General features: G+C 44.5%; 1 pseudogene across 1 annotated transcript; it reads right to left on the bottom strand.

Annotated features, from left to right (window-relative positions):
• Nucleotides 1–3,194: 3,194 nt before the first annotated feature.
• Nucleotides 3,195–58,569, bottom strand: LOC147615459 (uncharacterized; annotated as a pseudogene). Its single transcript, XR_015262736.1, has 16 exons — nt 57,063–58,569; nt 56,814–56,923; nt 56,084–56,599; nt 52,956–55,120; nt 52,752–52,871; nt 52,443–52,625; nt 45,702–45,764; nt 43,367–43,547; nt 43,188–43,258; nt 38,278–38,349; nt 37,832–38,140; nt 37,618–37,737; nt 32,839–32,898; nt 32,664–32,704; nt 3,827–3,933; nt 3,195–3,692 (listed from the first exon to the last, which is right to left on the bottom strand). The product of XR_015262736.1 is annotated as an uncharacterized LOC147615459 (transcript).
• Between the last annotated feature and the right edge of the window lie 13,520 nt (nt 58,570–72,089).

Genomic DNA, 72,089 nt, shown 5'->3' on the forward strand with positions numbered 1-72,089 from the left:
GGACTGATTTCCCTTCTGATCTACATTCCTTTGTGGAGCATTGCCCTTAGAAGGAGCTTTTGAGGGACATTCTTTGATGACATGCCCTTTCATTCCACAATGGAAGCATGCATTCGTGAGATGCTTATAAAGAACTTTTTGCTCTATACTGAAATCTCCACAGTTGATAGAAATGGACTCCTTTAAGGGCTTGTCTAGGTCTATCTCAACCAGCACTTGAGGGTGCCAGGATGGGTTGATAAATGTCTTCGGTCTGTGACCAAGAACCCTTCCAAGGGAGCCTGCAATTTTGTCAGTCCATGGGTACATGTGGTAAGGCAGATCCGGGAGCTCAATCCAAACCGGGCAAGTGGAGAGCTTAGGCCCACTTGCTGAGAACTCTTTTGTCCACCTGAAAAAGCAAAAGGGTGCGTTCCTGAACATCCATTGGCCTGCTCCCAGAATTTTGAGAGCCATTGATCTATTTTTTAATAGGAAAAGGTAGTACCCTTTAGGTGGCAGGTTTAGGCCTTTTCTCCTCGCTAGCCTGCGTTATTCCTCCTGTGCAGGCGATGGGTTTTGCAGGCAGCGACTGCAGGTGTATACCCCACTATCTCTTGGTTCTTGCGGAGTCTTGCCCCTTCAAACGGACAGGGCCAGAAGAAAGGCGAAGCGGCCCTGATATGCAGAAGATGCAGTGCCAAAAACCAACTTGCTTGCTTTACTGTTCTAGTTTTAATATTTCACATAGCATTAAAGTCCTCATCGTCTTACTATTTAGTTTTCAATATTAAAGTTCAAACCCCAAGATGTCTTTGAAAATGGATGCAAAACCATCTTAAAACGAAAAAGACCCTTTCCAAGCACTTGTAACCGATGTCTGCAGTTGTCTGATAAATTGTCTAGATATTGTACAAAACATGTTTCAAACTAACAGTGAGTAAAATATTCCCTTTCGATGTACTAGACTTGTCATTGAAGGAAGCTTTGAATATGAATGAGAAAAGTTTGCCAAAATATTGCCTTTGACCACTAGGCCTTTAGTGAAGATGTCTTTGAAAATGGATGTAAAACCACCTTAAAAGGAAAGAGTCCTTTCCAAGTGCTCTTAACCAATATCTGCAGTTGTTTCATAAAATATCTAAATACTGTACACAACTTGTTTAAAATGATGCCAAAGACTTGCTTGAAGTGTGATTGAAACTAGCCCTGATTTTGCCTCCAAATCCTTCTTCAAGGTTTGACCAGAAATCGGTGAACAAGATTTCCAAAACGCAATCTATTTAATTCCTTCCATGGTCTTCAAAGTTTATCGAAATTGCTGAAACAAGATTGACTTACAAAAACTTCTTAATTCGAATGTGATATTTCAATGACCAGTTGATGATGAATGTAAGGCTTAAGCCATGGATAATAGCATGGAAAAATGGCATGCCAAGTCTAACAATATTGCAAAATGCTCATGATGCGGCCATATGCCTCATTCATAGCATTGTGGTTGAGCTTGATGACAAGGAAATCTCAACCTTAAAGGCAATGATAAAGCCAGTTGGCCATCATCGAGTCAGCCCAGTTGGCCCTACTTCACACCCAATCAGCCCTTGTTCGAGTCGGCCATGTTTGGGACAGGTTCAACCTATAAAGGCAACCATATGCTTGATTCTAAAGGACCAAAGTTGAGGCAGCTCCTTCCTCAGCCTCAGCATCCAGTAACCCCAGCCATAACCCCTTCAGCCCAAGTAGATCCAGCCCTCATCATTGAGGAACCAAAAGCTCAGACCAGAAGCTCACAATTACATTCAAAGGGATTTTGGAGATTGCCAAAACCAAAAGTAATAAAGACAGTAGTTACTCCTAGTCTTCCACCGTGTAATAATTACAAGTATGATGTGATTAATTTTACGCATGCCCACAAGCTCTCTCCCTCTCTCTTCAGATAGCATTCACACTTGAAGGTCTCGTCACTTGACTTTTCAAGTTTTAATATTTCAGATAGCATTAATTCATCGCTTTGCTGTTTAGTTTTCAACATCTTAGGAAAAAGTTCAAACAACCAAGCCCCCCCCCCCCCCCCCCCCCCCCCCCCCCCCCCCCCAACACCCCCTCAAGCAAGCATAGTGTCTCAGTGCTAGACCAAGTATTGCCAGGGCATCTTGTGAAAGAATTTATAATCTAATGCTTTTATCTTTAAATCATCTACCTCCACATATAACAGACTGATGGAAAGGGAAATTAGATACTGATTTCCAAAATCAAAATATCTATTGAACACCATCTTTATTTCATGAGGTTTCGGGGCTTCTGACTTCACCCAGTGAATTCTACACATATAGGTATAGCATCCTCATGCAAGCCATCCCATGCCAACATTTGCCCACTGTCTGCTCATGTTATGTTTTTGTCCTGAAAACAGCGTACCAGAAGGCAGTGAGAATTACTTTCCCACACCCAGGTTTTCTTATGAACTTCATACATTTTAACGCTCTTGATCCCTCTCATCCACACCAGGAGTGTGCTCGTCTTCCAAACATCTTGTATTCAACCAGCCTGGTTGTGGCAATCTTATCTCCTCCACTTCTTATCCCCGGTGTTGCCATTTGATCAGAGAAAAGATCCTGAAATGGTCCATGAATACGGAGGTCTGCATGTGGCACTATCTGCTGTCACCCGCAGGAGCTGACAGTGAGATGTAGGTGTTATGTTTGTGATTCAAATCCTGGACTGGTGGACAGAAAACCAGGCCATCAACAACCAATCCAAAGACCTCACCTAATGCCATATGAAATAAGACAGCACACAATCCAGATCACAACCTACCAAAAGAAAAGTGCATCTATATTCATCTTCTAGTTTACTGTGGCTCAGTCAAGTAAACCCCTCTGGCTGTTGTATATATAATGGTGAAACTATCCAATATTCATACTATTAGGTTACTTTGAGAAGTCTTGGTGCTTGCTCGGAAATGTTTTCAGCCCATCAACTTCACTGCCTCCCTCTCCTCAATAAAGGTGATATCATGCAGTTCTGATAGTAGCGATCAAGGACACAAATGAACATAATTCGAATGTACCTAATGCATCACAATGTCAGATTGCTTTGCAAAAGTCTCAGAGTGTTTTCATGGCATACTGTTTATTTCCATCAAATCCACTGCAGTCGCCTCAGTTCATCTTTCTCTCTCTCTCTGGGGAACCTTCTGCTCTCATGCATTCATTGAAAATGAAAAAATCAATTAAAAATAATGTTTGCAGAGCAGTGTACATCCTCACCTATGATGATGCAAGTCCCAACAGCGACATTTTCGTGCCAATAATTACAAATAATTCAGAATTGGATCTTTGTACAATCCCTCATGTCATCTAGAGTCTTGTTTGCACACAAAATTTTAACAAAAAATGATAGGGCGGAGTATTTGCAAAAGCTCTCATAAACAAAACAGGAACTACATCACTCAGCCCAAAAGTTCGTTCCTTTTGAAATGCCTAAATATCATTCAATACAGAACTTCTGGAAATGCTCAAAGATCATCACTTATGGGGCACAAGTCATACCTTCCACAAATAATCCATGCATCCCTCTGCATATGCATGGATTCCCACAATCCCTGAAATACTGCAGGTATCTTGTTGCATATAGAGCCCTGGTTCTGAAAGAAAAACCAGATTTGGAAAAATAGTTTGAGATTTATGAGAAGCGCAGGATCATCAGAGGTCCTGCAAGAGCACCCGATCTGGATGTTACTGTAACTTTGAAGAATACATTGTATGACATTACTTCTTGTAGGGGATACACAACATTTCAATGTTAGATGTAGATGCTAATAGTAACAAAAAAACCCAGGACTTACCTATTTTGCAGTTACAATCGAAATTGCACTGTACTGTGGACGAGTTGATACTGTGGCCCGCCTATCACCCAGCCAAAATACCGGAAACCTTATCATCCTCCTGCAGACTTGAAACAGGATTTACAATGTTCCATCAATGAGTAAAAACAGAGGAATGGGAAAGAACATCAGCTGCAATATAGAAATTATAGGCCGATCCTGCAAGTAGTCCCATTTATAAGGGGTGCACTACATGATGCACTTCATTCTATTTCTTTGACTCTAACAAATTCAAAGCTTCAGAGATTTGATTTCCTGAGCCACATAATGACATGCAGATATATACATAGGTAACAAATAGGCGGAGCAAGAACTTTTATTCAGTGCTATATAATGATTTTATAACACACAAATTCTAAAAGTTTCACTAAGACTTGCAATTCATGTCATAAGGGGGAATGACTATTTAAATTGACTAGGGTCAGTTTATGAGTTTAATTTACAAATTTCAATCACAATATATGGATAATTGCAACTTACAACTCATCCCAACACATTCTACGGTCCTTGAAGTTGCCTTTGACTCATGGATAGAATTCTCTAGCGTTCCCTAGATTACTCAAGGCATCTCAGATATATGAAAGAAAAGGCAAGATTGCAAGAGTAGAAGTAACATAGCCAAAGCATGCAGGTATCCTCCTATACAGATACTGATATGGCATCCTCTTCATTATGCCTGCATAGCATCTTCTTCGATAAGACCTTCACTGCATTATTGTCAACCTGTACCTCTATAGGGATCCTGTAGATCTGCTTGAAATATGCAAGCATAAGATTCACAAATAAAATAAAGGTCTCTCACCCTGTTGTGAATAGATACTTTCCATTAAATAAATGCGTAATGCCCTAGTATTTATCCCACCTATGCACTAGAGGTGCAGTCTTAGTAGTGGGTTCTGGAGTAAAAAAGTATTGTGTAGCTTTTGGCAAAAATATGCTCATGCAAATAGGCTGAATTCCTCGCATACAACTAGAGCAGCAAAGTTCACAAATGTCACAAGGATCCATATTTTGATGAAAAAGGCTTGGTAAGTATAAGAGCTCCATTTGTTGCAAAGTTCAAAGCCAATCATGACTCATGTCTATATCACTCCCAGACAAAGAACAGAGAATGTAAGCTATTACATGGGTAAAGATGCAGGTCGCGAGATTATATTGGGGTTGCCTACTGAGGTTTTTAATGTGCTGATGCCTCAAGCATAGTTCCAACCAAACGTTACAAACGTTTGAAGTATAAGACATTTATAGACCCCCTACTAGCCCTCTCTTGGAAGCATAACACACATAGAATGCCTTCAATAAGAATATTCATTGTAGATGGTATACCCCCCCCCGCACCCCAAAAACACACACACACACACACATCCCGCACCATATGAGTTTGATCCAAATGTTTGCAAACATTTGTCTCATGAAACATGCAAGTATGGTTGGAACTATGGCCCCAAGTACTACGAGATCCACGCTGATACCGCTACTTATTTGACCAAGAATTTCTAGATATGAATTAACTGTCAACACTTTGTTGCTCTCTTTGTATCTGAGATCACTTTTAGTTTCAAATTGTCCTAAACATTTGAGGGTGTGCTAAAAACTTTTAGTTCCCCTGTGAGGGGTGTTCTCTCATAATGTAACTCGAATTACATAGAGAGAGGCATTCAAAAGCAGATCCACTGGATACATCTATGTCCATAGTATCAGTTGAGCAGGACACATCTAAACCTACAAGGTTTACACCATGATCAGAATGGAGTGACACCGATGGAGCAGGTCGCGCACACAGTGGCGAGGTGGATTTGGTTGCAAGATCTCGTGCTATTTGGACTTAGGCATGTAGCCAAGCACATGCAAACACATAACCTCTTACGAGAACGGTCACTTCTCGAGCAACCTTGTAGTACAATGAGAAAGAGAAATAGAGAGTTTCTCGCACTCATTAGAGAAGAAAAGCACTATGGAGTGCGAAGTACAAAAGATTTCAAACAGATTAAAAAAATGTCATCTTTTGCAGTTTAAGTCACTCCACTTTGAGTGTGAAAGTTGTGATTTTTTATCCCCAAAAAAATTCATGAAAATTTTTAACAATTTTGCCTCAAATCTGCTTTTTGAAACAAACAAGTTCACGTTTGCAAGAAATTACAAAAATTCAGAGTTGTGCAGGTTCTTTTGCAAACATTTGGGGGCTTAAAGCTATTGTTGCAGCTTTTTGAGTCTAGTGTAGACTTAGGGCAATTTTTACATATATTTGCAATCGGTGTGAGTCAGATTTTTAGAGCAAGTTGCAAGCATTTTCTGGATTTTTGTTTGTGGAATAATGGGCCAGCAAGGAGGAGATGCCTTTGATGTATTGAATAGGAGGACATGTTGGATGGAACTAGACACTCCATATGGAACCTTATGGCAAAAATATGTTGGTTTGTCAGAAGTGGACAGCAAGCTGTTAGACAGCAAACTATAGGACCTTCGGCTCCCACAAAAGATTAGAGGTGGGATTCATGTGATGATCAGCCCTAGCAGTGATCTCTATGTCAATCAAGAGATCCATCATTCCTCACGTCCGTTCATGAAACACTTTGTAGCGTGCATGGAAGATTCTTGAGACCATGTTTCAGGCCAAGCATGAGGCAAAAGTTTCTTTTCTCAAAGATTCCTGAGACCATATATCAGGCCAAGCATGAGGCAAAAGTTGCTTTTCTCAAGAAGTTGCTTTTCTCAAGAAGGAGATTGAGAATTTGGAGATGCATGAAGGTGACAGCCTGGATGATCATCTTTCAAAGATCTAGGATCCTCTGGAGCAAATCCTAAATATTGATCAAGTCTTTCTTAACTGATTTCTAGGACTTTGTCATCGTTGCCAAAGACCTACTTGACTTTTTATCTTTGAGGGGTAATGCTTAGCCGCTTACCTTGAGGAGTTAGTGAGTTTATTGTTGCAGGAGAAACAAACGAGGAAAAATAAATATTCCTCAATGCATGGCAATGATCTGGCATTTGCAGCCCACAACAAGGGAAACGGCAAAAATTCAAGTGCTTTTCAGTTAAAGGCTGCTTCAGAACAGTAGTCAAATAAAGCAAAGGTTCACACAGGGCAGCCCAAGAAGAAAGGAAAATACCACTACTGTAAAAAACCAGGTCACTATACCACAAGAGATTGGCCAAAGAAAAGAAGAAAGAATCTGGTTTGGCTATTGATTCCTCTCCTCTACAGCAACTGAAGCTGATGACTCAGCACACTTTGTGCAACTTTTATCGTTTGCTATAGATCTAGATCCACAAACATTGAAAGACTTGTCACTTCATGATTCATCATTCGCCAAATACATCAATGATCAAGGATTGAAGAGCCATAAGGATTAAAACTAAAAGACAAACGCACAGGCAAGGTGGAAGAAAAGTGAAATCAAAATTGTCAAAAACGAGGGCATTCAACATAAATAACGCCCCCCCCCCCCCCCCCCCCCCCCCCCCCCCCGCCCTTCTCCCCCCTTCGCGGGTAACATTTGAAATGCCATTTTGTATGTATTTTTTCAGACGTTTGCAAACATTGGTTTTCCATACCATACGCGTACGGAAAAAACTATGTTGTTGATGATTTCTCCAAATTTGCTTCGGTTTACCCATTGAAAGCAAAGTCTTCTTAAGTACTTAAATGTTTTCAGCATTTCGTTGCAATGGCCGAAAATGAATCAATTTTCAAGGTGCAGACCCTCCGCACAAACAGAGGGGGGGGATATGTGACAAATGCATTAAAAGCATACTTCATAGAAAGGGGATAAAGCATTAGTGTACTATGCCATACACACCACCAATGAATGGTGATGCTAAAGGAAGAACATGAGCTTGATGGAGATGACAAGATGCATCGTAAGGGCCAAACATCTGCTTTATAAGCTTTGGCTTGAGGTGATCATGTGTGCAGCACACATTCTGAATAGGTTCCCTATGAAGGCTTTGAAGACCGCCACTCCAGTTGAAGACCGGTATGACACTCCAGTTGAAGACCGGTATGATAGGAAGCCTAAAGTTGGCCTAAGGTTGACTATCTCAGGACTTTTGGTAACCTTGCTTATGTTCATGTGCCTTCACAAAGGAGAGGCATATTAGATGACAAGGCTGTCAAATGCATATTTGTGGGTTACAACAGTGGCAATAGGGGATATTGTCTCTTCTATCCATGGAAGCTGAGAATATTTGATAGTAGCAATGTTTTTGTAGAGAAATTCACCTCTTCCATGTGCTGAATTCCATAGACAGATAGCGAGTAACTCACATGATATATTTGAAGGTTTATTTCCATTGGACACAGAGATCCATGAAGACCAGCAACTTGTAATGCCTAATGGACAGCATGTTCAGGTAGAAAATCAGCCCATAGCAAACTATTATGGGCAGAAGCAGGAGAGAGCAGCCATGGAACAAGCTTTCAATTTACAGCAGACATTTGAGATGTCAGATGTAGGTCCTTTTCCCCTGTTGCTTCAGTCCAAGTACACACACAAGCTCCTACGTAAGTTTGGTTTTCAGGATTGCAAGCCCATTTCTACTGCAATGGAAACCGGGCTAAAGATGAATGTTTATGATGCAAGAGAGGCCTATGATATGGATATGTATGGACAGTTGACCAATTGGCAGGGATCTCCCCCCTGTTTTGGCTCTCATACGGACTGTCCCATGTGTTCTCTAGTCTCTCCCACAGAGAAAATGCAGGTTATTTCTATTTGATATTATCATCTCATACGTCAGCCTTGGTGTGGATGCCCACTTTAGTGGCCCCAACTACTAGCTTTTTGTTCTTCAGTCTCATAGACTCTTTGGTCTTTTGAAGACGTTAATAATCTCTCTCTCTCTCTCATACAGTGCCCAGAGCCAGATTGATGAGGCGATTACAGGAGATATTGTAGCTTTGTGGACTTCCGCAAAGCATTTGATACAGTGCCCAGAGCCAGATTGATGAGGCGATTACAGGAGATGGGGGTACCCACAGAGCTCATATGGGGGATTATGGCTTTATATAGATCAGTTGTTGCAGGACAGGTACGCACCCCAGAGGGGGTCTCTACTTTGGTTCACTCCACTATAGGAGTGAAGCAAGGTTGCCCGTTATCTCCTTCATTGTTTGGTATGTATGTGGATGAGGCTTCTGACTACATTGAGAGATTGGGGGACAGAGAAGCCCAGCTAGCAGGTACATGGATCCCAGTATTGTTATATGCTGATGATATCGTGATCTCTGACTCCCCTGAGGGTATGCAGCGTCATCTGGATGCTTTACATGAGTTTGCACATGATAGTGGATTGTCTGTCAACCTTGGCAAAACCAAGGTTATGGTGTTTAACACAACGCCACAGTGGGTTAGGCGATCAGCTCCCACATTTACATATGGGCAGGAGATTGTGGAGTATACAGATGCATATACATATCTTGGGGTAGTATTCAGTGGGCCAGTGTTTTCGATGAGGAGAGCAGCAGAGACTAGATTGACAAGAGCACATGCAGCCTTGGGTGGTTTGGAGAGGATGTGTTCGCAGGTTCAGTTTCAGGAACCTCAAACGAAACTTTGGCTTTTTGACACTCTAGTGACATCAGCTATGCTTTATGGAGTGCAGATATGGGGACCTTCAGTGGGCCATCACAGCGCAGGCGGGTGGAGAGGTATGGAGAGGCCTTTGGTATCTATGATTGCTAGGATTATTAGAGCCAAGGCCGTGGTACCTCATGAGATTATTCGAGCAGAGCTGGCGGCTGTCCCTCTGGTGATTGAGGCTCTTACGAGATCAGTCTCCTACATACATGGCTTGTGGGATCTCCCCCAGATATGCACGCCTCGCCCTGGAGTAGCTTTACAGGGAGACATGGCTTGTTGGTATGGACAGATGACATCTTGGTTCCAGGCACATGGTTTTAGCATGGACAGATTGCCTCCCTTCCAGTATTCTCTGGAGGCACCCTCTCTCACTCTCACACGGACAGAGATTACCAGACTCATCCGTCAGGATTTAGTTCAGCTGGACATTAGGAGGACATGGATACAGCCGACTGAGGAGCTGGGCACGAAGATGGCTTTCTACAGAGAGCATTTTCTTCAGCTCACAGCAGATGGTTTTGTGATCAGACCCAGTTACATGGATGTACACTTGTCTCATGCAGTACGATGTGCTATTGGTCAGATTCGCACATCCTCACACAGCTTGAGATTGAGATTGGCCGATATAGAGGTATACCAGCTGAGGCCAAGATATGCCGAGTATGCCATGGGGAGCCAGAGACAGAGCTGCATTATATATGCCATTGTACTGCATACTATGAGATACGTGGTCGTTTCCACTGTTTATTCAGAGAGGGTTTTGGACCACTTTCCAGAGTCATGGGGTACCAGGACCAGAGGTGTTTGGGATTGTTCTTGCTTGAGCTGCGGAGACATAGAGATAGCCTGCTTAGGCGCACAGAGAGCCAAACTCAGAGGCACATTACAGACTTCTTTAGTCCAGCCATTACTGCACCAGATGGACCACAGCAGCAGCAGGACATGGATACCGCCCACACTAGCAGAGGTACACTGATTGATCGTGTGATTGAGCTTGGGTGGTCCAGACGCCCACGACTACGGAGGAGGGCATCCCAGCATAGACGGAGGTTGCAGCGGCGGATTCGGATTATTCTTGCGAGGCATGCGAGACACCCAATCAGGGTGCTGACCACAAAGGATATTGAGGAGATCCGCCAGTGTCCAATGCGGCACATATTATGAGATGGAGGCACCTCCATAGTGTACCCCTCCGTCCCACATGATATTGTATCCCCTCACTATATTCCACTCACCTCCATAGCATACCCCCCCCTCACTATATTCACACCCTAGAAGGGTTTCTATTTACCTTCCATTTCCAGTTTCATTTTCTAGGTGCTAGTAGTATCATCTTTATTTTTCATTTTCTGGGTTTTTTTATCTAGACATTGTATCAGATCCACCATGATGTAACTTTTGGTCTCATAGGTCATTATGGCCTTTTGAAGACGTTAATATAACATTTCATTTCATTTCATTTCTCTCTCTCTCTCTCTCTCTCTCTCTCTGCAACATCCCTAGCAACCCTGGTTCATCCAATACTGAGAGACTATTTTGGTTGTACTTTGTCTTATAGTCCTATGAGGCCTTCCAAGTCATTCAGGACCTATACGAGAGGGTTAGCACAGAAAAGAGCACTCAAAATTTCTCCATCAAGGCCATTGATGGAATCATGACATCTGAAGACACGGAGATGGGGCTGAAGAAACTAGCCAACGGGAAGAAACAGGACCCACACGGCTTAGTTGTACAGATGCTGACATGCCAAAAGGGACAAAACAAAAGAAGCACACACCAATCTAATAAACAAAGCATTGGAAGAGGGGTTCTTCAAAGGGGGGCAAGTGCAACCGGCCTTTCAACGACAAAGGGCAGTGTAACTGACACTATTATCTCACAAATCTGAAATACAGCCAACTTGAACCATTGCCATTGCCCACAAACAAAACTTAGGAGCATATAACTTCACAGCATAGCATCACTAAACCATTTAAGACAAGGGAGGCTAGAATGCCCCTACTCAAAAGCATGAAAAGTGACACCTGTTGGCCCCAACACTTGGCGCCCCTTGCGGTATTTATTGAATTACTGGTTAGCTCAAATACAAAGGACTCCCTTCAAGAGCTCACCCGCAGGTGCAACCCAGTACAATCCCAACCCGTGGCTGTGCCAGTGATCAACTCCCAGTGCTATTCTCTTGGTTCCCTTCAATAGCCATGCATAACACAAGTAGAACAAGTAGAACAAGTAGAACAAGTAGAACAACCCAACAGCATGCCAAACAACGCATTCACATAGATCAAAGCCATTACTGAGCCCAAGGCTTGCCACTGCACCCCCAGAAACAGGGTATCACACCAGTGCCCCAATCCTCTTCCGGGCCAACAGCAAAGCATCCAACCTTGCAGAATCTTAGCAAGAATGACAGTAGCATAGAGCAGAAGAAGAAGAAGAGAATCCAGCCAACAGAGAGCCTGTTTCAGCCCGGAACAGCCCCAGAAGTTGGTTGAACAGCAGACAGCAGACTCTGGTAGGAGGGAGCTGCCTATGACTGACTTCCAGCACCAGAAACGATCAAGAAAGAGAGGGTTCAGCAAGCTGAAACAGATCCGCCATGATTGCGTCCACCAGAATGGAGATTCCAGCCCACTAGCACCTCAATTCTCAATGCGTCTTGCACCAGACAGGAGCTAGAAGTGAGGCGTCCAAGAATATGGCCTCGGAAACAGGAAAGTAGACTTTTGTCGCGAAGAAAGTCGAGAAAACCTCCAAAAATGGCCCAGAATGGAGGCGTCCAGGTCCAGGAAGCATGCCAGCGGCAGAGAGCACCAAGGGGAGGAGAACTGTTGCGAAGAAAGCTCCAAAATCAACTTCAGCCAGCAAGAGGGAGGCTGCAGAAATCTGCCATCTTCAGAATGAGGGACTTCTGGTAGGGGTGAAGACTCAAAACAGCATGGAAAGGAAAGGAAGGGAAGGGCTCCAGGGCCTTCTAGGGGCTTCCAGAGGTGACACCCAGGTGCCACAAGGCAAGCAGAGAGGCCACACTAGCTCCACACACAGACACATGGCAAAATGAGGCGTGGGAATTTAATGCCCCTAGGGAGGGTCAATTGGCAAACCATGACCCTAATGCTTGGGAACCAATGACCCTAGTTTGTAGGATCTCTAGGGGGTTAATTTTTAAAGGATGACCCCACTGAACCAAACCAATGACCTTAGAAATTGAAACCACTCTAATAGCACTAGGAGTTGCACTTATTGCACATGAAATCATAGGTACCTTTTGGGCATTAACTAAGGCCCCTAGCCTGGCACCCTAGGCTAAATTCAGTGACAATTAGTTTGGACACTTCAACATCACCACCACGTCCCCGTGACATACCCCCCTCTTGAAACAGCAAACTATCTTGTTTGCTGTCCCAAAATTACAGCAAATAGAAAAGGGTGTTACAATAGGCATAAACAACCCATAATCCATAGTACAACATCACATGAAGTACCAAAAATACAATGTACATACAGTTTGACTGCAAATCCATCAGTATGGCAGTATATCAACCGACTGGAGTGTCATGATCACTCATCATAGAAGTCTCTCACGGCAGAAACACTGTCAGCATCAGTGCCTCGGGTGAAACCGCAGTGTCACCAAGCGACCTCTAGATATTCTGTGAGCCTGTCTGCACTGTGGGTGCGGAGGTGCTACCCCCCCATGAGTATCCGAGAATGCTCCAGACCTATGCTCTGCTGAACCAGAATGAGCCGCTATCGCAGTAGGCTCGAGACCAAATGCCTCAAGGTAGAGCTGTAAAACCTGTGGTGAATCTGCCAATTCACTCTCTTCCATCCAGATCGCATCGTTTGTAGGATAATTCTTGCGCTTCACTCGATAGCGTCTGGCAACTCTACCATTAACCTTCCGATCCTTATGTGCCACAATCTGCTCACAAATCAAGACCTCATCTTGCTCATCAACTTCAGGTTGCTCTTAAACTGGCATATCCTATGGCACTTCTCCATGAAAAGGCTTCAACAAGCTAACATGGAAAGCATTGTGGAGGGTCCACTGCTCAGGTAACTTCAGCCTGCAAGCTACCTCATTGATCTTCTCAAGAACTTGAAAGGGACCGTAGTACCTGATGTTCAGCTTGGTGTACAGCTTTACCTTCCCTTTCTTGCTCCTGAGGCGTGCCTTAAGAAAACGCAGCAACACCCAATCACCTTCTGTGAAGACCAGGTTCCTGCGATGCTTATCTACAGCTCTTTTCTGCTTGTCCAGACTACGTTGAAGGGCATACTTAACCTTTTCATACGCTGTCCACAAGTCTTCCACATACTCATCTGCCACAAATATCTTCTCTTTTGTATGCAAAATAGGAGGAACCTTTCTTGCTCCTTCCACTATTTCAAACGGTGCCTTACCTGTGGCAGAGTGCACTGTATTGTTGTATGCATACTCAATGAGCGGCAAATACTGTTCCCATTTTGCTTTGTGCTCAAACACATAACAACGGTAAACCGGGCTGTTTCTGCCTGCTGTCATACTTCACCTTTTGACAAATGATGCATGTCCATGAGCTGAAAGAAAAGCTATGCTCTGATCCTGTTATCGTTTTGTCAGACTTGCGAAAGCCTTTTGTTCTTCAATGCAATGCAAGCGGCAACAATGTTGGTGGAGTACTTATGCAGGAAGGCAGAGTGGTTGCATATGAGAGCAGGCTGCTCCGAGATGCTGAACACAACATGAATGTGTATGAGCAAGAATTGGTAGCTGTAATTCATGCTCTTACTGTGTGGAAGCACTATCTTTTAGGTGTTGATTTTTATGTGCAAACTGATCATCAATCGCTGCAATACTTTCTCACTCAGAGAAAGTTGTCAGAGAAGCACATGAGATGGGCAAAGTTCCTTTCCATTTTTCATTTTCAAATTGTTCATGTACTTCACTTCATTTCAGTCCACTATTGAGTGATCTACGTTCAGCTCACTCTTGCTCTCATTTCAGTCCACTATTGAGTGATCTACGTTCAGCTCACTCTTGCTCTCATTCTTTCTCACATATAAAATTTGCGAGCTGATTTATTTATGCTTGCTCAATAGAGACCCCTTCTCATATAGTCTTAAGTGTGGCTTCTTGTAGTGCTTGGGGGAGTTGCAACTTTTCTAGTCTTTCCTATAGTTTTTTGCATGGTACTTTATCAAATGCCTTCCTAAAGTCCACAAAACAGCAGTACATGGCTTTGTTCTCATTCTTAACCTTTTCTGTTGCAGCCCTTGTAGCGATCAGATTGTCCACTGTTCAATGTTTGGGCTGGAAAGAGATGAGAGGTTTTGTTTAAGTGACAAAACCCTATCTAATCACTAACTGTAGTTAGGGATTAGACTGGGGAAAAACCTCTAAGAGGGAAAAGTGCCCCTAACCCACTTATTACATTACATTGGCCACTGCCTAGAATATAATAATAATTCTAACACCCCCCTGCAGTGCCAATGTGGTGTACAAGATAGTGATCAATCACCAAAAGAAGATAAGTTTAGGGCCATGCAAAATGCCTTAAACTTCTCACGTGGAAGTGCTTTGGTGAAGATGTCTGCAACATTGTCATGTGTTGACACATAGATCATACTGATCTCCCCTGCATGCAACTTTTCTCTGACATAATGATAATAAACCTCAATGTGCTTCGTGCGAGCATGAAACACAGGATTCTTTGCCACTGCTATAGCATTCTGACTATCAGTGAGAATTGGAGAAGGACCCTCTAATAAGAGACGAAGATCAGCGAACAAACGTCGTAGCCAAACACATTCAACTGTCGCTGTGAAAGCAGCCCTGTACTCAGCTTGACACGACGAAGTAGCCACTCTCAATTGCTTCTTGCTTAGCCAAGAAATGAAAGCTTTGCCCAAAAAGAAACAATTACCACTAGTGGACTGCCTGGTATCATAGTCTCCAGCCCAATCTGAATCACTGTAAGCATGCATCTGCAAGTCACCCCCCCTGGGAAACATCAAGCCATAAGACTTTGTGCCTTGCAAATAACACAAGATGCGTTTTACAGCCTGCCAATGTGTTGTCTTTGGGCTGTGCATATATCTGCTCACCTGAGATACTACATACTGAATGTCGGGCCGTGTATTGCACAAGTATATGAGGCATCCAACAGCCTGGCTGTAAAGTGTGACATCCACTGATTCACCTGCATCATACATAGTAAGCTTCAGCCCTAGCTCCATGGGAGTGGCTATAGGCTTACAATCATGCATGTTGAACCTATCCAAAAGCTTCTGCACATACTTGGATTGATACATAACGATGCCACGCTTGTCTTGTATAAACTGGATTCCCAAATAAAAATTTAAGATGCCCAAATCTGTCATGTCAAATTCAGCTTTCAACTCAGCTTTGAAATCTACAATTATTTCCTCATTTGACCCTGTGAGCAGCATGTCATCTACATAAAGAATGATGACCAAAATATCCCCCCCATCCTTCTTGATGTAGAGGGTGCTATCCGTGGGACTATTATGTAGCCCCTTACTTGCCACGAATGCATCAATCTTGGCATACCATGCATGTGGGGCTTGTTTCAGCCTATATAAAGCTTTGTTAAGCTTACAAACTTGAAGTGCATTGCCAAAAAGTTCAAATCCATGAGGTTGTTTGACATAAACCTCTTCCTGCAAGTCCCCATTCAAGAAAGCTGTTTTTATGTCCAACTGATAGACATTCCAAACAAAATTTGCAGCCATGGCAATAACTAACCGTATGGTAGTCATCCGGGATGTAGGAGCAAAAGTCTCCTCATAATCTATGCCCTTCTTCTATGCATAGCCTTTGGCAACCAGCCTTGCCTTGTACCTGTCAATGGACCCATCTGGCTTCCTTTTCGCCTTGAAAACCCACTTGGTACCAATGGCATGCTTACCTGGTGGCAAATCCACAACATCCCAAGTCTGATTTTTCTCAATGGACTGCAATTCATTGTGCATGGCATGCATCGAATACACATTATCCTTTGCTTCTTCAAAAGAGTCAGGTTCCTCTTCATCTAGAAGATTTCCTGCATAAGCTGTCTCAACTGAAAGAGCCCCTCCTGCGTGCCTTACTGCACTATCGAGTCCTGCCATGCAATGGGGCCTCAAACCTACTCTCCCTGAGAGTCTATAGCAACCAATTCGGGACTGTTTTAGCTGCGTGTGTCTCTTGAATCTCTTGCCTGACAACTACATCCACACCCTGTGGAGGTACAAAATCAACCTGTGGCTGAATTGGGGCATGTGGATCAAGAGGAGGTTGCTGTAAATTCTGATTTTCAGCATGAGCCTCAACTGGGGAACCAAATGCTATAGGAAGCATCCCCTCAAAAACATCATCTAAAGAAGCTGGAATATTAAATTCAACATGTGTATGTGCTGAATTTTCAGAGAATCTAACGTCTCTACTCACAAAAATCTTGCATGAAGCAGGATTGTAGAGACGATAGCCTTTGCTTTGTGCACTATACCCAACAAAAATGCATTTAAGTGCCTTATCTGACAACTTATGTCGAAACTCCACAGGCATGTGGGCATATGCAACACAACCAAAAACTCTGAATTGATCCACTGAAGGCTTTCCCCCATGCCATGCCTCATAGGGAGTGATTGTCTTCAAAGCCTTTGTGGGGGCCCGATTCAAAACATAGTTTGCACACATGAGGCCTTCGACCCAAAACCTATGAGGCAACTTTTTACTCATAAGCATGCATCTATCCATCTCCATACGAGTGCGATTCTTGCGCTCAACTTTACCATTTTGTTGAGGTGTAAGCATCACTGTAAGTTGGCGCATGATGCTTTTCTCCTTCAAAAATGCCTCAAACTCATGAGACATATACTCCCCCCCTCTATCTGTGCGAAGTGTCTGCACCTTGAGTCCAGTCTCATTCTCAACCATAGACACAAAGTGTTTGAAATGCATAAACACTTCTGATTTTGCCTTAAGACCATAGACCCAAGTGTAGTTGGTGAAGTCATCTATGAATGTAACATAATAAAGATAACCCCCAAAAGCAAGTGTCCTCATGGGACCGCAGACATCACTGTGAATGAGCTGTAATTTGCGTGTAGCTCTCACTGCACCATCCTTCTTGAAAGGAAATCTATGCATCTTGCCAAGAATGCAACCCTCACATGCATGAGGAGAAGGTGACTCTAAAGGAGGCAATGCATCAACCATAGCATGCTTCTGAAGTGTCATTAAGCTGCTATAGCTCATGTGCCCATACCTGGCATGCCATAACTCCGCATTCTGCATCGCAGCAGTGGGAGTGCTCACTGAAAATGCAAGATCGGATCTTTTCTCATATATATCAAGCTGAAAAAGACCCCGATACAAAGTGCCAGACAACATCAAAGCATAGTCATTCTCTTTGTCTCTGACTGCACACTTAGCATCATCGAATACAACCTGAAATCCTCCTCTATTAAGAGAGGACACTGAAAGCAAATTCTTCTTTATAACCTGGCACATAGAGAACATCTAAAATTCTGAAATCTGTGCCATCAGTGAATGTGAGAATAATGTCCCCCACTCCACACTGAATAATGTCCCCCACTCCACACTGAATAAGAAGAATTATTTGCACAAGTCACCTTCTTTTTAGTAGGTAGAGGATGCAGAGATGCAAAAAGGCTCTTCTTAGAAGTGATGTGCTTTGAAGCACCACTATCAAAATACCAAGTATTCAGTGTCTCATTGACACTGAGAGAGCATGCATCCTTTGAAGGATCATAACTGCAAGTCAAGAAAGCATAAGGATCATCCTCAAGAGTGGCTGTAGCATCTGAACTACCCACTGAAAAATATGATGACACAGCCATACCTGAATCCCTTTTCTTTTCTTTAGCTATGCGCTTCTTGCATTCACCTATATAATGACCTGGCTTCTTGCAATAGTGACAAATGCCCTTCTTTTTATGCAGTAATGACAAATGCATCTGACACAGCCATACCTGAATCCCTTTTCTTCTCTTTAGCTATGCGCTTCTTGCATTCACCAATATAATGACCTGGCTTCTTACAGTAGTGACAAATGCCCTTCTTTTTATGGCTTCTTTAGCCTTATAAGAGGGCTGTCTTGAATCAGCTTTATTTTGATGTGCGGGCTGATTGGCATGTTGCTTTTGCTGCCCTTTTCCCTTGGGCTTGAGCTTAGAAAGCATGGCATGTTCACCAGCCCGGGTTGCCATATTTCTTCGTGTCTGCTCCTCCTGCAACAGAAGTCCTACCAACTCGTAAAAAGAGAGAGGATTGCTGCCCCCCCTCAATGACAAATTCAGCAAGGTGTGGAAACCAAGATAGGACTCATGAAGAGAATTCAGAGTGGTGGTAATCATCTCTGAATTTGGAATGACTTCATTAATGTTCAACAATTGCTATTTGAATCAGCTTTATTCTGATGTGCGGGCTGATTGGCATGTTGCTTTTGCTGCCCTTTTCCCTTGGGCTTGAGCTTAGAAAGAGCATGGCATGCTTGCCAGCCCGGGTTGCCATATTTCTTCGTGTCTGCTCCTCCTGCAACAGAAGTCCTACCAACTCATGAAAAGAGAGAGGATTGCTGCCCCCCCTCAATGACAAATTCAGCGAGGTGTGGAAACCAAGATAGGACTCATGAAGAGAATTCAATGTAGTGGTAATCATCTCTGAATTTGGAATGACTTCATTAATGTTCAACAATTGCTATTTAAATCCTGAAGCTTTGTGAGGTGAGTATTCATGGAATCTCCCTCATCCATATGTGTATGAGAAAGCTCTCAATTCAGAAGGAAACTCTGGCATCATTTCTTGCTGCAAACATACTCTCCAATATCTCCCAAGCTGCCTTTGAGGTCTTGCATGACCGAATGTGAGGAATAATGAACCTCTTGACAGAAAGAGAAATTACTGATAGAGCTTGTGCATCTTCTCTAGGATCCCATCTTTTTTGTTCTGCTGTGGGAGCCCTTGGAGCAGCAACTTCAATTACTGGTCTTGCATTTTGACCTCTACCCCTGCCTCCAGCTGTAGGAGTGACAGGTGTAGGCACAGAATTTGGCCTTGCTTCATCTCCATTGACATAATCCCAAAGATGTCTGCCAACCAAGATGCTGCGAACCATTAAACTCCACAAAGAGTAGTTGGTGCCATCCAACTTATCCTCCTGTGTGAGGACTCCAAACACCTCATTGGGGTTGTTCTGAGCCATTTTTGCCAGATAAACTCAAAAATACAGCAAACTAAACAAGTAAAATCCTTTCCTGGGATGCAAAATGCACAAGTAACATCTGCCAAAGAAAATCTGCCCACAGTGACAAATACTGTCACAATCTATCAAAGGCTTGAAATGCACCACAATGCTTTGCTAATTACCCGAAAATCTGCAAATAAAATCTGCAAAAAATGGCAAAAGTCTGCAAATTGACTCACACTAAGTCCAGAACTGCTTGCAAATCTGCCAAAGGGCCTTTCAACTGCCAAATTGCATCCAAATGCCAAAAGTCCCAATTTCTTCAGGGAAATTGCATCCAAAAGAGAGCAAATTAACTGAAACCCCCAAAAATGCCTGAAATTGCAGTTCAAAACCAAAAGCCCCAAATTTTGGGGTGAAATTGCAAGCGAAAGATGGCGAATTGACTGAAAGCCCCAATTTTGCAATTTGTCTGCCAAAGCTCCAAATGTGCTCAACACCTGCAAATGTGCACAAATCTACCCCCAAATTTGCTTGAACCTGAGCCAAAACAATGGCTTAAAGCAAAGAATGCGCTTGCAAATGGACCCTGCAAGAAGAACCTTGCTCAAGAAACTTGCAACAGTCCGTACAGTACGGACTGTACGGACAGCGACAGTGGCTACACCTGCTGTATGGATGTACTGCTCAGAAGGTATTGTACGTATGTACAGCCACACGTGCAATGCAGCTATACGGTCGAATCTGTTAGTCCGTACGGACTGACAAAATATACGGCGTCTTCACTACAGAATGTACGGTGCCTGCTATACGGCACAGTTGTGTGCTGTACGGACACAGTTGTGTGCTGTACGGACACTAGCAGCAATGCAAGATGTACGGATGCGCGCAGAGTGTACGGATCTGGCGGCCTGCTCACAATGTACGGATGGCCGTACGTCAAGCTTGCAGGCCGTACATCAAGCTTGCAAGCCGTACGGACTGCAGCTGTACGGATGGCGGCGGAACAGTACGAACGGATAGTCCGTACGTTGTACGGACGGGAGCTGCACGCGTGGGAGCTGTACGGACGGGAGCTGGAAGCAGGTCCCGGAAGGAGAACTTCTCTGATACCAAATGTGAGAAAGAATGAGAGCAAGAGTGAGCTGAACGTAGATCATTCAATAGTGGACTGAAATGAAGTGAAGTACAAAGAGATGAGGGGTTTTGTCTAAGTGACAAAACCCTATCTAATCACTAACCGTAGTTAGGGATTAGACTGTGGTTAGGGGGAAAAACCTCTAAGAGGGAAAAGTGCCCCTAACCCACTTATTACATTTACATTGGCCATTGTCTAGAATATAATAATAATTCTAACATTATAAACATAGAAATGTGCTAGCTGAATTGGCACAACCACTAGCTGATCACAAAACTATAAGCAAGGGAAAGTAATCATAAGCAGTGAAATAGGGCTCAAGCAAGCTTTTTCAGATTGTTCATTGATGAATTGGAAGAATGGATGAGAGACTACAGTGGAGGGGAGTCCAGATTGCGGGCTATGCCCTACTCCTACTCATCTATGTGGATGATATGATCCTCTTTGCAAAGGACAAAAAAGATATGCAGGCCCACCTAGATGCATTGGGCGAATTTTGCAGACACTCAAAATTATTGCCAAAACAAACGTGATGGCAATCGGGACATGAAACAAACAAATGGCATTCATGTTTGAAGGGGACCCTTGGAAGCAACCACCTCATACAAATATTTGGGACTTGAATTTGGGGAGAACTAGACGTGGAATGAGTGCGTGGAAAGGAGAGTCATGGGAGGGTTGAAGGAATTATACTACTTTCAAAACAAATGCAATAAGGCACATCTATGGGGCTGGGAAATGAGAAAGTTTCTGTACACCATGCTCATACAAACAGTAGTGCTCTAGGGTTGCCTAGCCTGGGCACGCAGAGATCAAGGGCATATTGGAAAAGCAAATGTTTTCTCATCGGTGAGTTAGGGGTTAAAGCCCAAACTCTATACCCTCCTACTTGCAGAGACGGGGATGTTACCTATTGAGGGGAAGGCATTATAACAGTACATGGCATACCTCAACAAGCTCGAAAAGATGGATGCAAGTAGGATCCCACGAAAGGCAATGGAGGCCACAAGAACCACAGGGTGGCACAAAGAAGGGGCTACATAGATGGAATAGTGGGAAATACCGGCTGCCCATACCCCATAGTATGGAGAAGAAATCAGAAATCTGGTCAGGCAAAAAATACTACAGAGATTATGGCAAGACCCACAAAAGAAAATGGACGACATTATTCTATCAGAGTTTGCATTGAGACCACTCCACATGGACAAAAAAATGTATATTAAGCACCTTTCTGCATTGACAAAATGGTCTAAGCAAAATTCCCTGTGAACAACTATCAGGGGAGGTAAAATAATAGAATTGCATGCCTTTCTGCCTTACAGAGGAAGTTGAAAGGGGAGGTAAAATAATAGAAATGCTGTGAAAGAATTCAATGTTGAGAATTATTAGAAGGCGTAAAAAGTGTAGAACTACATGCCTTTCTGCCTTACAGAAAGAAAGAAAGAAAGTCTATTAATGTCCACAGGAGACCAACAGGTCCATGGGACAGCAGAAAAGCAACTAGTACATCACCTTTTAGGGAGGGCACATGGCCTCCATGAACCAAAGAGAAAGCGAACAGGCCAAGTTTAAAAACTTCACAATAACACCAGATTCAATCCCTACCTTGTGTGTTGACCATGTCTGTTTAAGAAGCAACAGATGCACGAACTGTGGAGTACAGGGGAAACCTCCTTTTACTGCTCCCCTGTTAAAGCACAGTCTCACAATGATAGTTTGTTTTCTACCAATAGCACCCTCAACTTGTCAATTCCTTTGACATCTCAAACTTCCTTAAGTTTCATAAAGACGATTACCATTAAACCTGCAAAAAAAAAAGATCCTCAAAGTGAGACCCTCAAGATTAACAGCTAAACTTGGATACTAAGATGCTTTGTCCTCTGATACATCCAAAAGAAGACTCAGTGAGTGCAGTCACAAACCTTCAAGCCTTAAACAATGCCATGATAGCATCAACAACAAGCTACTGCACCATTCATTACATCAAGGCCCCCAAAAAACATGTCACTTATGCCTTACAATCTCAAAAACCTACAACCATTGTGGAGGGACAGTTCATCAATTCACACGCTCAACCAACAAAATGCAAGTGCAGCTGGTTGTGCAACTGCACTGCATTAAACGTATTAGCATAAACAGCTCAATAATAATTTGTATGTCCACTATTACAATAGAAAACCATATCAAGATTATTCCCAAACATGGCATTACGAAAACAGACAAGCATACAAATTGTCAACACAACTTATGATTGAGACACTTCTTAATTGGCTGGTAAACAAACATAGGCTCCAAATCTAACTATGTTACACCCATTCGACCATTTAAGAAACAGTATGAGGATGGATATTCCTTTGAGATATAGGTTACATTTACTTATGACCTTGTTTTGACTTATTTGACTATATATACCAAGTGGATTGAGTTAAATTTAGATGCTTTGGATTGTGACTGTGGTTGTTTATGACTAGATCCGCCACCCTAGGTTATGAGATCTTGTTGCTAATTGGGTTAACCTATGCACATTTCAACACAAAAACGTAATTTTCGCATGCAAGTTGCAACTAATGAATACCAGGGAAGGGAATTGCTTCTAGGATTTATGACCAGGTTAACCCAAGGTCTAGGAATGCAACCACTTCTAAGAGTTGAAACAACCCAAAGATGGAACAGATATAACTGCTCATCACACAATTGTAAATGCAAAACAGGCAATTCATCAGCAGCTGAGCTCTGGAAATGGTGTGACAAGGGTCCCCCACTTGTCACTACTCCCGACTGTAAAACACATAATAAATAGAAGCTCATGTAAGCTGTTTAGACTAGAATTAGGCCTTGGTGTTAGCTCTGAGACAATTGTATTGTTGTACTTGAGAGATCTAAAAGAGACATCAAGTCCAACCAATCATGATTCAAGGATTATGACTAAACATGGGCTAATCATCAATCTAGGTTGAGCACCCACTACATGTATTGAAGAACGGCTGCCCAAGACAGTTCCATTGAAATTCCAGAACTTCCAATCCTCTACGTACCAGGCTGCCTATGTTGACTTGCTCTAGCCAGCTCCAACTTCCAGCTGCCCATTGCCTCAATTCAACATGCAAAAAGCCGTCTATAAATGCACCAGCCATCTTCCTGCCAGTCACTGCCAATTGCCCCAACAAAGCTTGCCATTCCTTGCCTGCATCAAGTGCTCTGTGCTTCCACCTTCATAGTTTTCCCTATGCACATTGCATGTCGTTAGGCAGCCAGTCATCTTGCTTCAATCATCAAACACTTTCAAGCTTCTTGGCTCCAGTTGCAATACATGCAGCAGACCATAACAGATTCAAAACAATGGTGCAGCCAGCAAACCCTGCACCAACTACTCTGTTAGCGGCGTCTAATTTCTGCCAATAAATAAAGCCAGCCGTTTATGCTGTCCAGCAGGCCATTGATATCAAGCACCTCCCAACTGCCATTTGGGCCCAACTGGAGCACTTCCTAAACTGCAACATTTTCCTCTATGTAATGAAAGCAGTTACCTTCTCGTCCAATATCCATTTGCAGGCCGTCCAATCTTTAAGAGTGCTCAGCTCACGACAAGCAGGGCAAGCAAAAAATTAAAATTAAAATAAATGCTCGAGGAAAACATTGAAGCAAGATGTTGAAGAAATAGAGGTCCTCGTCAAAAGCCACAAGGGTAATAGTTCTCCTCAAATTCAAAGAAGGTTTAGATGTATCTTTTGACAAGAAAGTAAAACTGCTTCCAGGGGTGGTGACCCCATAGGCTCCCAAATTGTGTGTAAGATTTTCTCCCCATCCTTCATCCCCTTACTACTCTGAATTCGTATTTCTCATTAAGATTCATGCATCAACTAGATCTTTGCTAGGGCATACCTTGGGTCTTTTGGTATGTTCAAATTGCTCTAAAAGTTGAGTCTAAAACTCTGTTGGTATCTCAAATGCTATTTGATGCAATTCTTCTTCCTTTTTCTTTTTTCATGAAGAAGACTTCTATTAAGTATGACAAAAGCCCCAAGCGCAAATGCTCAAGGCAAAAGTACACCATGTGTAGCATGAGAAAAACCCTAGAAAGTCAAGCCTTACTCAACAAAAAAGCCATAAAGATCAGGGCTGAGGCTGAAAATGCCACCTCAAACCTATAGTGACATCCAAAGACGAGGGAAAACCTCGCCATTTCTTGGGGAATATATCCCCTTGGCAGAAGCAGCCCTGGAAGACCCGTGCATACTTGACCAAATGGCCATCAAGTGTGTAAGATGTCTGTCCAAATACTGGCCAAGGTACGAAATAGGTGGACCTGGAAACCATCAATACCTTTGTGCATCTAGATCTCCAAATACCCCAAGCTGAAATGCTCACTATGAGCTCCCAACTAGTGTCCATCAAGGCAAGTGCAGGTCTATAGGGAGAGGAGGGACCAACATCCACAAAGCATAGCTCAACGCTAAACCAAAGAAGCCCAAGAGCAGCTATGCATCTCATAAAACACTTGAGGCCTGAACACAAAGAGCCAAGCCACTGAGCCCCACGTGATGAAGAAAGGGGAGGGAGCAAACATTCTCAAAAGTCCCACGATCCCGTTCGAGACAACCCTGGCCTGTCTGCAATCGCACAGGCAATGAATGGACTCCTCAACAGAGAGGCAACATGGGCAAGGAGGGGAGTTCCAAACCTGGACCACCCACTAATGTACTCCTCCATGAATAGAAAGAGTAATTTTCCTATTCTTGAGGGACTTCCAAAGCCTTCTCTTTAATGGCCATTTGGGCGAACATACAGGGAACCTCCAAGACTGCTACTGCTAGGAAGGTTACTTTTCTCAGAGTCTGGAAGGATTGTCCTTTCTTCTCTGACTCTCCCTCAGGGATGAGGTGGCATTTTCAGCCGCCACCTGGGTTTTTTATTTCCTCATTCTGAGCGGTTTTTTTTTCTCATGCTTGACATGATGTACTCCCACACTTGAGCTTGCTCTGCGGTTTTTATTCATACTTAATGAAGTACTTTTCTTGAAAAAAAAAAACTGCAGATTTGCAAAATATGAAACACCTCCCAGTGAGAGGCTCTAGAGGGTATCCAACCCTTAACCATGATCTGGAACCTCTTGGAGCAATGTAGTGGAAGAATGTAGTGGAAGAATGGGAGGTTCTTCTCATGGTTTCTTGCATTAATCCATGTATTAAATCCTAGTAATTTAGCATCATTAGGGAGTTGAGGAGCAAAAAAGAGATTGTAGTGATAGCAGAGAACAAGAATATGTGTATTATTTGAAGTGTTAGAAGTAACTGTCTCATCCTACAAGAGGCTTCCCTTATATAGATAAGAGCCACACACGAAAAGGTGAGTGCTCCAAAGCGTGTGTGCATGAAGAGGTGTGAACCTCTAGTGACGGGTGCAACCCTTGATGAGAAAGTACATTACAATGTTACAAATAGAAGTGAAGTTGCCCCATCTTGAAGGGCATACTGTTTTACAAGTGTCCGTTCATTGAACAATTTATAAGGATAAGGTTTTAGGACAGGAATACATCATAGATCATGACATCCCCTCCCACTCAAAAGAAGATCTTGGTGGAAAAGATGAACTAATGTAGAATGGATCATGTCTGATGCTGAAAATACTGCTGTAAAATCTCAAGGTACTGCCATATCTTCATCGATCTACCAAGTAGCATTAGAATCATCAAGATCGTGCCACTCAAGGAGGAACTCAGTGATAAGTGGATGTTGTCTATTGTTGTCGATGGTCCAAAATGCACTTGGAAATGAGAAGAACATCGTTGTCTTAGATTTCTAGAACATAATCGCCTGAAGGTAGAACATCTTCATCACCTAGAACACATGCCGAACTTCAATAACTTGTCAAAGATGTTGCTAGTCTTCGATCAAGGATCTGTGAAAAAGTAGGATGTCATCCAAGTAGACGATGAAAAACTTATCGAGGTATGGCCGAAAGACGTGGTTCATAAGAGTCATAAATGTTGATGGGCTAATGTTTAACCCAAATGGAATAACTAAACAATCATAATGTCAGCACTTTGTACGAGAAGCTTTCTTATACTGATCATCTTTTTGTATGTAGAGTTGGTGATGACTTAAACGGTAATCAAGCTTGGAGAAATGTGTTGCATCGTGCATGTAGCAATGCACCAAGGTATGGTCGAAAGATGTCGTTCATAAGAGTCATAAATGTTGCTCGGGCATTACTTAACCCAAATGGCATGACTAAACATTCATAATGTCCGTACTTTGTGCAAGAAGTTGCCTTGTACTCATCACCTTCTTTTATGCGGATTTATTGATAACTTGAACGGAGGTCAATCTTGGAGACGTGTTGCATGTAACAATTTGGTCATCATTTCGAGGCAATGGGTACTTGTTCTTTATGGTGAGCTTGTTTAGAGCTCTATAGTTAATGCAGAGGTGCATAGACTTTTCTTTTTTCATAAAGGAGTATAGGGGAGCCAAACAGACTATCTTTGTTGAGTAAATATGTAACTTGCCGTTATTAACCTGATAAGGAGGCCTTGACAATGGAATATTGCCAAGAATGAGTTCAATTGCATGGTCCACTAGTCATCAAGGTGATAACTGATATTCGGTAACTCCTTTGGAAATATATCCAAATAGGGCTAGAAAACGGATGGGTCTAATACTTAGAAGGATCTTGCTTAGGTGTCTCGTTGACTGAGTAACCCACAAAAGTGTAGTTTGAACTTATCACTTTCAAACCCACTTCCTTACTTGTAACAACAAGACAATGGGTGTAATAGGAGCATCTCTAGAGCCAATTAACTCAGAAGTTACTATTCTGGACAAACTTGATCCTGTCACTACGAAAACTAATTGGATGATATTAGTCGTAGAGCCATTGTTAAGGAATTAGAAGAAAGAGTAAACGCTACTGAGCTCAAGATGAACAAGCCAACTCCCTACTCAGTTTTAGATGAGGAGCTAGTTTCTACTCAGATGAAAGGGTTCCACAAGAAGCTTAAGGGAGAGATTCAAGAGAAGTTTAAAGGAGAGTGGAAAAGCCACAGGATGAGAAAGAAGGAAGGAGCAAGGTGAAAGGCATCTCAACTCGAAGAAAATCAAGAATGGAGGACTACCAGATAACTAGAATATGGTAGAAGGTACTAAGAGTGAGACCCTCAAAAAACTCAGCAAAGCTCTACCAGGAATTGATCGGGAATATGCAAATTTTGACATTGGTCAAGAAGGAGCTCAACCAGCACAAGAAAGAAAAGAACACGGATTCTTCGACAACCCAACAAGTTGAAAGAATTTTCAGTGTGGATTGCAGAAAAGATCACAAAAACCTAGCTAGCAAGCAAAGCTTCAGGGCTTGCAAAGGTGAAGGCGGGCTACGGCCACAAAAAGGAGGTAGATTGCACATCCCTACTAAAGGATTAATCATCTAGGGCCTCATTAAGTCAAAGGATCTCATTTTTTTGGCTTTTCCACTGTACAGGTTGTGAACCAGTTGCAATCGAAACTTCAAGTTATCACCTCATGTCTTTTAAAAACATAATATTTTGCTCAAAGAATAAGGCTTGCAAAACTTGTTGGAATCTTGATTTGGTCCAGAATCTTCATTGCTAAACCTTGTTTGCATATGTTGGTATCCTGAGAACAAGAAGTGTTGGCTACAATAGCCTCGTTTGAAGGAGACTTGAAAGTCAGTGAGTGACCACATCTGATATAGTGGAGAGGTAGGTTTCTTTTTCTTTTTTTCCAAAGAAAGGAACCTTCTATTAATGCTTGAAAGATTTCATACAAGACAACAGCCCCGAAGGTGCTGAGTATGAAAAAAACCGAAAAAGGCTGAAAGAAAAAGCGGCCTGTTCCAGAGAAGCCCAGCTCACTGCCTAGGGGATCTTGGGAACTGGGGCTAACAGCCAAGTGGGGGGACTATACAGCCAGTGAATCCCTCGCAGAGTGAAAATGTAGAAAACACCTGCAAGCCAAGCCTTGCAGAAACGAGCACGCCTCTCAATAGTCGCCCTGGAGCCTGGAGTCCCACGCTCCCAGGTGGACCGTAGAGTGTAAATGATATCCTGCCAGATGGCAACCAAGGTAGCCGAGGGTGGAACCGGGTGCTCTCCCATCACGAGACTGCAACGAGCCACCCAAATGTTCCAAGCCGTGATGCTGGCTACCACCTCCCAAACACTGTCTTCCCTAGGGGAAGGAGGAGCTAGGGCAGGGGGGGCTGCCTCGTGGAGTGCAATCCTCTGAATGCTCTGACCCTGTATCCGATAGGCTGGGGAGATCTCATCAATCTGGAACGTGTGTCCTCCCTCTGTCAACCAAGCCACCATCCCCCAGGTGTAGTCTCTGTGAAGGCTCTGCATGCATGTCATGATCCTGAGGGCTCTCATCCAGATCCTCGCTGCGCTACAACAGCTCCATAGGCAGTGTGGGATAGTCTCCAGGACACCATCTGAGCAGCAATGGCACTGCCCCTCCACTCGCATCTGCTCCAACCACGGGCCGATGGGCAAGCCTTCGTGGGCTGCCAGCCAGAAGAAGTAAGAAATCTTCCTCGGTCGCAAGCTGGACCACAACCGCATCCAAAACCTGGAGCGAACATCCCAGGGCACTCTCTGGGTCTCCCAGTGTCTCTCCCTCGAGGGGGTCCATCTCGACGAGTCCATCTGAAGTCTCCTGCCAATCCGTGTGGTGTAGGAAAAGAAAGGCACCTCATCTATCGTCTCAACAAGGCCGCCCCTGGAGGGCCAGAACCACTCCCCAGGGTCCCACTGGACCTCCCTCAGGGGTCTACCCTCCCATAGCCAGAGGCGCCATCTAGAGGCGTCCTGCTCTGAGATACTAGGAGGATCAATGTGCCACTCCTTCCCCAAGCATCCTACCACTCTGATCATCTGCCAGTGTATCCCATCAAGACTCCCATCCATCTCAGGGTCACTCCCAATGAGGGGCTAAAGTAGGCCTCCAGGTCCTACACGGAAGAAGCCGAGGTCTGTGCTGTCACGCTGCATCAAAATCCTCAAGGGAACACCAGTACGAGAAAACTGCCCCAGCCATCTGCTGTCTCTCCAAATGTGAAGTCCTTCCCACCAGGACTTAGGACTGGCTAAGTCGATCTTGCCCATCCTCTGCCCTACCCCTCTCAGATGCGCTAGGGCGTCAAGCCTCGTCTCTGCCTCCATAGGTAGTCTGCTCCAGCGACCAAAGGACCCTACTGGTCCACTGTCCCACTGTGCGCGACCAATGTGAGTCCGCTGCCCAAGCATACGTCCCTCCTAATCTCTGACCTCTGGGTGCCACATAAGGGGCTGACGCTCAAACTCCTCTCTGCATCTGGGCGGAGCACGGATGAGACCCCCTGCTAGTCTCTGCCAAACCCTGTGAAGACTCCTCATCAGGGGGGAGCCCTTCCCCGTAAGGGGGGCCTCTGAGAAGATCCATCTATGTGAAGATTGCCACTGTCCTCCAGTGTGTGGGGTGTTCCTCAGAAGCCCTCTCTGTAAGAGGAGCTGCCAAGGCTTGGCACCTGGGGCGAGGCCACAAACCACCAACTTGCCCAGAAGGGCTCTGCTCTGCATCTCCGGATCAATGATACCCAAGCCTCCCAGTGCCTGCGGCATGACCACCGTCTACCAAGCTACTCGGGCCCTAGTGTTCCTCGTGCCGTCTGAACCGGCCCAGAGGAAGTTCCGTACCAACCGTTGGAGCTGCCCAATGCATCCTCTGTGAAATGGAGAGGTTGGTCTTAAGGAGATCACACGAGATTGAGGCCTGAGATGAAGGCATGCAACCTATCACCTTCAGTTACGCCATCGATCTCCAATACCAAAGTGGTGAACTGGGAGATGTAGGTAGACAGGGAGGCAGTTTGCTCCAACTGTCGGAGTTTTGAGTGTGCTTCGAAGTCCGCATTGACAGACACAAACTGCTTACAAAGCATTGCTCAAAATGATCCCATGTAACTATGTCTTTTCCAACTTTTAGGCGTCTTTGCCACCAAAGAAAATAACTAATGTCATGGTTGCACATGTTCATCTTGTAGGGATATAGCAACATATGACTATACAGAACATAACAAATCAAGTCACAAGAGGTACTAAGTTTGTGACAAAAATCAACACAAACTCGTGTGCTCTGAAGTAGCTTGTTCCATCCACATTGAAAACAACTCTCTTGATATCAATTATTTGATCGATGGTAATGATTGATCGATGGTAATGATTGTTTGGATCTAATATCTAGTTTTGCAATAGATTTGCAAGTGAAACCCCCCAGCATGAGGCTCTTCCATGTCCATGAAACTCCGGAGATTTGTGCCATATTGCATCATTCGTGGTTTTAGTTTTCCCCACCACTGGTGATCAGCAGATCAGTCCTCAACATGAGACTCTTCCATCTCCATCAGATTCCAAAGATTTATGCCATTTGCATCATTCTTGGATTCAGTTTTCACTTGTGATCAGCGGATCAATCCTCAACATGAGGAAATTTCAGCATCAAGTCAGTCATGTCATAGTGCAGGTTAATATTATCAGTTTTTGCTATAGAGCAAATTGGGGAACAACGGTGTTCTAGTATGTGTTCATGACTATTTTGCAAGATGTAGTTGATGTAGTTTTGTGATGTCCTTCAAGACTACTAGTTTGACACATGAGAGCCTAGAGAGAGGGCTGCCCCCAGTAACAGGAGGGAGTTGAGGAGAGATAGCGGAGGCGAGGCTCCGGGGGGGTGGCTGTCCTTTTCAAGTCATACTTGAGACCACTCATATCTGTGGTCCGGAGAGAGGAGCATGCACGACACATGTGGATACGCGTTCCGCTTCCAGATGCTCGACCCATCTTCATTGCAGTGTGTTACTTCCCTCCAGACACGTCATCCTCTGCATGAGACATCACTACAGACGGACAAAGCCCATATGAGATGATTTAGGATGACATCATGGAGTTCTCCAGACAGGGAGACACCCTCCTACTGGGGGATTTCAATGCTTTAAAGGTAGCAGCCATGCAAGCAGCAACAGGGTGGACCCAAAAGGCACAGCATACAGGTGCACTCAATGGCAGCCACTATGAGGACCTCGAATAGGGTATAGCAGGCCATAAGGGGAAGCCGTAGGCAAAAACGTTGTGAGGAAACTTGGAGACGTGCCAAGCAGTCATTCAATTCAAAAGCAGCAAAGTCAAGCACCCTCTTTAGGAGAGGGAGAGAAGGGGGGGGGGGGGGGGGGGGATTTTGCAACACATGAGTGTATGGTCACTCTCGTGATTTGATGCTTTATGGATTACATTTGTGAGTCTATTGCGAGTGAATACATAGACGTGGGCATGCATAGGAAAGCAAACTGAGTCTCTGCATATTACATGAAACGGTGGACATGATATAATGTGGACACATAAAATGAATGCACAAGAAAAGCAGTAAAAGATCTAACGCTTATTTGAGAACAGGAAGGGATTATATCCAATGCATTGAATTCAGCAATTGTTATTTGTGTTGAGTAATCCTGCCTAGTGAAGTTGCACGATATGGTAAAATATGCAAAGCTCATTCTACAATCTTAGTCGTTACATTGAAAATCTAAACCATATAGGATGCAAAATTCTTTACCACAATATCCCATTACATGAATAAGAACAATGCATGATATATAAGACAATCTTATACATATACCCTTGCTTGCAATTCCCAACTCTTCATTCATACAGATGCAATAGAGTCCCAAAGCCCTTTGCTGCCCATGTAGTTATGTGAAGTGAGGTGAGTATGAAATATTCTTCCAGCACTATTTCTTAGTGAAGAGATCAAATGGCAACATCAGATGCAAGTCTCTAAAATATCAGTGACGGTATAGAGGTGTCACAAGAGAGAAGCAGCATAAATAAATACCCGAAAAAATGTAGAAAGTCAATCAACAAGCTCCCAAGATTCTGTACACATCACACAAAGCATGGAAATAAATTGACCTCAGCAAACTTAATACCAACTAATCTTTAAAAAACGATTAAAACGATCTGTTTGGTGCATTTGTGATGTCCAATATAATCATGAAATATAAAATTACCTGTTGAAAAGGCCATCCTAAATGTTGCTGATGCTGCAAAAACCTTGTGATAAGTAATACCTGATGATGCAACATTAAGCAAACAACTGGATAAGAAGGTAAATTTATCAGCACATTGGATCTGTTCCAATGTACCAAAGCATTCACACCTATGAAACCCCAACTGAAATTTTAAGCACCTTTATGGTTTGTAGACAAAGAATCAGGTGCTGCATTCCATAAGTTTTCCTAAGCAATTTCGAATACAAGTGTTTCATCCTAAACACGAACTTAATCAAAAATACAAGTAATCTTATTTACATTTCAAAAGGGTGCCTACAGAACCTTAAAAAAACTAAGGTACAGTAGCATAGTATGCTGTCAAGGTAATTTTCCCTTGAAAGTGTTATGATACCTGCTGACGAATTAGGACATGGTTGTTTAAAAGCCCTCACCATGGCTCAAGCATCATGCGATCTGAACATATAATCTCAGTATCCATGATGCTAAGCCATTTCGTCCTGCGAGATTTACGTTTACAGAGCATTCCGGCAGCTGAAGTTTTTTCCCACTAATAAATCTGAAGTGTGTAGAAAGGAAACTTGAGAGACCACTTATCCTGTACTACCACCGTGCTAGTTGCGATGCTAAAACAACTACGGCAATAACCCTTCTCTCTCTCTGGAGACCTTCCACCCGAGATGTATACATTGCAGCATGCTACTGTCCCCTCAATACATCAGAGTACGCCAGGCTCTCCAAAGGGTACACACATGTCCACCTATCTGCCATTGCCATAGCATCATCAATTATGCCATTGGATCTCCTGCTTTCACATCACAGATTTCCTGTCTCACAGTCCACCCACTCATACCAGCATTGCCATGGACTTCATCTTCGATATTCCACGTACATCATCGGGACATAATGGGATATGGACCATTATTTGCAGATTCAGCAAGCACGCCCACTTTATTCCCGTAAGGAAGAAGATTACAGCAGACCAAATGGCGAAACTTTTTATGTCTCATGTGTTCAAAGATCAGGGGATGCCTCAATCGATGTTGTCCTTGGTCAGGTGGGTTAGGACTTTAATGAAGGGCCATTTGTCATGCATGCACATGCATGTGCTCCTACCACCTACCATCTCTCTCCCTTACCATCCTGGAGCATCCTAGAGCCTGCAGAAGGACTCTGGAGCAGATTTACACACCAACTTCACAGTTTTCCATGTTTTCTTGCTCATTTCCATGCATTCTGGCTGATCTGCACCTGCTGGCACGCTTCCCAATGCACCTGCATCACCTGCGACCTGTCTAGCTCCACCTGCTCTGATCTAGCACCCAAATCAAGGTGCTTGCAGCTGTTTTCACGCATTTACTGCAACATTTGCTGCATTTACAGCAGCCGTACAGCTGTATGAACTATACGGACCAGTACAAGCTGTTTGTACAGGCATTTAGGCGCAGATTCTGAGGTGATTGCAACAGTGGCACAGATCCCGAGGTAGATTATCCATCCATACGGATTTTCCTTGCAATTCGGGGCAAATCTCTGTGGACCCTAGCCTCTACAGCTCTTTTCTTGCCTTCCTTCCACCTTCTATATGTTCATTCTCTCTTTTCCTCGAAGCTGGAAGACTCCTGCACCCTGCTAGAAGCCTAGATAGGGGATAGGTGCGATGACTGAGCTCACCCCTCTGCCACAGACAGCGGGTATTTGGTTTCTGTCTTCTTTTTGATTGCCTTTTTCTCGATTAAAAGATATTTGCGGTACTTTTCCTGTGTTTGGAGTCCTTTCTGGTTCCCACAGGCTCAAGCAGGCACTCAGAAGCAAGGGTGTGCCTGGGAAAGACCAGAGGACAGTGTCGATGCATGTGAACGCCTTAAGGCTACTTTAAGCACAGTTTGCATGTTGGTTTGGATGCTTTGATACTTTCAGTTGGGTCAAGTCAGAAGTGAATGCCTAAGATTGCCTTGCCAGCTGGATCCTAGAGGTGCACTATGGAATAGATGCCCAGAAGATAGTCAGAGGAATTGCAAGAGGAACAGTGCGGGGGTGAGCCCCCTGGTGTAAAGCATTTTCCATTCAGAAAAATTAAATAAATACCAAAAGGGACAACAAGGCATTTGGGGCCAGTGGGCGCCTTGTGTACTATTTTCATTGAGCAGGGCATTCTAGCCTCCACACTGTTGTTATTCAGTTTATTTCTAAGTAAATTTAAGTAAAGGAAGTGTTTGGTGTGATGCATGGTGGCTATATTTGAGGCATTTGACAGTTTAGCAGAGGTTCACTGCCCTTTAGTTTCCTGAAGGCCGGTTTCACCAGGGGCTAACCACTCTAATATCTCCTTCCACCTATCCTTACCCCAGCCCATCCCACATAAACCATCTCCTGCCCCTTCCATATATTACAATTCCCTAGATCACATATATGAAAGCTACCTCGCGACTCTCTTAGAGGACCTAAACAGCCAGACCACTCTCGATGCCGATGCCCAACTCCTTACTCACCCCATCCACAGCAGCCTAACACTCATTTCCCTTCATAACTAGGTCCACAGGGAAGCCAAAGGAAAGATCTGTTCCTAAAAATAGCTTGTATGATGGAGTGCAAAGTGCTTAAACGATGCTGGCAGTCTGAGACCAAAGAAGGGCACCCACACAAGGAATAACAGGGAAGAAGTATTGACGCTTAGTGTAATGTAAGAAACAACAGTTTCTCGCCAAGCTCGAGCAAGAATTCTTGAATATCCTCTATAGTAGCAATTCCAAAGAGCTTTGGATGAAACTCTTAAAGAAAAAATCACCATGTCCCATCCAAGACCTCATCCTTTGGAAGAACTATGCAGCTACATTATATGATGTCTCCAACCAGCCCCAGCCAGCAGACATCTCAGACATTCCTCGTCCAACAGCTCCACTGTCTTCACTACCTCAGGCTAAAGAATGCCATTAAGAAGCTTCAAATGGTAAAGACAAAGATCATGATGGCCTTCAAGCAGAACTCCTAAACCATGGCTAGGAAACATTCACACCGACATACAGACATTGGTAGCTCATCAAAATGCTCGGTGATGTGTATCTCAAGAGCTAACCCATACACTTGGCCATTTGATAGATTGGCACTCCCCTCTAACCATGGGATCCTCTGCTTTGTGAATGGGTATGATGGTGTTTGTGGTCCAGCAAGGGGAAGCCTTTGCAGAAAGCTATGTTAAACACCTTACCTACAAACATTGGTAGCTCATCAAAATGCTCGGTGATGTGTATCTCAAGAGCTAACCCATACACTTGGCCGTTTGATGGCAATCCCCTCTAACCATGGGATCCCCTGCTTCGTGAATGGGTATGATGGTGTTTGTGGTCCAGCAAGTGGGAAGCCTTCGCCAAAAGCTATGTTAAACACCTTGCCTAAGATCGAAGCATGTATTTTCCACTCATGCTTGGAGACCCTCCTGATCCTTGGCTTTGCCATTCTGTAGCTTCTTAATGGCCTCATTCAGGTGGGCAGTGGTGAAAAGCATGGACGTAGTGGGACAGGGAATATCCTCTAGATCAGGTAAGGGCTGATTAGGAACATCATAGAGCATGTCCATGTAAGCTTTCCAAAAGACTGGGATCCTTGATAGGAAATGGTAATCTTTTGTACAGCTTCATCTGAAATTCTCTGGAGTTTGTTCATGGCAGACAAGAAACTGCTGTTTCTTCCATCATACCAGACATTGATACTCTTTCCCAATCTATCCTTGGTCAGGGTGTCCTTGATTTGTCTCAAAGTGCAAGCGATGCATAAGCGCTTTGCACTCGTCATCCTACCAACTATTCTGGGGGACAGACCCTAAAGGTGGCTTTCCAGTGTTATTGGGGAAGAAGTGTTGTGTTGCAATGTAAATGGAGGTACTAAGGAGCTACTAAGGAGATGAGCTTTAGCATCTATGTTTGGTTGTTCATCTATGTGCCCTAGGGAGAGTGGCAAGATAGCGACCATAGATGTGATCTAGTAAATGATCAAGCTCATATTGGTAGTAAGTAGGCAGCCATGTAGTGAAAGAACAAAAAGGCCAGAAAAATAACTTCTCGAAGACTGAGGAATCCAAGAGAAATAAAGAAAGAGAAAGAGAAAGAGAAAAGGGAAAAAAAAAAGATATACTATCGTCTTCAAAAGCTCACAGGCCTATGAGACAAAAAATACATCTAAAGTCTATCCGAGTACAAGCCATCATGGGCTGGTGCAAGGGTGCACTAAGACCCTTGCAATATGCTAAGTACTGACAACAAACTGGCCCCTCCCCACAGTTGCATCAAGATTTCAAGCTTTCAAGGCCGATCCTTGTAAGGATCAAGGAGCAAGTTTTGTCCTCTAGCACTTTGCCAGTACTGATCCAGGTTTTCCCTGCAATCTACTGACACATGAAAATGAATTGGAGTAACAAATAAACCCGTAAATTCTGAGGATTGTAATTGGATTGACAGTGCACACTGAGCTTCAGACAGAGAAGTCCTGCACATTAAAGCTTAGACTGCACATTAAAGCTTTTTCTAAGAACTGCACGCAATACCTATGGACTAAGCAGTCCCCACGCACAAGATCACAAATTTCCCTACCTGGTCTCTTAAGAGTATATTCTTGAGCCAAAAAACAAAAGAGAAGCAAATAACAATAATAAAACATCCAATGGAATGCTACGAAATCATGGAAGACAACCGTGTGTGAAATAGTCCTTCCAACTGTTTCAAATCTCACAAATAGTTTACAAAAACATTTTCAAGGTAAAATAAGCACACAAAAGAGACATACCAAACAATATGAACTCAGTCCACCAGTATAAGGATGGTCCAAACTCCGGTCTGTCAGGAATTGCTTTAACACTAATGCTAGAGGAGTTATGGCAGGAAACTGTGCAGTCAACTCTCGAACCTGGGAGTACATACCCAGTTAATCCACAGTCCACCTTTATTCACCCAAAAGAAGAGGAGAAGCTTGACGAAAATGTATAATTATTTGATCTTACCAGTTCAGCCGTTCGAAGGCCTGTGTGTGAGGGAGCTTCGAAGCTAATATCCAATCGAATGAATTCCCGATCTGCTTTGCCCCCCCATGGCCCCTTTCTATCCTCATTCAAGCTTGCCTGTGCTGAAGAAATAAATAGACTGTCCATCCCAAAATTTGCTACACTTTTCCCATTTGCATCGATAAAAACGTGCCTTTGCATCATATTAGTGTACTTTGATTGTAGCTTCAGATGATTTCCAAAGTCCCCGCTATCTGTAAAGTTGCAAAGCTGAGACGGGACGTGTGCTACAAGCATGATGATTGGGATCTGCAAGAAGCTTCCAAATCGCGGTTGGTATTGAAGATGCAAAACACCACATGCAATCTAATGAGCCCTTTAATTGCTGTATGCTGGATTTAATTCCCAGATTCTAACATGAGAATATCTAAAAATATCAAACTTACAGCTGTATTCTCAATGGTCTTTAATGTGTCACCCTTGACCCAATCCTGATCAGCAAGATAGCGAGCAGCATGCTGCAAAGGAACCATACACTTAGCAAGGCTCAGCAAAACAATTCAAAGACCAATCTACAACCAATTCAAAAGGCCAATTTCTCCTACCAAAACCTCCATCACATCAGTTTTGAGCACAGTCACAGAAACCAGAATCAATAATCACGGTAAATATATTTCCCCAGAGTAACACAAAGACTAGACATGAAAAGGGGTGAGCAATCACTCAGTCAAGATACTATAAGGTGTTTCTCGCAGTCATCCAAATTATAACGTGAAACCAAAGATGTCAGCCACGACTATTGCCACCTAAATTTCCAAAAATTTGAAGCTATAAATACTAGCCCAGGCAAGTTGGAGAAGCCTCTAGATTCGCCATTGAGCTAATATTTGGCCCTAATTTTTTTCCTTGTTCCTCATCCCTCCTCTTCTCCAATGGAAGAGCTTGGCTACTCATTTTGGTACGCATACTTGTGCTCCTCAAGAGTTCAGTCCCAATCAGTATTCAGCCTCCACTCATGCACAAGCATGCTTTCGCAAAATATATTCATGAAAAAGACATATACATGGACATTGACCCCCTTCGAGGGCTAGGAAAGGAGGGTTCTTACAACGAAAGCATAAAATTTGACTGACCCAACCAAAATCACAATGGGAGATGCTAGGCCCTTTATGCCTCCTTTGTGTTGCCTCTTTCTATTTTTTTTTAATTAGGGTATTTTAGATATGTTGATCACTTTTTCCTTTGATATCACTCTGTAAAATCTGCAAGCACATCCAATTGAGCAATCTCTCACTCATTGCAGGTTTACTTATTCTTCAAATCAGCACAGTATCAATTCCATACACAAACAGTATACATGCACTTCAAACAGAATTTTCCATGGCCATATACATCACATCATAAATATTACTTTCACAAATGCTGACATATTAAATTATTCTCCTTAGTTTGACTTGTACGTATTGACAAATGTATTTTGAATTCATAGATTAATGGCATGGAAGCCAGAACCTGTTGCAAGCATTCTCTCAGCTCATGCACATCTAGCTAACCCTAGGACAGCCACAAGGGGTCCGGACTACCAGGAGCAAGCCATGGGACAGCAGTATGAAGTGCAGCCGTGGGCTGCCACAGCAGTACAGACAATATAGGCTACCATGGCTGGCCTTGACCTCATCTATGGCACTAGAGGCAAAGAGGGATCAAAGGAGTTGGTACACTCGGACACACAGATGGTTTACAAGCCTGGCACTCCATATGGACAGACTACCACTGCTTCAATAAGGCCGCATCCACTCTGCTCACCTATCATGAGGTGGACCAGGTCATTAGAGAGGACCTCCTATAGTTCCACACGTACAGGGCTTACCTAGTACCCCATGAGTCTTTAGTAAAACTCAGTTCTACAGAGATCACTGCTTGCAGATCTCGAAGGAGCATTTTATCAATCCCTCCAGCTATACTCAAATCCGTCTCCCACATGCATTGAGGATTTCAATTAGACAGTTCCGAGCATCCTCTCACCGGTTACAGATTGAAACAGGATGAGCGAAGGGCACCCCACGTGAGAGATGGATCTGCACTCTATGCGACATGCAGGAGATTGAGACAAAGAAATTCACATTAATATCACCTATGTACTAAGAGATCCGTAGACATCATCATTGTCTATTCAAGATTGGTTTTGGATCACTCGATGATTTCTAGGCCCATCCTTATTGGAGATAGGTGGTGAATTTTTTCTCGAGGCCTAACGACACAGAGACCGACTCCTTCAAGGGCACAGGTGAGACCAAGAAAGCTCATCGGAGTCCAGCCAGAGGATAATTCACAAAATTCTTCTCTGATGACTCGTGCTAGAGCCAGCAAGGGGCATGATGCAATCCGGACCCAGAGAGCATGACACGATAGACTTGCCCTCGCATTGACTCATGAGAACTGCAAACATCATCTCCATACTGTGTGACTTGGGGAGAGGTCAGCTGATTGGACGGACAGCCCACACGGGGACCTTCCTCCTATTTTTATCTTGTGAGTACTCCCCAACAATAGCGCGGTGAATCTCTCTAGTTATAATCTCGTCTCACACATGAGCCTTGGGTGTGGATGTTGGCTTTAGTGGCCCGTTCCCATAGCTTTTATTGTATCTAGTTTTTCTTTGATCTTATTATAGTCCCTTCGGTCTTCCAAAGATGTCAGAGGAGGACATGGAAAATGGCTTGAAAATAGCTATCCAATGGAAAAGCTCCAGACACACAAGGGCTAGGCAGCAGAGATGCAAACATGGGGAGATGAGAAAACAAAGAAGATATTCACAAGGCTTATGAATATGGCTCTAAAAGAAGGATTTCCGTCAGACTGGCAGATAAGTACAATTGTACCGATCTTTAAAGGGGGAGATAGCAAGATGGCAAAGAATTATCGGACAATCATGGTAAGCAACCTAACAGCAAAGCTATATGGCACTAACCTTGAGTAGGAGATCGGCAAATGGGTGGAGGAACAAGAAGTGAGGGCACCATCCCAGGCAGAGTTTCGTCCCAAACACTCAATGGTTGATCATCCGGTTGCAATAAGGGCTACAACAGAAGAACTCAAAGGGAGGAAAGAGGCTGTCTACTGCTGTCTCATAGATTTCAAGAAAGCCTTCGACATAGTGCCACATATGAAGTTATGGGAAAGATTGGAAAGCTCAACATTCCTCAAAAACTCAGAGAAGCCGACTCTATGAAAAGGTACTAGCTGAGTTATCACAGCCGCTAGTAGATGGGTCAAGCTCCAAGGGGAAAGCTGTAACAAGAAGTGACATAGAGGTTAAACAAGGCTGCCCCCTCTCACAGACACTCTTCGGTCTTTTTATCGATAAGTTGGAAGATTCGATGAGGATACACAGCAAGGAACGGGTTCAGATTGCAGGGGACGCTTTATTAATGCTTATCTACGTAGATGATGTAGTATTCTTCACAAAGAATAAGGAGAACCTGCAAACACTCGGGGATGAAGGTTAATATAGATAAGACAAACATGATGGTCATCGGGACACGCAGCAAACAAGTGGATGTCACATTAGGAGGGGAGCACCTAGAAACAGTCAACTCATATAAATACTTAGGACTGGATTTCACAACTACAAATGGAATGCATGTGTGGAAAGAAGGATTCTGGGGGGTTTAAAAGCTCTATGTAGCTTTGGACTCCAAACGTTTGGGGGGGGGTTTTGACGATTTGGGGGTTTTTAAGGTGCTCTGCGAGTTTCAGTTTTGAAACGTGTAGTATGTTTCGGGGCTGCCGAAACGCATTTTGGGCCAACTATGCTTGTCTTCCACCAAGGCTGAGTACCGGTCCGCATGCTCCGCTATATGTAAGGCAGTATGGCTTCGTAGATTGCCTGGAGAGATTGGGTTCCCACAACCATCATCCATAGTGACAACCCAAGCTTTATAGCACTTGCTCGTAATCCAGTGTTCTATGCGAGGACGAAGCATATTGAGATACAGTAGCACTATGTCCAGGAGAAGGTGCTCGATATGTGATCATGCTCATCTTCTCTACGACGGAGGACAACAAAACGGACCTGTTTACCAAGCACTTGTCACAGCAGTTGCTTGGTGCTCAGTCCAGCTCCATGAGGTTGATCCATGATCCAAGAGCTGAGAGGGGGTGTTAGAAGTAGCATCTCCTGTATCATAGAGTGAGGGCCATTGTCGTGGGTCTGCCCACCCATGTGAGGTAGGAGGGGAGGGATTCGGGGTCTCTCTCAGGCCGCCATGAAGGTGCAGGGGGTGTTAGAGGTAGCATCTCCTGTATCATAGAGTGAGGTCCATTGTCGTGGGTCTGCCCACCCATGTGAGGTCGGAGGGGAGGGATTCGGGGTCTCTCTCAGGCTGCCATGAAGGTGCAATGGCTGCGGGTAGGGCAGAGGGGGTGCGGGGCTGTTTTACCTGCCCCCAGCCCTTGTTGCTGCTGCCAGGTGGTCGCCACATATGTGCCACCTAAGGCGCCTTGGTGGGGGGGCCAAACAGGACCCCAACCTGGTCGGTGACCCGACCAGGAGGTCGGGTTACAGCCGACCCTGGGTCAGTCAGCATAGGTCTTTCAGTCAGCCAGGTGGGCTGGTGAGGGGGCCTATAAATAGAGCTCCTCCACTCATGTTGTACAAACAATTGTACAAGGTTTTTGCCTAGTATCTGAGGCATTTTTCCGGATCTCTTGTGCAGACTCTCTCTCTCTCTTTCTCGCATTTCTGTTCGCAGTATTTGTGCTCTCTTTTGCTGTTCAGATTCCGCTGCAATTTCACAATTTGGCCTAGAGAGGGCGAAAAGGACCCAGAGAGGGCCAAAAGGAATAGCCTATTTCTTTTTAAGAAACTTCAAAAAATCAATACAGATCAGATACCGAGACGGAACCAAAACCTAATAAGGATCTCATGAGGCGCCTCCTGCTCCAACCAGTGACACTCCCATGAAAGGCATCCAACTATAACCATCTGCAATGCGGGTGCTGTAGGAGAAGAAGGGAGCTTGTGTCCACTCTGAATGCCCGATCCGGGATGGCCAATACCACTCACCAAATCCCATTGCACCTCTCTCAGAGCGGCATGCCCTCCCACAAGCGTAGGTGCCACTAAGAGTACCCCTCTCTATATGGTCTGGGGGTCAATTGCCCATCTCCGTCCCAAACAACCAACCACTTTGATCCTTTGCCACTTAACGGAATCAGGGACCCGATCATCCTAAGGCTCCAACCAAAGAAAACCTCTAAGGTCCATACTAAAGAAGACCGAGGAAGTCAAATCAATGTCATAATCCACCAAAAAAACTTGAGTTGGACCCCCATCTTGGAGAAGTAATCATACCATGGGAAGGAAGGGAGGCAGGGAGGGGTGGGTGGCCTCCAGGATCCTCGCGCTCGCCGCTCCTCCCACTGCTAGATTTAAAGTCAATCAGCTTCGACAGTCAGTGTCCAAGTACAACCAAGTACAGTGTCAGCAATACAACAAGCATATAAAAGCAGAGAGGATATAAGCAAAATTACCAGACAGCTGAACAAACAAAGCAGCACAACAGCAGCAAATGCCCCAAGACAGTAAAGGCCAGAGGAAACCGATCTGAACTTGCAAATTGTGCCATTTCGTGCCCAAAACAATCTTTACTGATGAACAAGGACTTCCTCTTCCATCGCTCTTTTCCTTTATCCTTTTGGCCCGTCCCTTTACCTGAGCTTTGGCAGAAAGCCACACTTACAAGTGAGGAGACAATAGCCTAGCTTCTCAACCAAGCAAAAGGAAACAACAAATTTAGAGTGGCAATGGCCACAGAAAGATCTATCAGCCCCCTCTCTGCCAATAACATTGTGTCATTCTCCTGAAGCCGTTGCCACCAATGTACACCAGCCACTCACAGTGCCATCTGACGCATCTGTCCCCTGCCATATGTACATACATATATATCCGACCTACCATATGTCGCTTAGCTTTCATCCATTGTACAACATATCTGTCACTATCCTCAAGCCGTTGCCACCACTGTACACCAGCTGCTCCCAGCCATGCAGCAACTGACTCTGCCATTCATACACATTTGTCACCTGCCATATGTACATCCATATCTATCCATCCTACCATACATTAATTAGCTTTCATCCATCGTACAACAGCAACCGTAGGACTTCTTTTCATGCTCGTTAATAGCTGTCTGTCATCCCATTCATGACCTGCCATAAATTGCGTGTCCATATTTTTTAGCTGCAAGTACCTATGCCCTTACAAACCCTGCCATCCTTTTGACCATATGTCTTCCATGCTTGCAAATTTACCCCTTTATATTTTATAGTTTCATAAGGCTTCAATTAACTAGTCCCAGCCTGTGGGTCCTAGGTGCCTTTGGTATCCTAGGTGCCAAAGACAATACCATTCACACATGGTCCATATGTGCCCTGTTTCATCCAAAATTTGGAAGTCCATAACTTGCTCAAATCAAATCCAAACTGGTACCAATCAGCGCCAGCTTTCACACACTGAAAGCCCATGTTTTGCACGTATTTCTCAGCAGTTTTGACACATCTTTGGCCATCATTTCAAGTCCCAAATCGAGCACTGATTTTCAGGCTCCTCATGAAGCAAAAATCATCATACCATCCACATACATCAAAATTGGATGCAATCTTCACGAAAATATTCAGCAATCAAAGGCAACATTATCAAGAAATTGATGTAATCATTAATTCAAGAATTCAGCATCAAGGCAATTAACAAACGTGGGACGTTAATCAGCAGGTACCATCAGCTCAACTCAAATTCAGCTCAATAATTTTTGTAGCAAAGAGCATCACTTTCAGCAACTTATGATGTAGTCAAATTGACCTTTCAAGCATTTTGAAAATCTAGTGGCAACATCGAATCAAGGCAGTTCATTCCTTCTCAAATAGTGTCACATTAAATCAAAAGCGAGTTAAGACTTGCAAAATTTACATTCATACAGATTTTCTATAGGGCAAAGCAAAAGGCAAGCCTACAATTGGCACCAGACAGTTTCAAGATTTTCTCAATCTTTTTTTTTCACAACTATCTTATCTTTCAAAAAAGAGCCATCTTTTGCGTGCATCAACACAATTATGCAGCATGAAGAGAAGAAGCACCCAACAAGCAATATACGCAGCAATCAATAATCATTCCAGTGAATCATGGAGTACAACCCAAGGCCCTATACTACGAATCGAATACATCAGCTACCCTGAGCCAGGGAGGAGAATGTCAGATATGGTGAGTAATTTACAAGGGATGACCCATGATCACAGATACATTACCCAAGGACTAGATTGTTTCTCTTCTGGCCATGAATGGACACTGAAGATATATCTTGAAGTACTCATTGAGCTGAGAACATAGTTGTTATGATCTACGTAACATCCACAGATGGTATGATTTACATTAGCATCTTACTTATTTGGACTTAAAAGCTAATAATAGAACTGAAACTCCTACAACACACGCATTCGATGCCTCATAGCAATACAAAGGTGACACTTCGTTTACGTCAATGAGTATAGCATCATGTAGTATATAGACAATGTTAGGAGCCAAAACGTGAGTCCTAAGGTTCTACTTATAATACTATTTCCTTCTGATTTCCTCAATTCCAACTTGCATGTGCATGTTTACGTATTGTTTGAAGGTGTTTAGCAAGTTCATTCTCATTAAACCTAGGTTTTTCTTAATTTATAATACAAGAGGAATGAAATTTGTAGAAGACAAGACAATAGTATCTACGGAATAGAACAATGATCACACTTCTAGAATAAATGCAAAATTGAGGCCCTACTTGAAGATGGCTATATAAATCTGATTGGGAAGTTAAAATCAAACACATACCTGTAAGCAAGTTTCTTTGATCCCATTGCGACCCTCCAAAATTCCTGCTTCCTTGATTGGCTCCTGTATAAATATCAACGGTTCAAATGTGAAGATCTTACCAGACAAAAAACAGAAAGAAAGTAAATGCATAAACTAGGAAAGACACAGCAATTTATTTCCAAACTTGCACCGTATCATAAAGGAAGTCCAAAAGTAAGTCCACATGCAGTATAGAAGCTAGAAGAGAAACAATTACTAATTTTTGACTTGTAAGTTGTCAACGAGTAAGCCTTAAAGTAGTGTTTGCCCAGTATATATAAAGCCTTAAAAGTAGTGCTTGCACAGTCTATAATTTGCAAGGTACAATTCAATTTCCCAGACATTGTAATGCAATATTTCTCCAATGCATATCAAGTGCAATCATTGATAATTTTTGTCATAGCAAATAGGTGTTTCCATGGAAGACAACCAGAAATAATGCAATCTTCATTGTAAACTCATAAAACAGGTCTGAAAGAATTTACTGGCAAACACATTTCCTTCCCCCAACCAACCCCCCCCCCCCCCCCCCCCCCCCCCCCCCCCAAAAAAAAAAGGGTGGGCTGCAAAATACTTCATTTCTCATTAAAACAGATTGCTCCCGTATTCTAATTCCCCTGAATTTGGAGATTACTTATTACTTCCATCTTGCAAACCAAGATGGTGGATGTAGCAAATCAAATCTAGCATCTCCAATTGAGACAGGCAGCCTGATGTTGACAAGATTGTCAACCAGTAGTAGATCCTTCGGCACATACATGCAGCAACAAGTGAGGTTATTATACTTGCAAATAGCTTTAAGTTTTGATATTATAATACTACTGGTGCAAACAGGATGAATAAGGCATTCCTTATGAAGTTCACCATGAAATGCTAACTAGTTACAGAAAATCTCACGGTCACACAAGCACAAGACCAAAAACAGAAAAGCTACAAAGTCATTCAGCTATATGAGGAAGCATTACGATTAAATACCCCCGAGTACTTGTCCCTTGTCAGTTAAGAAGCACTGCTTTGATGATCAAGGCAAAGTGATAGGCCATCACCTTCCCATGGAATATTACCACTTTCTTTCTATTTCTTGTGCGCATACTACCGATTTATGTGTTAATTCTTTATTCAAAAGACTTTCACACATTGCTCGCTAAAACAACCACAATTGTATCCAATGTCCATACTTACACGTGTGTGCTTATCTAACGCATTGGTAACATTATAATGCAGAGGCCTATTTCTAATTATCCATGTAAACTACTGCTTTCATCTTCCACACTGCAATGATTAAATATTTCATATCTATATGGAACCTCCGCCGCATCATAACAATCATTCATACAAATGACACCCTCCGCATTATAGTGTTCAGACATTAGTCATCCTCCGCACCGTATAACCTTCTATGGTGACAAAGAATTGAGCTAGCCCTTATGATGGCTCTCATTCCATTGAGATCGTGACCTCCATTAGAGCATCGACCAACATCCATACAAGTGGGACCATCCACTCATCCACAAACCTTCGTATCCAACCCTTCAGTTCCAATATCCTCTTTGTGTTCCTTGGGAATGAGGCTTGGTGTGTTTGGAAAGATACAAAGCGAGGTCAACCAAATATCCTGGTGATGTTTAGTTGGTATGACCTGAGCCATGATTTTAACATTAAGCATTTCATAGATGTGCTAACTTTACCACAGCACTAACTTGCTAGCAAAGATATTAGACATTGATTTGAATGGGATTTCCTTGCTGAGCAAAGCCCAAACCAAACTATGTACCAGAAATATAATAATAACCTCAAGATCTCCATTGATCTGGATCCTACTCAATGCATGATTACAAGCATGAATTACATCATGCACAGATGTGAGAATCGAGATTGATTTGAACATGCTTTCCTCGCTGAGCCAAGCCCAAACCAAACTATGCCACAAAAATATAATAATAACCTCAAGATCTCACATTGATCTGGATCCTACTCAATGCAAGCACACATGCAAGAATTACATCATGCACAGATCTGAAGATAGGCAGTGAGATATGCAACCAAGGCACGTATAGATATGTCTGTAAATAAAATCAAGATGGGCACAGCAGGCGCCATTCCACTTGCATCTGATCTCTATCCTCTACATGCTGCCTTATTTCCTGATCTCTCCTTCTGCTGCATGCCTCTTAAAACAGGGCTTGGGAGGAGCCTACAAAGTTCTCTTCAACACTGTTTCTGATGTAAGTGGTCTGCACCTTAGTCGATGTTCTCAACCCCAAGCTAAGAGCTACTCTCTTGCAAGTACCTGTGACTGCACTACACTCCGTGTATGTTCTCTGAACTAATCTACTTCTGCCCCGCCCCCCAATGTGCTGACCAGGCTGGTTATAGTGGCCGACCAGCCACCTATTACTGACCTGCTGCACTTCCCCGCCACCCTGTTCTAGCCAACCAAGGCCTCCACTAGGGCCTATAAAAGCCCCTATTGTAGGTGCTTTTTGCTGGGCTCTGCCCCAGCTCCCTTGCCAATCCATTGGGCCTTCTTGTCCAGCCATATGCCCATATACAAGGATTATGTGCAGCCCACATGTGGGCACGTGGGCTGATCTGCCATGCTAGGTGGGTCATAATAAAAAGCTTAATCATGTGCTGCCCACGTGGTAACCTGTGTGCTGGCCACATGGCAGCTTCTCTCTTTCCCTTTTCACCCCTACTCCCCTTTGCAATCCTCATTTGCCATGTGTGGAGTTGAACCTAGTATTCCAACATCCCTTGTCAATGAGCCAATGTGAGCCACAACCCACCACTCACAGAATGTGCTCCGTCTACTCCCTTGGAAAACCGCTCAGGAACACATCAACGACATCCTCCAAGTCTGATCCATACACCCGTACCTGCATCTCCAGCTCTTCTAGGTCCAGCTCTCTGATGACATGGTACATGATTGTGACATCAATAATAGTGTGGTGTAGCATTGCCCCTAGTGGAGTGCCTTGGGATAGGAAATTAGGAAGCAAAGATAGTGGTCACTAGTTAGTGGGATTAGAGTGACCCTAAGGCCTAGTAATGCCTAGTTGGACACTTGGGTCAGTTAGAACTTAGTACTATCCCTAGGCCTAAGTGGATTAGTGAACAATTAGTAAGTGACCACCGGGCTTAGGCATGACAGCTAGTGCAATTAGATAGTTCTAGTACATCTCCCTAAGTGAAGTGCCGTGGCTCAGTGGTGAGAGCTTTACAATGCACCTCGCCCACATTTGTATAGGTGATGCAACACTAATATCAGAGCGGTAGATTCTAGCTTGTGTGGTGGGCTGGTTAGGGATTGTCGTGTAAGGGAGTAGAATTGGTGGGCTGGTTAGGCATTGCTGTGTAAAGAAGTGGAAGTAGTAATTGTCACGTGCACCAGTGCCAAATACAGGTGGCGTGACACATGGCTTCACTGTCACGTATCCACAGCATGATTCACAGCAGATGCAGCACATTTTGGAGCAGTTAGGACATGGTTTTGGCCAGCGTTGCCACATCAGCCGAGGCAGGAAAGTGTGCATGCAAACAGGAGCCTAATCGTCCAGAAAATGGACCAGATCAGGCCAGACCAGGTCACCAACCAGTCTGTCAGTCAAGTACCTAGTCAGGTCGGCCTGTCCAGGCCCTATTTAAAGGGTCCTAGGCTCTCATTTCCAGCATCCAATCACCTCAGTTCATACAGTATACCCGCAGCAGGTCCAGCATATAGTACCAGCATACGTGGGGCCTCAGTTCCAACCTTCAGTACACACAGTAGAGCCCGCAGTTCCAGCATCAGTAGGCGCGGCATTAAGCATTCCAGAGCAGCATTGGGAAGGCAACAGTCACTGATAACAGGACTTCCTAAGTTCAAAGTCTGCATCAGCATAGGTGTCAGCATCTAGCTCAGCAGCCTCAGCATCTACAGTCTACATAAAATCCTCAAGTCAATCCTCATCAAGATAGTGAAAGCACACATCGAAGCGATTGGGACACCAAGCTTCATGCTTCCTTGTGGGCCTATCAGACAGCTTATAAGGTTAGCACAAACTTAACCCCTTTCAAAACGGTGTTTGGATTAGAGAGAATGGTTCCTTTATAATTTTTGGTCCCAAGTCTACGAGTAGTAGCCGATCATAATCTAAGCCCAGATCTGTTGGGCATATCATTGGAATCAGTTTCGTATCATTCATATCAGTAATTGCACATTGCATTTGCATGATATTGCGAGTCTTGTGTCAGATTTGCATTTTCTTTCTCTCTCTCTCTCTCCTTGCTATCTAGTACTTGATTGTAGTTAGTCGAAAGTTGTTTAACTACGGTCAAAGTCCTCTGCATGTTACAGTAATCAACGACAAAAGTTACAAAACAAGTGTATGAGCAATCGTTGACAGAGTACATCATCAATAGGGTAGCATCGCAATTCAATTCGACGTTGACCGTATGTGCAAGAATAAGTTGCAACTTGCTAATTGATAAATGCGATCGTGTGCTGATGAGGCACATGCAACAACAACTGAATCTGAGTGATGCAGGATGAGCATAGCGGGCTGGTTGATTTTGGCAATGTATCACTTCTGAAGGCTTGAGCATACTTGCATGATTGTAGGTGCACTGAGCAGCAACCAAAATTAAAGTGGAGGACTACGTGCACCAATGGACATCAAAAGTAGATGATTGCTTGTTCATCGAATGATGCCGCTAGTAGTTGTCTATTCGTAAAGCATTAGTTCATCAACAGAGTGCAAGCTTTGTACGTGACAATGGGTGTCTTGTCTCGATTGTAGAATGCAAGTATTTGCTTCAATAGAGGTAAGAATAGTCTGATGTACTGGTCCGTGTAGGGCATCCATGTATTGTGCCTAGTTGGTAAATACTCTAATGATGTGGTGCTTGTAGTAGTTGGTGGTCAAACGATGCAATCACAACATCAATAGGTCGCTTGCAAGATAGTCGTTTGAAATAAGTTATGACGTGAAGACTTGGCGATCTGTTAAACTCAATTTTGAACCTGCAAACACGTCTGAGATTACGAATTGTTTGTTTAGTGTTTTAGTTTTGACCTTATAACCGGTGCATATATGTGAATCTCATTGATGATATGAAGTGTGTATTCTAGTTTGTTGGGAATACACAAGTTTATGCTCAAACGAGAGTAATTGGCAAGTTTGTTTTGAGATAAAGTTCATGTATTCTCTGTAAGATTTTGCCTTGCTATGGTTTTGAGGCTTATCTAGAATTCCGTTGAGTATTATATCCCAAAAGCCCCATATTTTGGATCTAATTTTTAATAAATTTAGTAGACAAATTTATCAAATCTTTGTTATACAGATTCATATAGTTTGAATTTACGATTTTATATAGGTTTAAATAAGATTTATCTGCAAATTTCCATCATGAAATCATGTCATGGTGCTAAGTAGGCTTTTGATGAGGCAGGCTAAATGTTAGATACAGAGCAAAATCCATCTATGGCCCATTGTCAAGCCCATAGCCTGAATCATTGGAAGGGGAACCTAGCTTCCAGTGCTTAGTGATGATTAGTATGTAGAAATCTTGAGCTTAAAACTACATCCCTAGAGAGGAGAATCTATCATCTAGATGAATTGGTTAGCACTTTAACTCCAATTCTTAATAAACTCTTTCAAGCTCAAGCTAGGATAGATATTCAAAGAATGGCTCTAACATCATCTGCACCTAGTAGTGTGCAAGTGATGCCTCATGGAGAGGACACTTTTGTCACGAGTACTCACAATAGAAGTACAGAGGTATGCCCTGAAATCTTTGGAAGAAGCCATTAAAATTGCTCAGATCTATGATGATTCCGTAGCCAAAAACCCTCAAATCCTCAAGTGCGTGCTAAATGTTGAGGATCACTACTTGGGTATCCACCATCCTTATTCCCATTCACACTACATGTCCCACTGTGGAGCTCGCTCTGATCATACACCTCCGGGGCTAGAGCCTCTGCCCCACAAATCCTTGTTGGCTCCCACTGTAGGGAACTAGACATCTATGCCCCTTCTTGGAAGAAGGCATCTCCATCTATGGATGTCCATACTTGAAAGCATGTGCTCCTGGAGCATGAGAATATCCATTGACCACCCAACAACAGTTCTCGATAGCTCTTGCCAGCCATAAGTTTAGGTGATGTGGTTGCTGACGTGCCCAATCATGGAAACTGTGCATGTTCCAACTTAAAAAGTGTCGCACTCATGGAGACGATGAAGGTCTGGAGAAAACGGCCTTCCGATGACTGGAAGCATGCGTGACCACTTTTGAGCAAGTGGACTTTACTAGAGGCTTAGAAGAGAGTAGTCCAGATCCATGCAATGCCGTGTAAGAGGCATCACTAGCTTCGGATCCACCTTGAGGGCCCAAGTCATTAGGAAAGAGTTTGAGACTCTAGGCCTAACTACAAACTGGTTCAAGGGCTAATGCATCACTTCTCACTCCTCTCTAATCGGATCCCTTGCACAACCGCAACCACAAGCATCTCTGGGAGATCAACAACCATATGATGTAGAACAACTACCTTACAGATCAGATCCATGGCACCTAAGGTCAAAGACAAGGAAACTAGAAGAACAATCAGTCCACAACAGCAGAAAAACCCCAAATATTTTACCAGTCACCTAGCAATAAATAAAATCTTCAGCATCGATCATGTCCATGGTGTATAATATCCCACAGAAGAAGCATCACGTTGAAAGAACGCACACTCACCAAATTCCTGACTGAAGGTAGGCACACAACCAGGTCAACATCACTGCATGGAAGGGCAAGGCCAGTGGCATTTGATCCAAATATCTTGAGCCTCGACCTTGGCCACAACACTCGCATGGCATGAGCAACCTTATCAACAGCCGTGCTGATTGAAGGCTTTCTCAACAGATTCTCCACTGCAACCTTCATTAAGAAAAATGCTGGAGTGTAAAAACTTACATATTTACACTAACACAGCCAAAAAATCTAAGAGACAATTCTTTGACTATGACACCCAATACTGTTCAAATAAGCAGAACACATTATTACCTGTTTACAAAATCCTTCTATCTCCTCATGAAGCATACTATGTAATCTTTGGATTCCAGACTGCAGAGAGGGATTGGAATTGAATAAAAGTGTGGTTTGCATCGGCAATGCAACATCTGGCTGTGGAAGCAAACAATGTTTAGTCAGAAACAAAGCCTAAAAATGTTTAGTCAGCCTCACCAACTGTATATCAGGGGTGCTCACATGATCTTGCTCTAATCCCAAGGAAGGGATAGCAATCAATCGTTCCCGAAGCAGTGCTCCAGAGATAGGATACATGGGTGATGTGTTAGTCATGCTTCTGCTCCGCAAGGTATTTGCAGCAGCTTCCTGGCCTTCAGATTTAAAAAGTGGGCCATCCAGCTCCTCTTTGTGACAGACATTAACAAGACCCCAATGTCGTGTGGTACCTCTCGCCTTCCACGAGGCACGTGAGGACTTCTCGCTTCCTGACGCCTTCTAGATTCAGATACAGGGGCCTTAAAACTGGCCTTGTGGCATCACTTGCTACCCCATCTAAGACACCAACTGTTCCAACTTCTGGAGCCTTACTCAGATCCTCTTGTAAAGTTCCAGACAAAACTGTTGAAGAGAGTGGAGGAAACATTCCAGAAAATTCATTTCCAGACAAGGGCAAACCAACCCGTGAAGTTGGACTGACTGCATTGTGATCGAATCCTGGTTGGTATGTAGCTGTTGGAGGAGATGTACTTGCGAGGTTTGGAGAAGCCACAGTACCAAACGTCCCAGACATTGGAGAAAGTCCCACAATGTCATCCAGCACAACACTCAATTCAGCTTCATGCCGTGCCCAAGAACTGTCCTCTGAACTAAGTGAAGGTGGACGTGAGTAACCCATGCCAGCATAATCTGCAGTATTCCAGTACATCACACCGCCGCCAAAAATCTGGTTGACATAATCACCCTCACGTTGGAGATTCAAGTCCAAAAACTGCCGATCCCCCTCCTCCTCTGAGACAAGATAACCCTCATGATCATCAAAATCTCCTGAAAAGTAATTAGAGTCGTCGTAATCAGTATCATCAGGTGTTCTATCATCATGCTTTAATTCATCTTGAGACCTTGCTATTCCTGTAAACACTGATGGAAGAGTAGGTTGGGATATTGGAATGAAGCCAGGTTCGTCTCTAAACCCAAAAGAATAGCCCCTGTTTGGAGCAAAAGTGTACCCAGCCGGGAATAGGGGTGGACAATCTAGGCTCTTGTAACTGTTTTGAACTGTACTGCTCCTTTTTGCGTTAGATCCTGAGCCTGGGTTGTTGCATCATGACAGGACTTCTCAATGCCATCAGAGGTGCTGGCAACCGCTGTTGCCAATTCCTACCTACATCAAGATGTAATCTTTCTGTCGCTGGTGGCACGATTTGAGATCTTCTCCTAGAAAACCGAACTTGAAAAGTCCCAGGCCATTCATGTGCAGTGGATAGACCAAACGGAGAGGTCGGATGAGTGTGAAATGGCTGTGGTTTCAAACCTTCCACATGCTTATAGTTGTCATAAATCATTGGGGATGAGCACAGTGATCTAGAATAGAGCTTTGGAGTGGACGATAGATTATCGGCTGAAGAAGAGACAAACTGAGGTTCCCTGATATCCAAGGCCTTGGGAACCGTTCTGTTGGTACTTACTCTACTGATAACACCACACTCTTCTGGGACATCTTTCGTTAACACAGCTGACTTGACTTCATCACAAACTGTTCTGGCACTGCCCTGAATTACTGCAGTTTGCCATGGCAAATCAGGTGACCTCTCGTGTAAGATCTGTGTTTGCAATCTCGCTTCATACAAACCTCGTAAACTATGATCTTCAGATGAATTATGGAGACTCTTGGAAGCATCATGGTCTGTCCCATTTGCACTGCCTTGGCTACCAGTGGAGTTTTGAAGGTGAGATTCAACAGTCTGTGAAGAGGATACGTTAAGCTCAGTTAATTCCAGATGCTGAGACTCAGCTGTCAGATGATCTAGATAATGTGCAACCAGGTTTCCAGAGAGAAACAGCCCCTGGCTGCTAAAATCAGTACAATCAGAGTGTAAAGACGTCTCAGCATGACTCTCAGCTTCTAGTTTTCGTTTTTCGTCCAACGTACAGCTTGAGTCATCCATTCCTTCATTGACTGACATGATTAAGCCTTTCTTCAATTTATCTCTGCTATTTTTCCCCTTCTTCCCTTGCTTCCTATTTGCAGCCACAGAATTCTGCTTTCTATTGATAGGGCCCACCTCCAATTGCAACTGATCACAATCGTGTTGTACCACTCGGTTCCCATCAGATATATGCTTTTCTCCAACTTCATGCCCCTTCCCCACAGCACTTACTTGAGAATGATGATTTCCTAGCGGCCTCTGTACACATATTGAGCCCAACTCATCATCAAAAACCTTAAATAAAGAACACAACAATGTTCATAATTCTAAGACATAGAGGCCAAAAAAGAATCATCAATTGTCTGAACTGTATCCACTCTTACAACTTAGTTCATCAATAAACACAAAGATCTCCTAAGACCTCCCTGCTCATTTTATCGGTGCTCATTAACATCCATGTACGGTCATGATATTTAGTTATATACATACAGGCAGCAACATGCTAACTCGACAAACACTAGCAAAAGACGCAAAACTAAAGAACGTTGATTTTCTCACACTTCCACTCAGCTATCATCCTATGATGTAGAAAAGACATTTCGGGACTTCACGATAGATAATCAGAAATTCTTTCTATAAAACATATAGAAAATTGAACGAAGACCGCAACAAACATTGAAGGGAGTGGCATAAAAAACCTGACCGCAACCTGACAAGAAGCATAAGCAGATAGTAGGGGTCCATCCATACCCCAGAATTGAGTTCTCAATGAACACTAAATTGTGTTCTCAAAGAAAATGACATAGTTCCATAGACTGAACAAACATGTGCTCAAAGCATTCCACTCAAATGCTGCATACCAACAACATTACAACAAAATCCCAATATTTGTGCATTTTGCAGTGCCCTTTGGCAGATGGAAGACAGACCAGATATGAAGCACAGTAGCACAAAAAGCACTGCTCAGCATGATTCTTTTTGGGAGCAAGACATGCAGGGAAAAAGGGTTGGAACTTCAATTAGAAGCCAGATTTAGCGAGCAGAAGTCCAACTGCAGTTCCACAAAACAATAGTATAAACAACTGACCAACATCTGAACAACACGCTTAAGCAAGTTTTTGCAGGCCCACATTCGAATACGAGAACATATTAACATAAGGTTTGGAACACGAAAACTGACACATAGTCCATATCTAATGGTAAGTCCGAAATTGTGTGTACCTCATTTTCTGGCTTTGTCTGTACTATGCTCTGTACAAAGTCCCGAATTTTCTTTCTGCGATTCTCCTTCTTCGCTTTACCTTCAAGATCTTTTGAATGGCTAAACGCGGTTTGACTTCCACAACTTTCATTTCTAAGGAGATCTAACTCCATAGATTCCACCATGACCTTATGTAGTGTATTTCGGACCCTTCTCATGGCATGACCCGGTAGAGTATCTGCCAACTCCAAGGGGCTGTGAAAAAGCCAGCCACATTCTGTTCCTTGAGTTACGCTGAAACCTTCAGAGGATAGTAGAAACAATGGGGACGTTGTGAGCTTTCGGATTGCCTTTAGCCCAACCATCAAGGAACGAAAGATGTCGTCCTTCTGAACAACCTGAGCATTCCCAGGCTCAAAATCTGTGTCTGAAAGATACAATCTCTGTGCAAACGTTCCCTGAGGTTTTGAAGCCTTCCATTTGTGCTGTGCGGGTGCGTCAATACCAGAGCCTGATTGTCTCACAGCCTCCATCACCTAAGAGATTATCCAAAAGGATAATTAGTTCAATTCACAGAGATGTAAGGACTAAAAAGAAAAGGAAAGGATGCAACTCGAACGATCATATTCCAATCATGTTCACGATTGCATATTCTAATCATGTTCACTATTGCTTGGGAAAAAGTCTTCGCAGACGGGACACCACCTAATACATAAACTTATATTAACAGGCCCGGCGTTGGATTCACACTTCTTCATTGAAACCATAACACTCTTTGACACAGCAAAAGATTGCTGTGTCAAAATGTAAACGCCAGGTCCAAATATTTTTATCGGCATGTTTGTTGGGGAGTAAATGTTCTACACAATTGGCAAATGCACGGAAATTATAAAGGATGATAGCTCTCGGAAAACATTCACACATCTGCCGATGGAAATCTTTGAAAAAGAAACTCCTCCTAGGAACGATAGTGCTAACCTCAACCTTCTCAGCCCTTGCCACCGAATAACGTAACGCTCTTTGATTTTACATCCTTGGTCAAATTCATCCACCAGTCCGTAAATCCTTTGTTTCTTCTGCAAATAGCCGATGTAGAGACATCGCGCTGACAAGGCGCTACATTCCTCCCTGATTTGCGAAGTAATGCCCTGGGCGGGCGCCTCGTACCGTCGGCTTGAAGCCAAGCTGACCACATAGCCATCTCGATTTTATTGGCAACGAATGCTGGCATCGTGTAATAACCCATAGCCTTTAACCACGGCAATTCCTCCCAGGAAGAACTCCCCCGCCCAGCCACAGAAGTAAGAAATTCGCCATGTGTGATCACATCCATTGTTGCCAAAAATTTGTCCAAATTTTTCACTAGATCGTCACTCACGGTAACAGTATCTAGTACGTCAAGACCGTGACTAGCTGCTTCGTCCCCTGAGCTGAAGACTTCCAAGTTTCTCGAAAGAAGCTCCCCTGCAGCTTGCTGCTCACCCAGCCTTGCTAAAAGACCTTTCGCTTTGCGGAAACACAAAACTGGGAGACCTGTAGCGGCACGTTTGAGAGATGGTGAAAAGGTTTGAGCTGCCATTCTTTTTCTCGCTTTCTGCGATTTGCGAGCCTTCTTGACGTCCGATTCGTGTTCCGATCGACCCCGAGACGTTGAAGCTTCGTCCTTGGACACGCTCGAGGTTTGAGCTTCAAGGACATCAGTGAGAAGAAAGAAGTAGCCTGCACCTTCCCTTTCCAACCGTTTTTGCATTTGCAAAAGAGTGGCCACCCAATTTTTGTCGGCGATGGTCACAGCAGCCTGTCTCTGCTCTGCACTGAGCCCGGCCATCCAATCCAGCACCTTGTTCCTGACCGAAGCATTCGAATCGGGGACAGACTGAGAGCAGCCGATGCGGCTATGGTACAAGGCCAAGTGATCGGTCAAAGAATCGAGAAGCTAAGGAGTGGAGAGGCAATTCGGGGGGGGGAAGGTGGCGTTCCATGGTGGAAACTCAAGCTAAGGAGCAGGAGAGGCAGCTATTGATGGCGATGAAAGCTTGAACGAAGAAGAAGAAGAAGAAGAAGACACGAGGAAGAAGAAGAACAAGGCAACAGTGAAAAACTCATTTTGAAGATTCAAGTCCATTTTGCCAATTGGCACACACACACCTCACATTTTCACACGTGTGTTTCCTTCTGCCCTGGCGTCCTCTCCCTCGCTTGCCTCATCGCCTGGTCGGTGTTTGTGCCGCAAGTACAATAAAATTGAGGAGTCGCATCGGCTTGCCCGAGCGACTGCCCTCGTTCCAAGCTTGGTCAGTGTTTGTGCCACAAGTACAATAGAATTGAGGAGTCACGTCAACTTGCCCGAGCGACTGCCCTCGTTCGAAGCCTGGTCGGTGTTTGTGCCTTACGTACAACAAAATTGAGGTGTCACGCATGTCGGTGGTGCCTACTTGCCCACCTTGTTCCGAGTTTCCCACACCGCCAACATCGCCGCCGTCGTAATGTATGGTCAGCATGCCGCCAACGTGAAGGGGAGACCTGTTGATTCACCGGTGAGCGCCAGCCTCCACCTTGCCCCTAGGTAGAATTTGTGCTTTGAGCCCCGTGGTTATGATTGCACGTTCCACTCTCCTCCACACCTCCCTAGCGATCTTGTAGCTCCACAATAAGTGACGGACACCTTCGATTGTGTGGCTACATAAGGGGCACTCCAGGTTGACGGCGATGAATCTCGCCAATTTTCCTTTGACCGGGACCCACTCATGAAGAGCTTTCCACAGGAAAAAACTGGCTTTTCCCAGGCGGCACTTCCTCCAAACTTCTTGGAATCTTTTCTTCCACCATTCAATTCCCCTGCGCAGGGACCATCTCCTGTTAAGATCTCTCGTTGTCGGTAGGCCCGCTATCAGCCTCCGATATGCGACTCTCGCCAAAATGTTTTGCAAGCGTGCCCAACCACCCGTCCAAGGCACGGAGACAATTAGATGGCCATCCCTCCGGGATTATGTCTATCACCGCTCTAATCAAGTCCTCCTCTCCCCGCCGATGCAAATTTTGAACTCCTCCTGAATCTGTTGGACTTTTTTCCAGTAGGCCGCACCTGCGTTCCAGATATCTTTCCATGATCTCACGCCTTTCTTGTAGAGACTCCTGGCACGCCGAATGTCATGAGGAGGAAACACCTCCCCGCGTTTTCTAAAGGCCACACTCCACCAAATTGATTCCACAAGGCTCGCGTTGCCTCTCAAACTGGTCCTCCCTTTCCACCTGAGAAGGTAAACCCCTTCCTTCCAGGCCGACACCAACCCCACTTTGAATTCCGAGCCGACTATTCGGATGGGGAAGTCAGAGATGAGTCTGTCGTACCAAGGCAAGCCTCGCCACGCTTTGACCCCTTTTCCCATACCTTTCTCTATGAAGTACTTGACCACAGCCACCCATTGTCTGTTCTATGAGAACAGCTTGGGCATCCACTTGACCATGACAGCGGATGTCGGGAAGGCCTGCACCGCCTTGAGCTTTGGGGGCCTTGAGAGCGTCCCAGAGGATGTAGTACATTTGTCTCCGTCCTTCCTCCTTAGCCCAGAGGAAGTCGTGCATCAGCCCTTCGATTTCCAACCATTGGCACTTCTTGAAGTTCCAGATCGAGCCTAGGTACGTAGTTGCAGCCGATAGGATATGCTGAAGCACTAAGAGCCTAGCATTTCAGCCTAGGGGAATTCCCACCCATTTCCTAAGCTTTTCTCTAAACTTATCTTTGAACCATTGAAATCTCTGCCTCATAGTGATCCCTAGCCCAAGGGGGGCTCCTAGATATCGCAGCACCTCTCCACGAGGGATGATCTGCACCTCTAGGCCCTACAGCCAATCCAGGGGGCGCCCATAATCTGTCCTGATGACGAACATCTTCTGCTAGCTAATATTTGAGCCTAAGGCAATGCAGAAAAGATTAAGAATTTGCATGAGCGGTTGTATGATGTTACCTTCCTCGTGCGAGTAGATTACGGTGTCGTCTGCGAACATCTGGATATTCGCCTAACCGCCCTGGGGGAGGGTGATGCCAGGGATCCTCCCCGCTTCGGTTTCCTTCTTGATTGCCTGGATCGAGGGGTTGGAATCGATGGTGAAAAGAAGCGGGGCTAAGGGGCAGCCTTGGCGGACTGAGCATCTCAGTGCAAACCTCCCCACCGCTCCCCTGTTGATGCTGAGAACTAATACCGCATTGCCAAACAGAGCTGCGGTCATTCGAGCCCAAACCCAAGCTGATCAAGGACCTTTAACAAGTAATCCCATTTGATGCGGTCGTAGGCCTTGTCGAGGTCTAGCCCCAACACGACGCCTTTTTGGCCTGTATCTATCGCATAGTCGAGCGCATTAAGATGTTTTCAAAGATGTCACGTCCCTTTATGAAACCGTTCTATACGGGGCTGACGACAGCAACGCAGACCTCCCTAATCCTCAACGCCATGGCCTTGGCGATGATCTCATATGATGTGTTGACCATGGAGATGGGTCACCAATCACCTACCCTTATCTAGTTTTGATTCTAGGGGAAGAGCTTAACCAGACCCGTGTTGACGTCCTTTATCAGCATACCCCTATCCATCGCCGCGTTGGCCATCTCTGTTAGATCCTTTCCTATCATCCACCAAAAATGTCTGTAAAATTTAGCCGTGAGGTCGTCGGAGCCCGGGGTTTTGTCATCTTTTAGCTGCTGTAGGGCTTCCTTTAATTCGTCAATCGTGAAAGGGCGGCCTAAGGTGGCACGTTGAGGCTCCGTAACCCTGCGTTCCAGACTCTCTATCATCACCTGGATACAAGCGGCCCAGTCTCGTCGTCGTTCAGCGGCTCGATACCAACCACTGCACTCAACTCCTTAATGACTACTTTTACCAAAAATGAACTCATACCAATGTGGAGTAAAATCATAATGTGACTAGCTTTGCCACCAAATGAACTTGTATCAATGTGAAGTCAAATAAATGAGTACCTTTGCCATTAAGCAACATACATGCTCCTAAAATACAAAGAAAGAAGAGATTAATGAATACAATGAGCACATCATCTAACAAGGTTGACAATGTCATGAGGGGGTGTAACCATGTAAGGTGAGGCAAAGCAACACCTTGGTTACTATTGAATAGGGCATGTGTTTCACAACATACAATAGCAATTGCTCCAAGAGGCTTGCAGGTAGAGTACTCATGCATTTGTTTATCAAAGAGAGCTTATTTGTCGATAGAGTAGTCTAGGGATACAAGTATAGAGATGCTAAGTGGAAGATCTCAAGATTGGGGTCACAAATGTTTGTCACCTGTCGTTCGCAAAGTCCGGAGGGCTCAAGCAAAAAACTTCACCAAAATTGACAGGTATAATTGGCCTGCTTGTCAAGTCAATTCACATCGACCATTTATAGACCTAGTCTAGATTTACTAAAACCAAGTGATATTTGCAAGAATTAAAGGTTATTTCCAATTAAAAAACTAACCCAAGCATACAATTTGATAAAATACATTCTCAGTAATATAAGGAAACTGTAAGGGAGTGTCTACTAGTTTACAAAGATAGCTCTTTTAGCTATGTTAATAGATAGGTCTATTCAAGATCAAGCATGGACATGCCTTTTTTTAAGCTACCCTTTTCTTGGATGTAGGCCCATGAATGTTGGATGTAGACCCATGAAACTTTTGTTGAATGTAGAGCCGTGAGACTTTAGTTGAATGTAGACCCATGAGACTTTTGTTGAACGTAAACCCTTGAATTGGTTGAGGTGACTCAATCTAGAATTTCTACAGGATAAGTTAGTAGGTGTGATATTTTGCAGTATCATATGGTCATACCGAGGCAATTAGGAGCCTAGTTCTCTTCACCAAATACCAAGTCCCACATGAAGTCATGGCACTACCTAGAACTTGAAAAAGCATTCATTTTTATTAGGTTTTCACAAGAGCAATGGAAATATAGAGAGGCTAGACTGCTGAAGCTGGCATACAAGGGCACCAATATGAGAAATTAGGGAAGTCCATCAATTAGATTTCAACATTGTAGCTTGTCCCACTAAAGGGTTGTGATGTTTGGGTAGCCAAGGCCCTCTAGAGAGCTAGTAGAAAACATGAAGAGCAAGTGCCACCACCATAGGGAGAAGGAGGGAGGAAGAAGGGAAGAAGGAGGAGGGAGTGAAGGGGGATAGAGTCAAAGGCAATATGTAGGAAACAAGAGAACACCCAAAACACTCTCTTGGAAGAGAAGAGGGAGCTTGTATTCAACTTGGTGCAAACAGCAATGAAGACCAAAGTCAACCATTTGGTCTTTTATACATGTCACCTTTTGAAGGGAGGGCCAACCCTTTTCTTTTTTAGCACTTTCCCTCACTTTACAACCAAGGGCTCTTCGGCCCGTAGGGTGTCAAGGCATATTGCTAGTCTTACCATCTCTCCCTAATAGCGGAAATAGCGCTTGTGTTAACCATATTAGAGTCTTGGGACAAGCCTGGCGTTAGGAGGTGTTCCTAACCGACTCCCAAGTAGCACTTGTGTTGGCCTTGCCACTCCTAGGCTTAGGTGATTTTGGGATCAAACTCCTTGAGCGCCCTCACACCTTCACTTGTTTGTGGTCATGCATGATGCATGAGGCTCAAACCTGGAGTGGCGAGGCTCAGCTTTCGCGAGACACTCAACGGTAACCCTGTCTCAGAATATTTGGGGAACAAACTCCCTGAGTTTGACCTGTACTCCTTTCATGGCTATTTTCGTTGGCGTGGCTATTTCCGTGGATGTGGAGCTGAAAAGTGCAAGGCGCTTGCACTCCTCATGCTTCTATGGACGTGGCCCAAAAGTGTGCGTCTCCTTGTTCCGAGCGGTGGTAGCTGGAACATACAGCTTGTGCCTAGGATCCTTGAATCCTTGGACTTTGGAGCGGACTTTGGGTATTTGGGGATCAAACTCCATGAGTTTGAGCTATACTCCTTCCGTGTGCACATTGCCTGTAATCATTGACCTTGGTGTATTTAGGTATCAAACTCCCTTGAGCCTATCCGTTGAAGTAGATCATTCGGCATGGTCACCTTTACTCATTGATTACCCTGCATTTGGCGGCTGTACTCTATGGATGTTAACATGCCCCTTTCCTGACCCGTCCTCTGGTCAACTGCGCTGGAGGAGGTTGGTGGTGAGGACTGAATGCAGGATGGCGTAGTGGTCCACTTGCCTTGATGTGAGGTGAGTGAGGTACAAGCGGTATTTCCAAAAATGTGTGACATGCATATCCTTGTAAGTGCGGAGGTGATGCCCATGGAGATTGCGGACGCGGAGGTAGATGTGGAGGTCCTGGAACTGAGTCGACGAACTGGCATCGGGGTTGAAGACAATCTGGTTGTTCAGATTGTGGATGCGGTCGTCGATGGGGCGACTGTGGGCAGGAAGATCGTGAAGGAGTAAGAGGAAGATCGTGAAGGAGTAAGAGGATGAGGTGGTTGAAATGGACGGCGACAACGACAGCTGGATCTGGCACTGAGCCGTATGTGTCATTGAATGACTGTAGGCGGAAGCAAAAACCCTCCTGCGTCGTTTCTTTGGGAAAGTTGTACTTAGGAAAATTGTACAACACATTGGGGTCCTGTTGCTAGAGAACTCGAAAGGCGGCCCAAGTCCAATGTTGTTCCATGGGCATGTAAAGTGGGTGGACTCGACGATCGATGGGCACACTACGGTAGTAGCACCAAAATTTCTCCAACTTTAAGAAGGGGAGCTGCCAATTCGGTTGTAGATCGGCATCTACATTGGTCACTGGGAGTGGGGCATCGGGGGCGAGAGGCTATATTCTCCTCTTGTGCGCTTGGGATGCATATGGCGCCAGTCGTCGAATGACTGCGCTATGAACTATGTGAGGGGATGCACCTCAAGAATTTCGTAGAGCTGGAGGTGGGAGCTCTCGAGTTGGTGCTTCCAATGGTGCATTAGCGCACTATCTGGTAGCTCCTGAAAGGACTATAAGTCCGGACGCCAATGAACATCTTTAGGGGGAGAAACTGGCAGGGATGGCGGAGCGATGTCATTTGCAATCGGCATGGTCTCCGGCTCTCTGGCGCTTGCAGGAGTTGTGGTGTCAGTGCTTTGTACAAAATTTGCTGCTTTGAGCAGCGTGTTGAAGGCTTCATCACATGAAGGTCGATCGAAGCGCTGGAGGAGATGGACTGGGAGGGTCCGTGCTATGCCGTGGTGGTGTTAGAGACATTAGATGAGTACTCGGACAGTGTTGTCCGAGGGAGGGGAGGTTGGGTAGCTTGTTGGGTGGGTTGGGCGGGATCTAGGGGAGGCGGTAATGGAATATCTACAAGGGGGCCGTGGTATTAAAGAGGATGACTGCATTTTTTCCCTCTGCCTCGATTAGTTCCTCTGGCTATGCTACGTGAATTGTAGCACCCTATTAAAGAGGATTATTATTCCGAGGGGTTGGTAGGTGGTGGACTGGTAGGCCGTAAGGTGTCCTTGAGATTGGACTACTGAGGCTCGGCCATAGGTCTGCATCCAATTTATGTCTGCATGCAGACTTGCAGGGGTGCAGACCCATGGCGTGAGGTCCTCGGGGCTTTACAAGTTGCATCGCTTCATCGTCCACAGGATAATTAAGGGACTTAGTGATGACGCAGCACCAGGCTTGAAAATTAAGGGATGGGTGGATAGGGTTTGGAGATCGGAGGGGCGGAGAAGAGATAGAGAAGTGGATTGAAGGTCAAGAGAGAAATATGACATGGCTAGATGGGGCGGCAATGGTTGGGATTACGGTGGAGAATAGTTTGGAGGGTGTTAGAAGGAAGTGGAGTAGTGAGGTCTAGGTGGAATATAAGGTTTTGTGCGTGGAGTGCATCAAAGCGCATTTGCAAGGTTTGGGCGATTGTGCGTGGTACAAGTGTGTATGTGGCTAAGGCCCAGTTCACAGTGAAGCGGCGGAAAACACACTCAAAAATGAGCAATTCCAGGTGGAAAAGTTAAAAAATGCACACTTCCGCCACCCGAGTGTTCACACACAGGGCGAAAGGAAGACTGCACTAATTTTCTTCCGCCGCCCAGTGTGACCCTTTCGGGCGACGGAAGAAAGAATAAAACAAAAACATGGAAAGTAGAGCCAAGAGTTGATTGGTGCCAACATGGCACTTTTTGCCAAGTTGGAGGGTGGAAGAAGTTTGTTCCAAGGGGGGGGGGTTGGAACAAAACTCCCTTTTTTCTTCCACGATGTGGCACCTCTCAACCTTCTCTTCCGCCGCTCTATGTGAACACTAATGTCCATATGGCAACTTTTTGTTGGCTTCTACACTTTTTAAATTCCTTCCGCCGCCTTATGTGAACTGGGCCTAATTGTGCAAACACCTCCCTATACATCCTGAACTCCTGCTGCTCGCGGTCTTCCAACCCTGACTCCTCAGATTGGCCAGTGGCACGCTGGCTTTCAATTTCTTCTTGGAGGGAGACCGTGAGGTTCCTCTCTTGTGCCAGGAGATCGTGTAAGGAGCGGGATCTGTTGGTCGTGGGACTCCTGTGAGCGGGCATACCATTGCTCTGCCTGTGCATGCTGCTCCAGCGTTGTGCGTAGGGCTAACTCTACCTTGTCCACTTGATCCATGAGTGTCTGGACCAGGGATTCACTGGTGGCGAGGTCATCCTTGACCTTTGTAAGAGCGAGCTCGAGCTCATCCACCTGGGCCCGATATTCTTCGGCTCGATATAGTGCAGCATGGCCCGTTACCTGAGCTGCGACCATTGTCGACTGGCTTTCATGCGCAGAGAGCTGAGCTTGGATGAGACTGGAGGAGAGTTCTGAGGCTTGCTCCTGCCTCCTCTGTAAGATCGTGCGGGTGACCTGGGGCAAGTTGTGCCATGGCTTCAAAGAGGTGTAGCTCCATCACGTCCGCTTGTGACAACTGCTCTACTGTCATGTGGCTATAGTTGCCCTATACTAGGGCACGCTGCAAAATTGTATGGCCTCCACTAGGCCTGCCCATGGAGTGGAAGAGGTGCCGGTGGCGAAGGATGTCTCTTGAGGGGTGGTGGAGACTGAGACGAAGGGCGCAACAGGGGTGGTCAGCGTAGTTTCGGCTCCTATATGGAGGCCGATTTCGATTGTGTCATCGCCCTGGAGTTCTTGAATGAGAATAGGCCCTCCTTGAACATGTTTACCCTTATCTTGAGGACCTGCCTGTCGGAGGCGTAGTTGTCGTTGCATGAATTCGTGCAACTGGCGGTCCTCATATTGGTCGAGCGGTTGACTTGTTTTCGGTTGCACCTGAGTTACCGGAGTGCTCGCTCTCTTGGGCCTTATCTCTGTGTCTTCTTGCTCGGTCTGTACGGGACCAGTGGCGGATTTCTCAACGAGGCCGAAGCCGACTGGTGGATGCTGGCTTTTCAAGTAATAGAGGACCGGCATGTACAACATTGGATTGCCGATAACGTCTTCGTGGGTGACGAGATCATTTCGCATCTGGCTACAGAAGTAGTCAGCCCAATTTGTTTCTTGAAAGTTCACCATTCTTAGCAAGATATTGGGCACAATGGACTAATGATGGTCCGTGTGCTTAACTTGAGTGAGCCATTGCAAGGCTCTTGCTGGTCACTCTACTTTGGGCTTGTGGATGGCGGTGAACTGGATGCGGTCCCTGCACTTGTGGTGGTCGTAGTGACAGACCGTCTTGATGGCGTCGAGCTTCTTCTTCTGCTTGGAGTATTTATCCCCCACTATTGGTAGGTTGAACGCTGCCCGCACCGTGTCCTGATTGATCTGGTAGTGGTAGGGATTGCTTGCTATGTCACGCAGGACACCGATGTTGGTGTTGTTGTCGTACTTCTTGAGAAACTCCGCCAGCAGAGTCATGTCCAGGTGGCATGGGAGATGGGCTACTACTCTTCCCAAGCCTGCAAAGTTAAGTGCCTCCACAACTGTCAGGTCCTGGAGAGCGGCATATGCTGCTACTGTGTGGCAGTGGAGGGTGTAGTCGTCGCCCTCATAAGCGAAGCGCGAGTGTATCACGCAAGCATCTAGCTCTTGGAGCCATGCTTCTCCAACTGGCGAGTGTGCTTGTGAACGCATGATCTTGTACTCGCCTGTGGTTGGCGACGGGGTGCGCTTTCATGTTCTCATGGGAGGCGTGCTTGTTGCAGCCAGCTCTTCTTGAGTGGCATGCCTGGTGGAAGATTCTTCGTCCTGTAAGTCTTCCATGGGTATCTCGGTTGGCATGCAAATTGTGGCAGAAGGGGTGCTTTGGGAATCTGATGGGTAAGTGGCCTCTGGGTTAGGGCAAGGGTGGAGCCCCAGGTCAGCTTCGAACTTGAAGAAGTCATGTTCGGACTCCATCGCAAACAGGAGTGGAAGTTGAGTGACGAGGGAATCGGTGGATGAGGAAGAACAGGACATTAATTTGTTGTTTGGAATGTAGTGGAAGGGGTCAGGAAACTGTTAGATTTTTGGGTAAATTTTGACAGAGTTCTGGGCAACAACTATGGGGAGTTGGGGACGACCCGGCGGGGTAGGCCTACTTTTATAGATTTCCCATCCCCCGACCGGCGGGATAGTGGCAGTGTTCGAAAAAAACCCGAGTATAGTGTAATTTGCACCTGCAGATTTTTAAAATTACCTTCAAATTTGAAACTTAAGGGTATAAAAACCCGTAGATTTTGAGGGGTTGTAGAACAAAAACCTTCAAAATTTGAAAATTTTCTTTATAAATAATTTCACAATTTTTAGATGAAGGTTTTTTACTTTTTGGGAAAATAGTTTTTTTCGAACACTGGATAGTGGTATGGCGAACGGTCGGTGCTAAATTGGATGGCGAAGGTCGGGGCTGAACTTTGATGGCGAGCAGCGATGTTTGTCTTTGGCGTCGACTGGCAGGATATCGGGATCATGATGGTCGGGGCTGTACTTGGTCGGCGACGGTCGGCAACGAATAGTTTGGCGACAGTCGGCGTTGTACTGGTTTGGCAACGGTCGGTGGCGAATAGTTTGGCGACGGTCGGCGGCGAATAGTTTGGCGACGGTCGGCAGGGTAGTGACTGTATAAAAAACATAAAAGGAAGGAAGGAGTGGGGTGGGGGGAAAATGTGGTGACTGAGCGGAGTGCACTTGTGCGGTGCAAACGTGATAGTGAGGTCAGCATGCAAGAGCATGAACACCTGTAAAAATGCAAGAATGGACTCTAATCACCTGATGTTGACCATGTGTGCACGTGTGTTCGACAAGGACTAGTGGGTTGCGACGAGTGCGTCGGGTGAGATGCCTACCGTATTGACTCACCTAGACCTGGACGCGATTATGATGAATCCGGTGGAGGCGGGCGCTGTACTATGGCAGAGCGAGTAAGGAGCCATGCAGAGTATGTGTCTAGCTTGTTCTTTACCCTGGATGCCAGCGGCACATTTGTGTTGGACTTCCTTGTTGTTGTTGCTAGGTTCGTCCTCTTAGGGGAAGCGCTTTCGTGAGTCTACCCGTGGAATCGACCCTTGCTAGTGTGAGTAGGGTGGCGTCATTACCTTAGAGTGTTCGTCCCCAGGGGGAGGTTCTTGTGTAACTCTTCGTGAGGTGGAATTTGGTTCCTGCGGAGTTCCTCAACTGGTTGTGGCGATACTTGTGTTAAGTCGGACTGCCCGTGGCACCAGTGTGTATTTGGTACCTTGAGGCTGGCCTATTGTGTCCGGTGCATGATAAGGTTTAGAGTGTTGTCTCAAGACCTGTTTGGTGAAAACTCATTGATGGCCATAAGATTGAAAATGGTCCTTTGTCCTCAAGAAGGATTATGTGTTTAGGGCATGGGGTGGTGTCTTTTGCCAAACTTTGGGGGGTTGATGTGTTCTGTGTCATTATGTGCACTCAGGAAGGCATGCGGCAAACTTTTTAAGTGCATTACTTCAGTTTATTTGAGAGAGAGAGAGAGAGAGAGAGAGAGAGATTATCGTTTTCAAAAGACCCCAGAGGGAGAGTCTATGAGACCAAAAAATTTTGTACAATGTATCCATGTAAATACTTAACCATGGAAAAGAAAAAGAAGACTTACAAAACTAGCTACATAGGTTAAAGTATCCATGTGATGCTACATGAGTTCTTGTGGTGCTGCCTTCGACGCCTTCCGGGTTTGCACTGTCGATTTTCGAATCCAAGCGACCTTCTTGCCTTGGCCGCCTAAGTGAGCGGTGTTGCTCGAACTGTTGGCGATGTGTAGCTGTGGATGAGGCACGGTGCAACTTTCTTCGGGTAATGGATGTGTTTGGAGGAAGTGTTCTTGAGGCGACTGGAGCTGTTGTTGCTACTTTACCATTCTCTGGGCGTTGGTTCCGATTGAAGTGACGCTGGGTGCAGAGGATAGCATCTTATACTTGCAGCTCCCGAATTTCTTGGGCGGAGGATGGTGGCGTCGATCGAGCGTGCAATGGCATTGGTTTACCACTGCAGCGAGCCAGGGTTAGGGATACCTATAGCTTTTCCCATACCTCTCGGGAGATGAAGTTGTGGCTCGCTCATGGGTCCACGAGTGCTTTGATGCGCATGCGCAGGACCTATAGCTGAACAAGCAACCTAGCTGGCTCTATGTTAGCTCATCCATTAGTTGCATCTGTTCAATCGTTGCCTTAGGAAAGGTCATTTGTCTACGGTGTCGGATCTTAGCATTACGGATTCTGGCTTCCTTGATGGCCTGGCGCTTCATCCTGGCCACCTCTGCCTTGAGTTCTTTTTCTCTATGCCATCCATTTCTGTTCCATCAAGGATCTTTTTAGTTTGCTCCCGTTTAGGTAGCCATCCATTTTTGTTCCATCAAGGATGGCTATTCGACACGACCCCTGAGGAGTGATCTCAATTACGCGGTAAGGACCCATACCTTGGTATTTAAGCTTACGTTTGGTGTTGCGGACACTGTATAGGAGTGCCAAGTCTCCTTCTGCTAGGTCCTTGTTCTTGGGGACAAGCATTTTCTGAGCGAAATCTTTCGAGCGTCTGAGCGAAGGAAAATAAAAATGCTTCCAACTATGTAAAAATATGGTAAAAATAGATCGGAACAAAACATAGTTTCACTTAGAAATATGCAAAGTTTTATAGCAATGCCTATTTTATACACAAATATTTACATGAATCTTTGGGAATGGTGAGTAACATAATGGGATGGCTTTTGAAGAAACCACATGTAGAGCAAACTTCTCTATGAAAATTCCCTTATGATCCTTCTTACAACTTTTACTTAATAGGGGGTGACATTGAAAACCCTCTCTCAACCTAGCCTCTGAAAGGGTTTATCCAAAGAAACCTCATTGAAGTAAGCCATCAAGGTAGTTTCGCCAGCAAAACCCGTTTGAAGTAGGTCTTCTAAGGTAGTTTCGCTGACGAAACTACCATGGACAACACTTTTAAAAGTGGCATAACTTTCACATCTTATGTCAAAATATAGTCATTCAGCCACTCAAATTGATTGGAAAACCCCATTTAATCACATCTACGTGATTATATTTTGAAAAATCTTGCATATATAGTATTCAATATTATATCTATTTTATGGGAGTGATATATAAGCCCAAGTTAATACTTATCTATAGTAATTTAAACTTCTTTAGAAACATATCCATAAATATATTGTTATCTATGCTATGAAAATACTAGAAAGCTCTTGTCATATTGGTATAAATGTGTTTAATAAGTAATGATATATGTATAATATTATTACATTGAGAGTGATTATGAGGGATGTTTCTTAAAGGAATTATTTTTCAACACTTTTTAAAGGTAATAATAGGGGTACAAAGGATGTCTATGAAGAAGAAAATATATGTTATGTAAAATTGAATGAGTGACAATTCTATATGATCTTGTGATAAAGGGATATAGTTCTAGTGAAAATAAAAGTGTAAAAAGCATGTTTCCTAAAGAAATACAAATTTTTAAATCTCTTGAAAAACACGCTCGTATAAACCTGCTACTACTTGTAGTGTTTGCACACAATAGACTACTTGTAGTCTTTGCAAAGCCTCAATAAGGACGTCACCATATCTGCCTTCAACACTTCGACCAGCTCGGCCGCTTGGTAGCCCATCAACCAGCCTCCTACAACTCGGTGCATAAGATAGCTCCAACGCTAAATGCACCAATGACTCCAACCAGCCTCGATTCCAGCCTATCTCCTTCTCTCAGGGCTCATCTACAGCAACACAAGGCGGACCAGCGACCAAAGCCTCAACTATGCCATCCAAAGCTTCTGAAGACCCCCGGCTTCACCCACAAGGCCTCTTCAATGAGGACCTCCAAGACTGCGACCTTCTACAACACCAGCGAACTCCTAAGCCTCGTACATCCAAATATCCGCGCCAGCCCAAGCTCCTGATCAGTGGGTGCTGCTAGCGCAACTCCACGACCAGCCCGCTATCAGTGGCTCAACGCACCAAGCTTCTCCAACGACCGATTGCTGCAGTTGTAGAGTCCACAATAGCTACGACCATCGAGATTAGCTACGGCCAGCACCTCCTACAACGCATCAACAACAACGATAGGTGCCTTGCACACGGCTCTTGCTCGCAATCCATTATAGCGCATCACGGGCGCCTCTCCAAACAACACTCTCCAATGAAGGCTCAGCCTCAAGAGCGCATCGCTCAAAGCTCCAGCCTTAGCAGCAGCAGCAAGCCTAAACGGTGCTCCTACGACCGAGCTCCAAGACACAAGCCGCCTCCAAGACTCATACGACAGCTTCCAACGACTGCTTGCTCCGGCCACCTCCAAGACTCACTCTATAGCTCACGGGAGCCTCTCTGACGACACCTCCATAGTGCAGCTCCAAAAAGGCCAGTGCCTCTCTCCAACGCCCTCCGCTGCCTGCAAAGCCTAAGCTCTAGAGCACTTTAGGCTCACAACTCCTTCTTCAACGCCCACTTCTGCAGCTTCGATGACTCACTCTCGACAGCGAAATCTGACAAGGTGACGAAATCTAAAAGATTCAGTCAATATCTACGTTGGTACCCAAACTAGCAAGGTGACATGTGGCCCGTGTGCCATGTCACCTTATCTACCTAGTGGCAG

This window comes from Cibotium barometz, chromosome 40 (assembly GCF_041138505.1).
Source record: "Cibotium barometz isolate CiBa-2024 chromosome 40, ASM4113850v1, whole genome shotgun sequence".
NCBI lineage: Eukaryota > Viridiplantae > Streptophyta > Polypodiopsida > Cyatheales > Cibotiaceae > Cibotium > Cibotium barometz.